Source organism: Sapajus apella, unplaced genomic scaffold (assembly GCF_009761245.1).
Source record: "Sapajus apella isolate SASKATOON/1434 unplaced genomic scaffold, GSC_monkey_1.0 scaffold86, whole genome shotgun sequence".
NCBI classification, from domain to species: domain Eukaryota; kingdom Metazoa; phylum Chordata; class Mammalia; order Primates; family Cebidae; genus Sapajus; species Sapajus apella.
This window is the reverse complement of record NW_022437026.1, coordinates 8,709,657-8,781,745: the sequence shown is the minus strand read 5'-3', so window position 1 is coordinate 8,781,745 and position 72,089 is coordinate 8,709,657. Positions and strand designations below refer to the sequence as shown.

The 72,089-nt window shown below is 40.5% G+C and overlaps 1 protein-coding gene and 1 pseudogene across 1 annotated transcript; one reads left to right on the top strand and one right to left on the bottom strand.

The window, feature by feature from the left end:
- Positions 1 to 17,470: 17,470 nt before the first annotated feature.
- On the top strand, positions 17,471 to 27,501 carry LOC116534106 (annotated as a pseudogene).
- A 4,087-nt stretch (positions 27,502 to 31,588) lies between these two features.
- On the bottom strand, positions 31,589 to 57,045 carry ACSM4 (acyl-CoA synthetase medium chain family member 4). Its single transcript, XM_032254689.1, has 13 exons — positions 56,786 to 57,045; positions 54,595 to 54,805; positions 50,631 to 50,838; positions 43,773 to 43,916; positions 42,857 to 43,013; positions 40,523 to 40,602; positions 38,797 to 38,920; positions 37,562 to 37,642; positions 37,318 to 37,419; positions 36,458 to 36,585; positions 36,260 to 36,359; positions 33,202 to 33,321; positions 31,589 to 32,031 (listed from the first exon to the last, which is right to left on the bottom strand). The coding sequence occupies exons 1-13, from the start codon at positions 56,984 to 56,986 to the stop codon at positions 31,945 to 31,947; spliced, it is 1,743 nt and encodes a 580-aa protein (XP_032110580.1). The 5' UTR covers positions 56,987 to 57,045; the 3' UTR covers positions 31,589 to 31,944.
- Between the last annotated feature and the right edge of the window lie 15,044 nt (positions 57,046 to 72,089).

Genomic DNA, 72,089 nt, shown 5'->3' with positions numbered 1-72,089 from the left:
GCTTATTAGAAACTTGCATAACTCATGTTATGCCTTAGCAAAGAGCTTGGCTGCTTTCTGTTCATGCCTTAGGGATCTATGGAAGTTTCAAATTAAGAGTGATGACTTGGGGCATCTGGTGGAAGAAATTTCTAAGCAGTGAAGCATTCAAGATGTGGCCTGGCTGCTTCTACCAGCCAGCTACAGGAGCAAAGAAATGACTTAAAGTTGTAATTTATATTTAAAAGAGGAGCAAAGCATAAAAGTTTAGAAAATTGGCAGCTTGGCCAAGTGGTAGAGAAAAAAAAAGCATTATCCATAGAGAAATTCAAATGGGCTGTGGATCAACCACTTTCTGGAGATATTTGCATAACGAAAAGGGAGGCAAGTGCTAAGAGCCAAGGCAATGAAAAAAAGGCCCTGAAGACATTTCAGAGATCTAAGAGGCAGCCCTTCCCATCACAAGCCCAGAGGCCTAAGAGGAAAGAATGGCTTCAGGGGCCAGACCCAGGGCCTACTGCCCTGTGCAACCTCTGGACACTGCTCCTCACATCTGCTCCAGCTGCAGCCTCCATTCAAAGGGCCCCAGGTACAGTTTTAGCAGCAGCTTCAGAGAGCACAAACCATTTACTTTGGTGTCTTCCATGTAGTTTTTGTAAGGCCAGTTGCCTCGCCAGAAGGTCAGACACACCCACCTCTGCACTCAGCACCTGACTCTGCACCCAGCACCAGGCTCTGCACTCGGCACCTAGCTCTGCTGCATGGCTCCCCTGGAAGGCTCCGGCTGATGCAAGGCTCCTGGCTGGCTCTCGCACTGGAAAACCCGCCCAACAACCTGCCAACCAATAGCAGCCTGCCCTGTCCCAATCCCACTCCCCTGGAGCCAATCAGAGCACCCAGCTGTTGCTCATTCCTCATAGCCATAAAAATCCCATGCCCCAGGAAGTCAGCACGACTTCTCAGGCCCCCTTTCCCTGGGACCATAGAACCTTGCCTGGGAGCTGAATAAATTGGCATTTAATTTTCTTATACTGGCCTCAGTTTCCTCATTTTAAACTTGGCAATAACCCTTACGGTTTTAAGCCTGTGAGTACACAGAAAACGAGTTAAGAAGGCTTGGCAACCTCAGCCTAGATTTCACAGTATTTCTGAGAAAGCCTGAGTGCCTAGGCAGAAACATGCTACAAGGGTAGAACCCTCACAGAGAACTCTAGGGCAGTACCAAGGTGAAATGTGGGATTGGAGGTCCCACACAGACTCTCCACTGGCGCACTGCTGAGTGTAGTTGTGGGAAGGGGACTGTCACCTTTCAGACCCAAGAATATAGATCCACCAGCACTTTGCAATCTCAGCATGGAAAAGCCAAAGAGGCAGAGCTGCCCAAGGCCTTAGAAGCCTACCCCTTGCACCAGTGTGCCCGGGATGTGGTACATGAAGTTAAAAGAGATTATTTTGGACATTTAAGGTTTGATGACTGATCCAGGTATGGTAGCTCATGCCTGTAATTCCAGCAGTTTTGGAGGCTAAGGCAGGAAAATTGCATGTAGTTGAGAGAGGTGAACAAAAAGGAGGAGTGAGAGACCAGCCAGGGCAGCATAGTGAAACCCCGCCTGTACAAAAAATGCCAAAATTAGCCAGGTGTATAATTTAATTAGCACACATCTATAGTTCCAGGAGGTCAAGGCTGCAGTGAGCCATGATAACACGTTGCACTATAGCCCAAGTGACAGAACAAGACCCTGTCTCAAAAAAAAAAAAAAAAAAAAAAGATTTAATGATTGCCTTGCTTGGTTTCAGACTTGTTAGAGACCTGTTGCTCCTTTATTTTGGCCCATTTCTCGATTTTGGAATGGGAATGTTTACCCAATGTGTACTCTATTGAATCTTTTTTTTTTTTTTTTTTTTGAGTCAGAGTTTCGCTCTTGTTACCCAGGCTGGAGTGCAATGGCACAATCTCAGCTCACCGCAACCTCCGCCTCCTGGGTTCAGGCAATTCTCCTGCCTCAGCCTCCTGAGTAGCTGGGATTACAGGCACGCGCCACTATGCCCAGCTAACCCCATTGAATCTTGAAAGTAAATAAAGTGGGCTTGATTTCATAGGCTCATAGGTAGAAGTAACTCATCTCCAGATGAGACTTTGAACTTGGACTTGGGACTTTTGGGTTAATGTTGGAATGAGTTAAGACTTTGGGGGACTATTAGGAAGGCATGAGCAAATTTGGCAATGTGAGGACATAATATTTGGGGGGCAAGAGGTGAAATGATATGGTTTGGATATTTGTCCCACCTGAGTATCATGTTGAAATGTAATCCCAAATATTGAAGGTGGGGCCTGGTGGGAGGTGTTTGGGTATATCCCTCATGGCTTGGTGCTGTCCTCAGGATATTGAGTTCTCACAAGATCTGGTTGTTTAAAAGTTTGTGGCATCTCCCTGCTCTTTCTTTTGCTCCTGCTCTCACTGTGTGATATGCTGGCTCTCCCTTTGCCTTCCACCATGATTGTAAGCTTCCTGAGGCCTCTTCATAAACTAAAAACATGCCCAACACCATGCTTCCTGTACATTCTGCAGAAACATAAGGTAATTAAATCCCTTTTCTTTATAAATTACCTAACCTCAGGTATTTCTTCACAGCAGTGTAAGAATGGCATTGAGATTGAAGTTTCAACCATTCTTTGTCACAAATCGTTGTAATTGTGAGACAGCAAAGGGACTGTTGCAAACTATTTTAACTTCCCATTCATGCTGAAATTCCTCACATAACTTTTCTGACAGGTAGCACCAATCTTAAAGAATAGTTCCTTTCATCTCAAAACAACCTGTTTCATGTCTCCAGTCCAGATATCTCTCCCCTCTTCTTTCCTTCTGTCTCCTTCTTTCTCTCTTCCCCCATCCCTAATACCTTCTAATATACCTAACTAGAGCTTTCCACTTGGCTGTCTTATTGACTCATTATGACAAAAGATATTGCATGTAGCTGAGAGAGGGGAACAAAGAGGAAGAGCAGGTAAACAGGTATAAGTGGGTGACGATGAGAGAGATTATGGGCTGAGACTTATGTGAAAAGAAAATCTGATGTGGGAGGGAAAGAGAAAAAACACTTGCATTCGATACTAAATAAATAATATTTTGGAGTCCATGAAACTTTGGGTAGAAAATAAAAACCGGAGCAATTTCTTCCCCATGCATCTTTCTCCACTTGCCTGTATTCCCAGCTACTTGGGAGGCAGAGGCAGGGGGATCGCTCGAGCTGCGGAGATGGAGGCTGCCGTGAGCCATGATCGTGCCACCACACCATTGTCCCCTTGGGTAAGTGTCATGTTCCTCTCCAAGGTTGGAGGAAAATGCCACCTGGACAGAACGTTTTAGAATGTCTGGATGATATTTCTGTGTGACCATCTTGAGTAGGGAGAGAGGAAATACTCAGCTGTGGTCTGGGTTCAGAGTTTGCTGAGTCATGCAGTAACCATGAGCTTCTCTTCCCTAAAGCTTCACATGCTGCTTTACTGGAAGTGAGAAATTCGTGTCAGATTTGAACTGACTAAAATCAATTGTGTGGAAGAAGTTAGAAGTTCCACAAACTTGGTAACACAGAACTTTTCTGTGAGTCTCAACATATTTATTACCATTTTTTCAATATAAACATTGATAATGAGGGTCTCAGAATTTCTCACTTGTCTGAAATATAATGTCACAGGTGATTCCTTATAGGCTAAGTGACTCTCAAACCGAAGGCCCAGGGGTATAGATTTCAGCCTCAGAATTCCTGGGCTCTCTTTCCACTTTCACAAGTAGTAAGGGGTCTTTTCCTATCCCATCTGTCTTCTCTTCCAGAACTCCTCTGCTCGGCGATTCCAGAGGACAGCCTGAAACAGCAAGAAAATTGCTTTGTTCTACCTGTGACCTACCATAACAGCTGCACACATTTTAGACAGCAGAAACAATGCAAGAGACAGATTGTAAAAATTTCTGTACATCATCAAACATTTAGAGCTATCATGTTAGGGCAGGACTGCGTAACTCTTGACCCATTGTCTGGAAAATACTTGTCACGACTTGTCCAGAACATTTGTTCCTCAAAGGTAGATCAACTCTTTCTTTGTGACTATGTCCTGATTCCCAAAATATCTATGCAGATAATCCCAACCTGTATAGATTGTCCATAAATGAATGTTACCTGACCTCCAAAAGTCACCAAATGGCCCGCACTTTGATCTTACCTAACAAACGGAAAACAAATTGATATTTTCTACATCAGCTCTACTGCTTCTAGATCTCATGTTCTGTGACCTTCTTTTTAAAATCTTGAATAATGTTCTTTTCATCTTACCCAAGAAACTATGCAAAGAAAATTAATCTATTATATTGGAGCAATTGTCACCATAAGGTAGGAAAATGTCAAAAATATGTCCATATTTTAGCAACTTCCCACACTTCAGCCACATACAGAATTAGCACAAAAATCATTTGATAGTCAAGGAACTAATTTGGAAAATATGGTCATAATAGCATAACTCGTATGCATCAGTGACTGGGAATGGGGTCACAGGTGGCATATTCGGAATCTGAGTAGGCTTCTGTCGCATACACTAACTTGCAGAAAAGTGGAAGCAGATGTGCAAGAGAGATAGGAGCTATTCAGATTGTGAACTCTCCAAAAGGCTTTGAGTCATTTACAAGAAGCCCTGGCTAATAAGCCTGGGTCTCTCCAGCCATCCATGGGGGAGATACTCCTCTCACTCATTGCTGGAGTGGAGAGCTTAAAAGCCACCCATTTGGTCCCTTTGAAACCATCTCTCAGAGTCTTATTCTTCTGCCTGTACGAATTCTAAGGGCAAACAAGGGTCTCAAGAACATTATCAGGTGAGGAAGTGGTACATGAATTGAAGTGAGGAATTAAAGACATTTGTACAAACAACTGGGAGTTACAGTGACTTCATGTGAACTTTGGGTAATACCCTTAACTTTTCCAACTATAAATATCAAATTACATATTCTCACTATAAATTGTATATTCTAATTTATATAATGGCAGTATTTGGAGAGACATTCTGATGGTCTGTAATTGAAATCATCATATACTTTTATTATGGTGGGGATGTGACAACCCAAAAATGTGGTACCATTCTTCCCTTGAGTTAATAGGCAAAAATGTTCCCAAATCCAAATATGTATTTGGACAGAAGTGTATTTCACCCTGTTTTACTTATCTCAAAGCAACACAAGAACCTTTTACAGACTAGGCATTCCATTTTGTATGAGGGAAACCCGGTCAGAGTATCTACAGGACATGTTCATAAAAAGGTCGTGCTGCTGTGGGTACAAAGAACCCTAGAATTTAGTGTGTTCTCTACTATGATGTTATGAGGGAACCAAAAAACAACAGAAAAGGAAGTTAGAGCTGACCCTGAATGGAGAGCCAAGTTCCGTAATATACACAATCTGCAGGAATTATGTTAGCACACCATCTTAATGCCACCAAAAGAAGTGGACTTTCAGTCTCCTCAGGCTGTTTGTACGATGATCTTATACCTACAAAGTCCCTCTGCCCTTATCCTATCACAAAAGCAAATTTGTAACCACTTCCTGGAGACCAGCCACCTTTCTTTTCATTGCCTAGCATGAAAAAGCGGTATCCAAGTCACTGAGTCACATAAGAGGGAACCTCTCTAGCAGGAAGAGAAATATAACAAGCGTAGACAGCAAAAGAAACTTTTCAACCAACAAGAGTTAACAAGGCTCAGAATCAAACCACTGCCTGAAAAATAGTCTCTCTAGAGAGAAGTCTCAGAGCTCTTAAGCTAAGCTTAGCGGAAAAGAGGTCATGGGCAGACATTGAAGAGACTGTTTCACTGAGAACAGAATTGAACATGGGTTTAAGCTGCCTGGCACATACACTTTAGCACTGACTAGAGTGGCCAGCTATGGCCAAAAGAACCCAGAGGTGGAGGGCAGAGGATGCTCATCTGGCCTTCCTAGATGCTCCATCTTTATCTCACTGTTCTTTTTGTCCTTACACACAGTGTTATGCAGAGAACACTTGCATCTGATCAAGACTAAGACAAAGCATACTACATCAGAGAATATCATCGGAAAACTCTCAAATATCCCCAGATTCCAAACAATGTCCCACATCTTTATACTGTGTATTACTATTGGCTCAGTCAGGGCCCAGGATACTTCCTTCTGCTCCACAAGGATACCAGGAACGGACTTCTTAGTCCAATTTTGTTCTGTGTCCTCCGAGTATTTAAATCTTATATAAGATTTAAATTTCTAAGAACTCTAAATCCTTAAAGTTGAGTCTTGCAGATCAGAGGAGAGCAAGCATTATTTTCTTGTTTTCCACATTCTAATAGATATCTTGTCCCCACTTCATACGTTTATTATCTTACTATATTTCCCTGTGCCCTCAGGCCCAGCATGACACTTACGTATCTTATGTTCTGGGCGAACTCTAGTGAAAAGATCAAAAAAAGAACGGCAAGGAAAGAAAATACAAAAAGAATAGCAAACAAAGCATAGAGCCAAGGAACACCATTTGGGAATAAAATAGCCCCTGGTTCAATCTCTGCCATTGGGATGCAGGAGAGGACATGGAATTGTCTGCCCAGCTTTGTTGCCTCCTAGGTGATCAAAGTGATGAAGTCACAACTTCAGACACAATGGGACTGGTGATGATCTGGGTGGTGATTGGCTAAGCCTTAACCAATATGTGCCATGTAGGAATGATAAATCTCAGGTAGTTTCCCTTCCATCACAAGTCTATTGAGCCTAAAACACTAGATCAACAGGGTAGACCGGGAAGAAGGTAGATAACTACCCAGATATTCAGGGTAAGCATCTCACTGCACAAGAACCACATCTGTGTACAAAGGGAAGGGCCTATTTCCCTAGGCTTCCCAGCCCTAGACTCAATCTTACTCAGCAAAGTGACATCTAAGTTGAAGGAACAAGAAAAGCATATTTTCCTGAAGAAAGACTTCAAATTTTTCCCTGGAATTCTTGGTATTCCCTGTCTTAACATGCTTATACATGTCAGGAGTATCTCAATATCTCATGTGTATTATAAAACTATCTTCTCAGAACATGTGTCAATGTGAAGGGAACAGTTTATTTTTCTATTTATTTATTCATACTTTAACTTTTGAGGTGCATGTGCAGAACGTGCAGGTTTGTTACATAGGCATACATGGGCCATGGTGGTTTGCTGCACACATCATCCCATCATCTACATTCAGTATTTCTCCTAATGCTATCCCTCCCCTTGCCCTCCACCCCCTAACAGGCCCTGGTGTGTGACGTTCCCCTCCCTGTGTCCATATGTTCGCACTGTTCAACTTCCACTTATGAGTGAGAACATGCAGTGTTTGGTTTTCTGTTCCTGTGAGAGTTTGCTGAGAATGATGGTTTCCAGTTTCATCCATGTCCCTGTGAAGGAAATGAACCCATTCTTGTTTATGGCTGCATAATATTCCATGGTGTATATGTGCCACATTTTCTTTATCCAGTCCACATAAGTTGAAAGTAAAAGGAAGGGCAAATATACAACATGCAAATTTTTTTATTTTTTATTTTTTACATTTTTATTGTACTTTAGATTCTGGAGTACATGTGCAGATCATGCAGGATTGTTGCATGGGTACAAACATGGCAATGTGGTTTGCTGCCTCCATCCCCCCGTCACCTATATCTGGCATTTCTCCCCATGTTATCCCTCCCCAACCTTCCTACCCACTGCTGTCCCTCCCCTAGTTCTCCCCAACAGACCCCAGTGTGTGATGCTCCCCTCCCTGTGTCCATGTGTTCTCATTGTTCAACATCCACCTATGAGTGAGAACATGCAGAATAACATGCAAATATTAATCACCAGTAAATTGGCATAATTATATTAATATGAGAAAAAAGTAGACAAGACAAAGAAGGCAATTACATAATAATAAAGGAGAAATTTTCTTCCAGTAGTTGATCAACCAAGTGAACAACACATCAGTAGGTATATGGAATATCCAGAAGACTATTAACCACCTTGGACATAATTTCCATTTATAGAAAACTATATCCAATAAAAGCAAAAGAGGCATCATTTTCAAGTGCATATTCAGCCAAATGAACTGGATCAGAACTAGATTTAAATGGATTGAATACTGAAAAAAATATCACTTTTTTTTACATTGTTTGTCCTTAAACATCACAGATTTGCAAGAGCACAAATATATTCTCTACTTCATACATTTATCAGAGAGAACACAAATATTCAAACAGAATAATCTATTCAAGTATAAAATCACCATTATTGCAATTGAAGTAAAACTCTAGTCTTTTTAGCATGGGCTGCAAGATCCTCCCTGCTGAAACCCATAGGTTCTGCCTTAACATTGGCTTCTGTCCTCCTTGCTCTTCATGCTTCAAGGGCTCCCAGGTATTTCTATGTGCTCAGCTTCCACTTGGAATGGTTTTCTGCTCTCCCAGATTGCCTGACTAATCCCACTAATCCTTCATATTACAATGTAAACATAGTTTTCTAAAAAATAGTTTCACTTGAGAATTGTCTGAGTATCCTTCTCCCACTTTTTGATGTTTTTTTTTTCTTGTAAATTTAAGTTCCTTGCAGATTCTGGATATTAGATCTTTGTCAGATGAATAGATTGCAAAAATTTTCTTTCATTCTCTAGGTTGCCTATTCACTCTGATGATAATTTTCTTATGCTGTGCAGGAGATCTTTAGTGTAAATTAGATCACACTTGTCAATTTTGACTTTTGTTGCAATTGCTTTTTGGTGTTTTAGTCATGAAGTCTTTGTCCATGTCTATGCCCTGAATCATATTGCCTAGGCTTTCTTTTAGGGTTTGTTTTTTTTTAATGGTTTAGGTTTTACATTTAAGTCCTTAATCTATCTTAAGTTAATTTTTGTACAAGGTATAAGGAAAGGGTCCAGTTTCTGTTCTTTGCTTATGGCTAGCCAGTTTTCCCAACACCATTTGTTAAATAGGGAATCCTTTTCCCATTGCTTGTTTTTGTTACGTTTGTCAAATATCAGATGATTGTAGAGGTGTGGTGTTATTTTTGAGGCCTCTATTCTGTTCCATTGGTCTATATATCTGTTTTGGTACCAGTACCATGCTGTTTTGGTTATTGTATCCTTTTACTATAGTTTGAAGTCAGGTAGTGTGTTGCCTCCAGCTTTGCTGTTTTTGCTTAGGATTTTCTTGGCTATATTGGCTGTTTCTTGGTTCCATACAAAATTTAAAGTAGTTTTTTCTAATTCGGTGAAGAAAGTCAATGGTAGCTTGAAGGGAATATCATTAAATCTATAAATTACTTTGACTAGTATAACCATTTTCACAATATTGATTCTTCCCATCCATGTGCATTGAATGTTTTTCCAACTGTGTGTCCTATCTTATTTCTTTGAGCAGTGGTTTGCAGTTCTCCTTGAAGAGGTCCTTGATGTCTTTTGTAACTTGTATTCCTAGGTGTTTTATTTTCTTTGTAGCAATTGTAAATGAGAGTTCACTCATGATTTAGTTCTCTGTCTATTATTGGTGTATAGGAATACTTGTGATTTTTGCACATTGATTTTGTATCCTGAGACTTTGCTGAAGTTGCTTATCAGCTTAAGGAGTCTTAGGGCTGAGACAATGTGGTTTTCTAACTATACAATTATGTCATCTGCAAACAGAGACAGTTTGACTTCCTCTCTTCCTACTTAAATATGCTTTATATCTTTTTCTTGCCTAATTGCCCTGGCCAGAACTTCCAATACTCTGTTGAATAGGAATGGTGAGAGAGGGCATCTTTGTCTTGTGCCAGTTTTCAAAGGGAATGCTTCCAGCTTTTGCCCATTCAGTATGATATTGGCTATGAGTTCGTCATAAATAGATCTTATTATTTTGAGATATGTTTCATCAACATCTAGTTTATTGAGAGTTTTTAGCATGAGGGGTGTTGAATTTTATCAAAGGCCTTTTCTTCATCTATTAAGAAAATCATGTGGTTTTTATCATTAGCTCTGTTTATGTGATGGCTTACGTTTATTGATTTGCATATGTTGAATCAGCCTTGCATTCCAGGGATGAAGCCAACCTGATCTTGGTGGATAAGCGTTTTGATGTGCTGCTGAATTCGGTTTGCCAGTATATTATTGAGGATTTTCACATCAACGTTCATCAGGGATATTGGCCTGAAATTTTCAGAAGACATTTATGTGGCCAACAAACATATGAATAAAAGTATCATCACTGGTCATTAGAGAAAGGCAAATCAAAACCACAATAAGATACCATCTCACACCAGTTAGAATTTTGAACATTAAAGTCTAGAAACAACAGATGCTGGCAAGGACGTAAAGAATCAGGAACGCTTTTACACTGTTGGTGGGAGTGTAAATTAGTTCAACCATTGTGGAAGACAGTGTGATGATTTCTCAAGGATCTAGAACCAACCCAAATGCCCATCAAAGATCGACTGGATTAAGAAAATGTGGCACATACACACCATAGAATACTATGCAGTTGTAAAAAAGAATGAGTTCATGTTTTTTGCAGGGACATGGATGAAGCTTGAAACCATCATTCTCAGCAAACTGACACAAGAACAGAAAACCAAACACTGCATGTTCTCACTCATAAATGCGAGCTGAACAATGAGAACACGTGGACACAGGGAGGGGAACATTACACACCTGTGCCTGTCAGGGGGTTGGGGGTAAGGAGAGGGAGTGTTAGGACAAATACCTAACAAAATGGGGCTTAAAACCTAGATGATGGGTTGATAGGTGCAGTGAATCACCATAGCACATGTATACCTATGTAACAAGCCTGTACGTTCTGTATGTGTATCCCAGAACTTAAAGTCAAATAAAAAATCATAATAATTTCAACTTTCATTTTAGATTCAGGTGGTACATGTGCAGGTTTGTTACGTGGGTGTACTGAGTGATACTGAGGTTTGGGGTAAAAATGATCCTGTCGCCCAAGCAGTGAGCATAGTACCCTGAAGGTAATTTTTCAGCCCTTTCCCCGTGCCTGTTTCTCCCCTCTAGTAGTCTCCAGTGTCTATTGCTCCCATCTTTATGTCTCTAGGTACTCAATACTTAGCTTTCATCTACAAGTCAGAACATGCGGTATTTGGTTCTGTTTCTGTGTTAATTCACCCAGGATAATTAAATATAGCTTTTAAAAAGAAAATTTCCTTGATCACCTTCTATTTCTTCTACCTCTTCTGATCACCTCCTACCTCTACCAGGATATTGACATCACCAGCACTCATATATTCCTGGTGGAGATGTCAGTATCCTGGTTTTATCCTGAACTCACAATGTGCTCTGGGATACATTGCTCTTATTACAAACTCATTGCCTACTGTACTATTCCTCAGTAGCTCCACTTACATCTATAGTTACCCATTTATTACTATATTTATTCACATATTGTTCTTCTCTGTAGCCTACTTAGAGGTCTGAGACAGTCTCTGACTTGTTTAATATTTTATCCCTGGCATTTAACAGCAGTATGTATCATCACAGATGTTGAAGAGACATTTGACAAAATTTACCACAAAATTTATCACAGAAACTATTATCAAAGTAGAAAGAGGGATACTTTCTTAAATAACACACAGGCACGCACCCATCAAGCTAAAGCCCAGCATCTTTTGTAGGAGATGGAAGCAGTAGAAACGTCCATTAACCTTCAGAACAAAAGAATGTCTTCTATTACCACCATCATGTTGGAGGTCCTAGTTGATTAATCTAGACAAAGAAAAAAGCAACACATTTAAGAAAAAAGCAGGAGGTGAAATAATTATGTTTACTCTGAAAAATGAGGCAGACAGTGAGATTTTGCTAAGGAGTTAGGTACAAAAGTAACCTACCAAACAGTTTTCCTTCTTTAATTTTTAAAACGTAGAGACAGGGTCTTACTATTTTGCCCTCGGTGGTCTTGAACTCCTGATTCAAACGACCCTTCCGTCACAGCTTCCTAAAGTGCTGGGATTACGGTCTTGAGCCACCGAGCCTGACGCCAGTCTTCCTATGTACAAAGAGCAAACCTTCAGAAAAGTTAACAGAAGAAAATACCCATTTACAACAGCACAACCCCAAAACAAAACTTTCAGAGATAAATGTGCTAAAAGATGCACAAGCTATATGAAGAAATCTTTCAAAAGCTGCCAAAGGATGTAAAAGCCTTCAAAGGCAAAGTAAGCCATGCTGCATATGTTCTTATCGAGAAAAATTCAACATCAAGCAGGTGTCATTGTCAGTACCAAGCCAGGGTGTGAGGGAGTGGAGCCCTCACACATGCTGGTGCACATGCAGAAAGACAGCTTGGCAGTTTCTTAAAAGGCAAATATTTATTACTCTATGACTCAGCAAGTTCACTCCTAGGTGTCTACCCCAGAGAAATGTAACATAGGTCCTCCCACAGAGACTTGTACTTGAATGCCCGTCAACTGATGAATTAATAAACAAACTGCAGAATGCTCCTACTATGAAAAGCTACCCAGTGTGAAAGGGAAGGAAGCACTGCTACGGGCTACAACACAGGTCAGTCCTGGAAACACTACGCCAAGTGAAAGAAGCCACATGCTAAAGACCACAGGACACATGAATCTATCTGTACGAAACATCCAAAACAGAAAACTGATGGAGACAGAAAGTAGGTTAGTGGCTGTGTGGGGCTGGGGGTTGAAATGGGGAGTGACTGCAAATGGGTGCAAGGAATCTTCTTGCAGGGATGGCCTCAAGGCTCTGTAATTTCCTAAAAAAGCACTGACATGCCCACCTAAAATTGGTGATTTTTATGGCATGCAAATAAAGCCATTTTTCAAAATAATTTCCTAAATGTAATCTATAAACAACATGATCTCAATAAAAAATAACCCACAGGACTTATATTCATGTGTATGTACATGTGAGTTACTAGATACTAGATAAGTTGATTCTGAAGTTCATTAAATTAATAAAAATAATGGCTAGGAAATTTCTGAAAATAAAAATAATCAAATAGAAACAACCCTACTAAATCAGGTTTTGATACCTCAGAAAATAATTTTATACCAAAAAATGTATGTGTGTGTATATGTACATAAAATAAATCAATGGCACAGAAGATAAAATCAAAACTACATCTGAAACATTCAAGAATTTAGTGTAACTCTAAATATACTTCATTTTAAATAAGTGTGGGGGGAAGTATCCTCTAGTTATTGGTATTAGATCTACTGGTTAGCATCTTGAAAAAAATTCTTAGATTCCTCTATCTTATTTCTTCCAATAAATGAATTATAGATGAGTCAAAGATTTAAACATAAAAAATAATGAAATTGTAAAACCACTAGAAGAAAACCCAAATAAACTTTTTAACCACCTCTTGGTAGGAAAGTCCTCTCAGGCATGACTCAAAACTCAGAAATCCATTACATATACATAAAGATTTCCTAACCTAATAATAAGAACTTTGCAAAGCCTGCATGGTCATCCACAATGGCTTACCCCTCACTCCTGTCACGAGCAATTCTAAAACTAGGCGAATGTATAAAGCAAATATTTGCAGGAACTGAAGAGCACAGCGCAGAGCTGCAATCCTGGAGAGACAGGAAGGGGAGGTCCACACTCACAGTGGCTTTCTGCCTAGGAGGACACACTTTCCAAAATACTGAGCGGAAAAGCACAGCTCAAGCAAAGAACCGCAGTCTTGCTAGGTAGAGGAAACAGAAGTCAGAGCCCATGAAGGCTAGGGTATGTGAGACTTGCAGGACAGGGCATGGAAAATGAAGAGCCACAGCGAAAAAGTTCGGAAATCTGCCTGGAGGTTTACCTCCAATCCCTGACTGAATCCTGGACTCCAGGTGCAGCGTGAGGCTCCGAGGTGCAGTGAGCCTGTTTGCCTCTCCGCAGCATAGGCTTGGCCTGCGCTTCTGGGGACCTGCAGTGGGTTGTCTGCTCTTCTCCTCCTCTGGCTCTGGCACCTTAAGAGAGACCAGTGGCCTTATTTTTGACAACTTTCCCTTCTCCTTCTTTTAAACTCTAGAGCCTCTATTGTTGAGTGGAAGAAAACAAGATTCGAGTAGAGGGCTTTCTACACTAAGTGTGACTTTCATCCTCTGTCTGTTGGGTTGGATCAAGCCCAGGCACCTTCTGAAGATCCATTTGACACAACAGATATGCACATATCCTTGCTATACTCTATCTCATGCTGCAGGTCTCTCCTCTGCTGTCCTCCACCCGTGCCCCACTCTCTCTGCCCTGCCGTTGGTCTCTTCTCTGTCTGGCTCAGCTTCTCGCTCAGCCAGGCAGAGGGGGGAGTATCAACCAAGGAATGTGATGCCGGTCTCTTCTTGGAGCCATCTCTAACCTTCATAGGGTTAGACACGCTTCGTGTCCCTGACAGCAAAGGGGATGGGAAAAAAATACTCTTCTCCTTCTCCCCAGGCTTCTGACATAGGCTGAGAAGCAGGGTGGTGGGGCTAGAAAGTTGGTCAGAGGAAGCAGGACCAGTTGAGCCACCGTTTCACAAACCTGAAGAGAGGTGCTTCACATAGTTCTCTTTAGAATGCAAAGGGCGGAAGCTTAGTGTCTCTTAATTCTTATCTTTGCACTTTAGTTGGGAAATGTGGAAAAACAGTAGGTCTTACTAACCATCATATATATATATATATATATATATATATATATATATATAGAGAGAGAGAGAGAGAGAGAGAGGGTTAAAAAATAAAAAGTATATATGTACATCTATGTATATGTAGGCACATATATGTTCCCTTTATAAACATAAGTTGGTTTATACTACACATACCTCACTTTGATTTTTTTTTCATTTCACAATTTCTTGTGTGGGCCTTTTCATATTAACATAATAGTGTATGTCTGTGGTGCTGAGAACCAGTAAGAAGTAGCTGGAAACACATCAAAGCAAACGGACCAACAAAAAAAGGCTGAGTCTCAACCTCCACTCTTTTTTGCTAAAAATGATCTCTACCAAACTTTCCAATTAGCAACAGCTACAACAAAACAGCAGCAGTGAACATTTATTAAATATTTGTATGTGTGACTGACATGATTATTTTATGCGATACAATGACCTTTAAGATGTATACTGTGGCTTGTGATTTTCGCACATTGATTTTGTATCCTGGGACTTTGCTGAAGTTGCTTATAATCTTAAGGAGATTTTGGGCTGAGATGATGGGGTCTTCTAAATATACAATCATGTCGTCTGCAAATAGAGACAATTTGACTTCCTCTTTTCCTATTTGAATACTCTTTATTTCTTTTTCTTGCCTAATTGCTATGGCTAGAACTTCCAACACTATGTTGAATAGGAGTGGTGAGAGAGGGCACCCTTGTCTGGTGCCAATTTTCAAAGGGAATGCTTCCAGTTTTTGCCCATTCAGTATGATATTGGCTGTGGGTTTGTCATAAATAGCTTTTATTATTTTGAGATACGTTCCATCGATACCTAGTCTATTTAGAATTTTTAGCATAAAGCGCTGTTGAACTTTGTCGAAGGCCTTCTCTGCATCTATTGAGATAATCATGTGGTTTTTATCTTTGGTTCTGTTGATGTGGTGGATTATGTTTATAGATTTGTGTATGTTGAACCAGCCTTGCATTCCCAGGATGAAGCCTACTTGATCGTGGTGGATAAGCTTTTTGATGTGCTGTTGCATTCGATTTGCCAGTATTTCATTGAAGACTTTTGCATCGATGTTCATCATGAATATTAGCCTGAAATTTTCTTTTTTAGTTGAGTCTCTGCCAGGTTTTGGTATCAGGATGATGTTGGTCTCCTAAAATGAGTTAGGGAGGATTTCCTCCTTTTGTATTGTTTGGAATCATTTCAGAAGGAACAGTACCAGCTTTTCTTTGTACTTCTGGTAGAATTTGGCAGTGAACCCATCTGGACCTGGACATTTTTGGCAACAATCCTGCAAGATCTGCACATGTACCCCAGAACTTAAAGAAAGAAAGAAAGAAAAAAAAAAAATATATATATATATATGTCTATTCTCATTTCACTGATGAGGAACATGAGGATTAGAACAATTAACTTGCCCAAGGTCATAGAACTAGCAAAGTGGTGGATGCAGTGTTTAAACTCAGGACTATCTGACCCCTACAGCATATACTTAATCAATTTGTCTTTGTTCATCTAACTGAATGCTGTACTCTCACTAAGGATGTGGCTTTCCTTCCATTATTAGTTTAAATATAAATTATTGAACTCGAGTATTCATGTAGATAATCCTTATTTAGGCCTCATGTGTGCTGAAAGAGAGTCTAAACCCCCCGTCATCCCAGACTATTTATTTATTTATCTATTTTTAGAGACAAGGTCTCACTTTGTCCCCCAGGCAGGACTGCAGTGGTGCCATCACCGCCCACTGTAGCCTTGACCTCCCAAGCTCAAACAATCTTCCAACCCCAGCCCCACAAGTAGCTAAGACCACAGGCACGCACCACTATGTGTGACTAACTTTTGTATATTTTGCAGAGATGGGGCTTTGCTATGTTGCCCAGGCTGGTCTCAAACTCTTGAGCTCAAGCCATCCAGCAGCCTTAGCTGCCCAAAGTGCTAGGATTAAAGGCGTGAGCCACTATGCATGGCTAGACTCTTAAATGTACACTATACCTGCCTTGAAATTTATACTTCTTAGTGTTTTATTCAAGAGTAGTGTTCTGCATTGGTGGAGTATGCAGTCCATAGCATGATTTGAGCTGTAAATGGAAGTATTTCTCCCTAACTTATCAAACTGAGATTCGTTCTTTGGAACATTGACTAAAGTGAAAGTGAGAAGCAGGCGAATGATCTAGAAGTGCTCAAAGAAGGAGAACTAAATCATAAAACAATTACAATGGAACATAGATTATTCAACCAAGTTTCAAAGGAGTGGGAAGGAAGTACCCACAAAATGCCAGAAAAAGTTTAGGAAGCAAGACTTGTATGTATACAGTATAAAACTGGAGGGAAAGAGATTAATTCATGTTTGCCCTTAAGAACATAAGCCCGGCCGGGCGCCTGTAATCCCAGTACTTTGGGAGGCCGAGGCGGGTGGATCACGAGGTCAAGAGATCGAGACCATCCTGGTCAACATGGTGAAACCCCGTCTCTACTAAAAATACAAAAAATCAACTGGGCATGGTGGCGCATGCCTGTAATCCCAGCTACTCGGGAGGCTGAGGCAGGAGAATTGCCTGAACCCAGGAGGCGGAGGTTGCGGTGAGCCGAGATGGCGCCATTGCACTCCAGCCTGGGTAACAAGAGCGAAACTCCGTCTCAAAAAAAAAAAAGAAAAAGAAAAAGAACATAAGCCCACAAAATGCCAAGTTTGCCTTAGAGAAACATACCTGTCAAAACTGAGACCCAGGACTGGTGGGATGCAATGAATCTGAGGTGGCGGGGATCAGTTCAGGACACCCAGAAGGGCAGAGTAGGTGCAAGGGCCTGGCCAAATGTGAGTCCTCCAGGGATACACTCAAGTTCACATGGGCTCGAAGTTGGGTTCCAGCCTGGAAGATCAGGCTGCCGGGTGAGTTTCTTACACAGTGCGTGGGTGTGATGAGAGCACAGGTGTGGCAGGTGCTGCCAGTGAGGCTACAAAGCCAGTGACGGATGGGATGTCGTTCAATCAACCATGAGGCAGAAACCGCTTGGCAGAGGTAAGGCATGCAGGTCTTACGCATTTTACGTGATTTTACTTTATACTACATGTATGTCTTTAAATTCCCTTGTCCACGGAGGAGGTCTATAAAAAAATAAAATAAAATTCCCTTTCGCCTCCTAAGTAAAAGGATTAAACAGCTTTCAGTAGGTCAAAAATATAAAAGAACCACCGAAATTAAAGAATGATAGACAAATAATGAGGTCAGGTGGTCAGATTGAGGGATGGATACTCATACCAAAAAGAAAACACAGGCTTCTGTGAGTCGCAGCTGAGTCTGAAACTAGCTGTTTTTAAGTACACGTTAACTGAACAGTGACTGTGAGCTAAGCACTTGTCATGCCTGATCTCACCGGATTTTAAAAATAACCCACAATGTGAGGATTATTATTATTATCTCCATTACTGTTTTTTTAATCTAACAGGGAACCTAAAACTTGGCTTAGGTAACTTACTTAGAGCTCCACAGCCAGGTCATGGCAAAGCCAGGATTTGAACTCGGTTTGACTTTCGAAGCTGGGCTCTAAATCATATGATATGTACTCTGAAGGCAGCAGATATTGGGAATCAAGTCAGAAGGAGACCAACATTCAGCACCAGGACATCTGTTCCCTGAAGATGCTGGATAACAAGAGAACAGGGCAGGAAGTCTGAATAGGGAGCAAGTCCAGAGCAGGAGGAGGGTCTGAAAATCTCTCCTACCCAGATTCTGTACTGAACATACAACTTCAGGGGCAGCACCTATGAAGGCTAGGAATAGAAAGGTAAAGGCAATCTACAATGTGTCACACCATTCCCCTGTTGCTTGGCTGTGGGGTTTTCAGAATATATGAAGCAAATAGAACAAAAGGTACCTTCCTCAGACCACCTTCATCTACTCCACATGGTGCTGTAAGGTTTATTTTATTTATTTTTTTGAGACAGGGTCTTGATCTGTTGCCTAGGCTGGAGTGAAGTGGCATGACGTTGGCTCACTGCAACCTCCACCTCTGAGGTTCAAGGGATTCTCATGCCTCAGCCTTCCTAATAGCTGGAATTAGAGGCATGCATCACCATGCCCAGCTAATTTTTGTATTTTTAGTAGCAACGGGCTTTTGCCATGTTGCCCAAGCTGGTCTTGAGTTGGCCTCAAGTAATCCACCCACCTTGGCCTCCCAAAGTGCTGGCATTACAAGCATGAGCCATTGCACCCAGCCTCAAGTGGGTCCCTTCCAAAGTGGCATTGTTTAGGGTAATACCCAAGGTTCACTGTCTCACACTCAGGAAAGTAAGGATGTGAACACACAAGGAGTGAGGTTAAGAGTGGAAGTTTAATAGGTGAAAGAAAGGGAAAAGCGCTCTCCTGCAGAGAGAAGTGTCCCAAGAGGGTTTTCCAGTCTGTGGCAAAATGCAGTGGTTTTATAGATGAGCTTTAGGAGGTGGTGTTTGATTTGCATAGGCGCAAGAGATTGGTTGAGCCAGGCGTGTCATTTGCATAGGGCATGAAAACCTGGCCACCCCCACTCTAATCTTTTATTATGCAGATGGGCTATTTACCCAGCCAGTGCCATGTTGTCTGTTCCTTTACTGTACACGTGGTGACAAAGAAAAGGGAAGATGGAGCCTCCATGTTGAACACACCTGGCCCACAGGTAGCACTTTTCTATTAGCACAGCTGCCAGCATTCACCCATACTAGCTTCCAGGCTGCTCATCTATGTCTGCAGCTCAGTTTTTCAGGCTGTTCTTTGTTAGAAAAGAAATGATTTGGGGGCTGCTTTTTGTTAAAAGGGAAATTCTGCCAAGGACTCTTACCCTCACTATCTGCCTAAATTATTTCTTTCTACCTCCTGTATCATTTCTAAGAAAAGTTTACAAATGACAGAGTCCTTGGTGCCTAAGGATGAACACTGATGATGTCCTTGTCTGGGAAGTAATCTTAAGGATGTGAACGTTCACACAGCCATGAAGTAATGATGTAGTGATGAAGAATAAACAAAACAAAAAAAATAAGTAAATAAACAAAGGAGAATAATAAGGAATAAATAAAGACTGAGTTATTTAGAGCTGGACAAAGGCCTGGTTCACAGGAGGAACTAAGTGGAAGGAGCCCCAGTAGCTGCCGCAGGATGAAGGGGTAATTTAGGTAATTCTAACATCTGGCCTGAGGGCTACAGGTTTGCATGTTTTTCTCACCTCATTGGGATATTCTCAGCACAGTCAGCAACCATGGAATAAAATAAGCTGTTAAAAGAAAAACTTCAGACAAATTAAATTTAACAGAATTTAATTGAGCAAAGAAGGATTCTCAAATCAGGCAGCACCCCTGCCCCGCCAACCAGAATAGGTGTAGAGACATCCCGGTGCTACCACCTGGCTGGAGAGGATTTATGGACAGGAAAAGGAAAGTGCCGTGCAGGAAATTGAAGTAAGGTACAGAAACAGCCCAAAAGATTGCAACTCAGTATTTGCCTTATTTAAACATGGTTTGAACATTGGCCACCTGTGAGTGGTTGAAGCATGGCTTCTGTGATTGGCTGAGATTTGGCTATTTGTTCCAAGAGCAGTTACGGTCTGTTTACACATCCAATTAGGTTATAGTTGACTATGCAAGAAGGAACCTTTAGGCCAGGGATGTCCAATCTTTTGGCTTCTTTGAGCCACACTGGAAGAAGAATTGTCTTGGACCACACATAAAATACACTAATGTTAATGATAACTGAATTTTTTTAATTGCAGAAAAATCTTATAATGCTTTAAGAAAGTTTATGAATTTGTGTTGGGCCAGTTGAATTTCAAAGCCATCCTGGGCCACATGTGGTCTGTGGGCCACAGGTTGGACAAGCTTGATTTAGGCCAAATTAAAAATATGTGGCAGCTTCAGGCTAAATGCAACAAAACTGAGTTTTGTTTTTTCAAGTTTGCCTCTATGTAGTACTTAAATATGCTTGGGACTCAAAAGATATATCTTAACTTTTTATCTGTATGCTAATATTTAATATCCTAAAGACAGGAGACAGTGCACGGGCAACTGAAATCCAGCCAGTAGAACAAAGAGAGATCTGCAGGAAGGCCAATGTCTTGTTCTAATTCCTCTGGTCAATGGGATCGAGATATGCATGTACTTTCCCACTTAATATCATGAGTCTTAACTTTCTTCCTGTATTGACCATTTTTTCAATTGAGTTCAATTCAAAGACATTTTCTGAGCACCCACTATGAACCAGGAACAATGCTGGGTACTAATGATGAAAAGAAAACCACATAGAGCTTTAGCCAGCTTGCTCTACGCCACAGCACAGCAATGCCAGTGTCATGAGACTGCTCTTCACAAACAACCAAGGACTTCCCAGAAATCTATGCTGTGCAGTCTCCACCAATGAAATTCTGAAAATTAAATGCTATATTGAATGCACAAATAAAAGCAAAAAATAAGATGATAAAATTTTTGGACATAGTGGTAGATCTGGGGTTAGAACCTACAGTTATTGACCGTGAATTCAGAGTCCTTTACACAATATCAGATTATCTCCAAATTAGTCAGGGTTCTCTTAGAAGGACAGAACTAATAGGACATATATATATATACACACACATATATATGTATATATACACATATATATGTATACATATATATATAAAGAGGAGTTTATTAAGTATTAGTTCTTAGAGGGACAGAACTAACAGGACATATATATATACAGATATATATAGTGTAAGTTAATACTTAATAAACTCCCCTTTTTAATATATATATATATACACACGTATATATGTGTGTATATGTACATATATACACACATATACATGTGTGTATACACATATGTATACATGTGTGTATACACGTATGTATACATATATGGGTATATATACACATATGTATGCATGTATGTATATATACACATATACACATATATATACATGTATACACATATGTGTATATATGTGTGTATACATATGTGTATATGTACATATACACATATATGTGTGTGTGTGTGTGTGTGTGTGTGTATAAAGGGGAGTTTATTAAGTATTAACTTACACAATCACAGGGTCCCACAATGCAAGCTGAGGAGTAAGAAGGGTCAATCTGAGTCCCAAAACTAAAAAACTTGGAGTCTGATGTTTGAAGGCAGGAAGCATCCAGCATAGGAGAAGATGTAGGCTGGGACGCTAGGCCCATCTCTCTTTTTCATATTTTTCTGCCTGCTTTATATTTGCTGGAAGCTGATTAGATTGTGCCCACCAGATTAAGGAGGGACATGCTTCCCCAGCCCAGTGACTCAAATGTTAATCTCTTTTGACGACACCCACACAAACATATCCAGGATTAATACTTTGTATCCTTCAATCCAATCAGGTTGAAACTTAGTATTAACCATCACAAGTCCCCCTCCTTGTCAACCTTAACCCACACACATCTCCTGAGATCATACAAAATCTTCAAATTGAGACAATAATAAGGTCATAATCATGCCTAACATATACAACTATCCTTTACACAACTGCAAACACACAAATCCCCAACCAAAATACCATTATATAAAGTTAACAATACTTAAATGTTGATATGAAGTCAAATCTTATATCACATGATAAAGAAAAAGGAAATAAAATGAAAACATTTTCTTCGTACAAGTGTATACATGCACAATAATGTTTTTAACAAAAGATGGAGGAAATATTCATGATGATTATAGTCCTTGTTTCTGCAGCTGGTTGTGTGGTCATAGCTTCATTCCTGAAGGATCTGGTCATTTGTAGTCCTGCCTGGATTGGGCTGTGGTAGTTTCCCATTGACCTTAGTCACAGGGCATGGTAATACTAAGAGATGCCCAAATGGAGCTTCTGTATTCCATGCACCCTCTTCCTTACCTCCATTGTGGAGTAGTAGACTAATTTCATCATGATAGTTTGGGTCAATCACCCCAGCCAATGCTGTAATTCCCTTCTTAACCTGTTGACTTAAAGGTAGGAGGAGCCCAAAGTGGTCAGGTGGCAATCTTAACTTCCAGTTTAATGGAATTGTTTTCCCTCTGAAACTAAGACCTCCAGGCCGGCAGAATGCAATGTTGTGGGAACAGGAAACAAAATTTTGCTAGTGGATCACTAGGGGTGATGGTGAGTGGCGCCACTTCTGCTTCCACTCCTTGGTTCCCGAACCTGTGAATCCTGGCTATGGACAAAACGGTACCATATACTGGACGCTGATTCAGAGCACACATGGCCTTTTGTAGAACTTTGCTCCAGCCCTGCAAAGTATTATCATCTAGTTGGCATGTAATTGTGACTTCAAAAGGCCATTCCACTGTTCTATCAATCCAGCTGCTTCAGGATGATGGGGAACATGGTAAGACCAGTGAGTGCATTGTTCCTCAGTAGAACAAGAGTTGTTTTTTGTTTGTTTGTTTGTTTGTTTTACTTTAGGTGTATACTATATCCAGCATTTCTCCCCATGCTATCACCCCCTCCCCATCCCCTGCTGTCCCTCCGCTAACCCCCCAACTGCCCCCAGTGTGTGATGCTCTTCTCCCTGAGTCCACATGTTCTCATTGTTCAACACCCACCTATGAGTGAGAACATGCGGTGTTTGATTTTCTGTTTTTGTGTCAGTTTGCTGAGAATGATGGCTTCCAGATTCATCCAAGTCGCTACAAAGCACACAAACTCATTGTTTTTTATGGCTGCGTAGTATTCCATGGTGTATATGCACCACATTTTCTTTGTCCAGTCTATCATTGCTGGGCATTTAGGTTGATTTCAGGTCTTTGCTATTGTACACAGGGCTGCAATGAACATACATGTGCATGTGTCTTTATAGTAGAATGATTTATAGTTCTTTGGGTATATACTCAGTAATGGGATTGCTGGGTCAATGGAATTTCTATTTCTAGGTCCTTGAGGAATCACCACACTGTCTTCCACAATGGTTGAACTAATTTACACTCCCACCAACAGTGTAAAAGTGTTCCTATTTCTCCACATCCTCTCCAGCATTTATTGTCTCCAGATTTTTTAATGGTCATCATTCTAACAGGTGTGAGATGGTATCTCAATGTAGTTTTGATTTGCATTTCTCTAATGACCAGTGATGATGAGTGTTTTTTCATATGTTTGTTGGCCTCATATATGTCTTCTTTTGAAAAGCGTCTGTTCATATCCTTTGCCCACTTTTGAATGGGGTTGTCTTTTTCTTATATATCTGTTTTAGTTCTTGCAGATTCTGAATATTAGCCCTTTGTCAGATGGGTAGATTGCAAAAATTTTTTCCCATTCTGTTGGTTGCCAGTTCACTCTAATGATTGTTTCTTTTGCTGTACAGAAGCTCTGGAGTTTAATTAGATCCCACTTATCTGTCTTGGCTTTTGTTGCCATTGCTTTTGGTGTTTTAGTCATGAAGTCCTTGCCTACGGCTATGTCCTTGATGGTTTTACCTAAGTTTTCTTCTAGTGTTTTTATGGTGTTAGGTTCTATGTTTAAATCTTTAATCTATCTGGAGCTAATTTTAATGTGAGGTGTCAGGAACGGGTCCAGTTTCTGCTGTCTGCACATGGCTAACCAGTTTTCCCAACACCATTTATTAAACATGGAGTCTTTTCCCCATTGCTTGTTTTTGTCAGGTTTGCCAAAGATCAGGTGGTTGTAGATGTGTGGTGTTGTTTCTGGGGCCTCTGTTCTGTTCCATTTGTCTATGTCTCTGAGAACAAGAGTTTTTAATTTCACAAGTATTTGGTCTTATCTCGCTAAAAGGACAGTGTCGTGTCAGGCACATAGATATCTGGTGAAGGTGTTAAGGTCCACCCTGAAATGATTTATCTGGTCAGCACATTTCTCTCTGTCTCAAACTGCCAAGATGCTTTTAAAAACATTTTCAAATTTTACATACCATAGTCTGAGGAAACTCCATTCTTCCTCCATATTTTGAAGGGAGTGGTATCTCAGTCTCATAATAAAAAGGTTTTATTATTGGGCCTGGCACAGTGGCTCACACTTGTAATCCCAGAACTTTGGGAGGCTGGGGCTGGTGGATCACCTGAGGTCAGAGTTCAAGACCACCGTGGACAATGTGGTAAAACCCTGTCTCTACTAAAAATACACAACTTAGCTGGGAATAGTGGTATGCACCTGTAATCCCACCTACTCGGTAGGCTAAGGCAGGAAAATTGTTTTAACCCAGGAGATGGAGGTCTTAGTGAGCCGAGATTGCACCACTGCACTCTAGCCTGGGTGACAGAAGTTATACCACTGCACTCTAGCCTGAGCGACAGAGTGAGACTCCACCTAAAAAAAAAAAATACTGAGCCACCTGCCACCAGGGATTTCACATAAATAATTATAGTGTTTAAATGTGACTGTTATGTCATTTCTGCTCATTAGTTTAATGCAGTTTACAGGCAAGGATCAGCAGCCCTCTGGATATGAGGGAAAAGATGATGACATGGATGCTGCCTTGAAGAAAGAAGTTGGTGACATTAAGGCATCTACAGAGATGAGGCTAAGAAGATTCCAGTCAGTGAAAAGTAGAGCAAATAATGTCATCTTCATCAGGACACCTGGGATAGGTATGGTTGATACTTGTTAAGATTATCCATCCCATAACATTTGAGTATCTTCCTGTCTCAGAGCATACTGCTTACAAAATGGCTTCTTGGGCATGGCTCAGATCATTTGATCGCAGCCTCTGTACACCGTATTAGCAGTAGGCCTATGGAGAGGTAGAATGAGGTGGTAGACATAACATTGGCTTAGGAGTGGAAACCTGGCTTTGCTGCTTCCTTCATATGTAACCTAGGGCAGAACTAGAGTGCTTGTTCTGTCTACAGGGGGCAGCTGCTACTCAGCTTCCACCAGTTGTTGCTGTTTGGCAATGCAGGGCCAGATCTTCCCATTTTTTGAAAGAAGTTGGAATTCTGGAGTTTTTATATTTTTTCAATGTGGCCAACTAATTTAAAAATTTTTGAAGCAGTCCCAAATAGACTTGTATGTAGGCAGGTTGCAGCCTGAGGATTGCCTTTCATGATCTTGTGCCCAGCATGGTTCGGGATTCCTCCTGGGCCTGATATTTAGACGTCTGCTCTAACTCAGCTAATAGATTAATTAAACTTTTTAAAGTGACTCACAGGTTTGTTTGTCTGTTTTTTTGTAAAAATGTATGCATTGTTTAATGTCTGTTACTCTGATAGTTGTTATAGGAATACAAGAGCATGGTGTTAAGTTGAAAACGCAGGACATCACAAAAATGTTAACAATATTGTCTACGTAAGCAGTTGTTTCTAGCGCAAGCAGTAATAATGATGAAAAGTTAAAATATTAGACACAGTTTAAGTACATATTACTCACTGAAGAAATATTAGTTGGAAAAAATATTAGTTGGTAGATACATTTAAAATTTATTATGAGAATTTCTTCGTCTGTCAACTTATGTTATTGCCAGTAAAATTCATTTTAGAGTTCAATTTTTTTTTTTTTTTGAGACGGAATCTTGCTCTGTCACCCAGGCTGGAGTGCAGTGGTGCAAACCTCTGGTCTCCCGGGTTCAAGCAATTCTCCTGTCTCAGCCTCCCATGTAGGTGGGATTACAGACACCTGCACCACACCTAGCTAACTTTGTGTTTTAGCAGAAACCGGGTTTTGCCATATTGGCCAGGCTGGTCTCAATCTCCTGGTCTCAAGCAATCTGCCCACCTTGGCCTCCCAAAGGGATGGGATTACAGGCGTGAGCCACCATGCCCAGCCTAAAGCTTAATCTTTAAAATGAGAAATTACCTTCTTAACTGGTTTGTTCTGTGGTGATTTTTTTCTTTTCCTTTTAGAACATGAGAAAATGGTGCATCATATTCTCCAGGATATGTACAAAACCAAGAAGAAGAAGCCTAGAGTTATTCTGTGAATGTTACCCATCTCAGGCACATGAAAGGCTTTATTAGAAGATATGAAAAAGTGTGCAGAAACATTGCTGGAACCCTGGTCTAAAGCTCCAAACAAAGGGACACAGACTTTGTACAAATCTCAAAATAGTCATATGAATAGAGAAGAAGTTACCAATGAATTGGCAGGTATGTTTCTTTTAGTGATTTTCCATAGGCGTTCAATGGTAAACACTCGTTCTTGTTTTTAAGAATTTTTTTCTTTTTAATGTTTTAAGGCTTACATTTTTGAGTGTATGACAAATATATTAAAATGTTCTTAAAATAATATTAACTCTAACTGATTTCATTATGTTGGATATGAGACTTCCTGGTAGTTGAATAAAATCTTTAACTCAGAATTGAATTTTCTTTAGGAAAAAGTACTTTTTTAAATGTCTTAGGGTTTCATTTGTATTTATTGCAAGGGTTCAGAGTATTCGAAGTCCACTTAGAAGAATGAATTAGTGTGTATCTTGTTTAAACAAAAAACAGGGATGAAAGATTTTTTGTATCTATCGGACTTAAGGGTATCCTCCTCAGCGACATGCTTTGTTTTTGTTACAGGAATAGCGGGCACCCTAGATTCAGAAAATAAAGTATATCTCACCAATCCAAGGTATGCGGTGGTGGTCGTAGAAATCATCAAAGCTGTCAGTTGCCTGGGTGTTGAGAAAGATTACATTGTTTAGAAATACAATCTCCAGGAGGTGGTGAAAAGCCCTGAGGATCGGTCACAGCTTAACCCAAGGCAGGGAAATGGGAAAGAAGCTAAATTGGAATCTTCTGACAAATCAGAGCAAAACAACCCAGCAGAAGGAAAAAATAACCAGCAAGTGGTACCAGAGAGTGGTGAGGAGCTGGGGCGGACAAAACCGGAGTCTGATCCGCAGGTGGTGAGTGAGGGAGGAGCGAAGCCAGAGCTTGCAAGTAAAGCCGCAAAAGGGTCCAAGTCAAGTGCATCCTCATAGGAGGTCATTTCGCGTTGGAAGTGGGTTTCTCTACTGGGGTTCTTCCTAAAATTGTGACTAAGAAGACTGTTTTTTATTTGTGTGCTGCACAATGCTGTTCTCACAGTTGCCAACAATGATTTTGCAGCCCTGTTAATAGTTTTGTTAGGGATCTTTTAGCCCTATATAGTAGTATGTATAGGCAGACCCATAGGCTACTTTTGCACACGAGGAGGATGGGAGAAGGGGACGCTGACCTCTCCCAGGCTGCCCTTACGCAGTGCCAGCTGACCCATGGGAGTGAACTGACTGTGAGGCAGAAAATCAGAGGGAAGTTTTCATTCTACGAAGGAGTTTTCACATGCCACAACTCAGCTTTCCCCTGGCCACTTTGCTGTGAACATTGCAAAAAGGTGGAGCATGTAAGTTAGAAGTGAATTGTTCAGTAAAGTTTGTGTATTTCTATGATTTTCTTGTTTGGTTATGTCTGTTTTTATAGTTTATTAACATTTGTGTGTAGCAAAGCTGACAGTTCAGTGCTGCAATTTTGGAAGGCAGGATGTGACAAAGAAGAGGCCCATTTTAGGCACAGATTTACAGTCATTTCTGACAAGGTTGGTGATGAAGAATTTCAGTCTTCTGAGTATACTTCAGTATACCGGTGCAACAGGGACACAAAGAAATTCTCTTTGTTATGTCTTTATAATGAAAGCCACTTCTCAAGGGTTTTATGTGGACTCAGCCCAAGCTGTTCTATCCCATTGTGCATTTTCTGTGGCATGAAACTTACAAAACTAGCAGTTGTAACTATAAATCACAGCCACTTGACAAGAAAGGATATTTATTATTTTAAATGGCTTTTGGAATATCAAAACAGCAAGGCTTTTGATCAAAAATCACATTCAGTCAAAAGGTTTAGGAAGCAAATTATTTAGTAGCAGAACTTATAAAAGAAAAATTTGCATGCTTGGTGAGAATCTGATAATAACATTAAAATGCTGCGGCAAGATGTAACACAAATGGAAAAGACTTTATCCTCAGTAAGTTGAATGACTGAATATATCTCATATGCTGCTAAAAAGGTTTTGTGTCATTAGCTGAAAAGCAGCAGCTTCACTATCCAGGTTGCTGAGTCAATGGGTTCCACTAGTATTTGTCATGTGGTACCATTCGTAAGATTTATAAATGATAAAATTCAAAGAAAGCTTTTTCTATTGCTAGGAACCTCCCGAAGCAAAGGCCAATATATAATGTGTGTCATCATATCTGATAACCAGAGGTCTGCCATCTACGCTCCTGGGGCCTCATTGGTGGTTGTCTCCATGATAAGTTTTGCCTCATTAACAACAACAAAAAAATCCTGATGTTGATGTTATAGCACACTGCTTTCTTCACAGAGAGGCTGACATAAAACACTTGGAGATACAGGAAGGTCTGAATAATGTTTCCCAGTATCAAAGACGCATTTATGTAAAAATGTTTAAAAAAAATTGGGGGGCCGGGCGCGGTGGCTCAAGCCTGTAATCCCAGCACTTTGGGAGGCCGAGGCGGGTGGATCACGAGGTCAAGAGATCGAGACCATCCTGGTCAACACGGTGAAACCCCGTCTCTACTAAAAATACAAAAAATCAGCTGGGCATGGTGGCACGTGCCTGTAATCCCAGCTACTCAGGAGGCTGAGGCAGGAGAATTGCCTGAACCCAGGAGGCGGAGGCTGCGGTGAGCCGAGATCGCGCCATTGCACTCCAGCCTGGGTAAGAAGAGTGAAATTCCGTCTCAAAAAAAAAATAAAAAAATTTTTTAAAAAATAAATAAATAAATAAATAATAAAAAAATAAAAAAAATTAAAACCCAAAACCAAAACCTGGACAAACAGCACACAAATCTGCTGCACCATACACACCCAGCGGCTTCTTAGAGGAAGAGTAGTCCTGCAGAGGTATTTGAGTTGAAAGGTGAATTGCCAGAGCACTTACAAGAAAACAGTAAGCCAGCTTCTGCTGAGTCCCGTGCTTGAAAATGAAGAATGGCTATAGAAACTAGCCTTTTAGCAGATGTTTTTCATCACGTAAACAAATGAACAAGTTTCTAAAAGATTCTGGAGAAAAAAAATTTTTTTCTGAAGTGACAAGAGTCTTAGTTCTAAAAGGAAACTGACTTGCCACCTTGCCAGAGGAACCCTTGAAATGTTTTTGCAGCCACTTGGACTTGGGAATGAAGGGTACAACTCTCCAATATTGCTATAACCTACCTGGAGGAACCACAAAACCAAATTAAATGGCATTTTCTCTCCTTTTCCCAGCACTAGTGTATGACTGGATGAGGAACCCTTTCTCTAAATTTGCTCAGCCTGAAATTTTATCGCTGAAGGAAGAGAGTAAACTCAGCCCCAGTAGACAGTTCTAGGTTTCTGTGAAGTAAGAGTACTCTTCAGCTTGGTCCTAACAGGCACATACCATGTGGGGTGCCTACAGGGGTTTCCTGAATTTGAACGTTTTTTCAAGGACGATTCCTGGGTAAAACAATTGCAAAGGGCTAGAAGAGACAGACACCAACAAAGTCTGAGAAGTAAACTATCCAGATTAAGAATATTAAGGAGCCGGGCGCGGTGGCTCAAGCCTGTAATCCCAGCACTTTGGGAGGCCGAGGCGGGTGGATCACGAGGTCAAGAGATCGAGACCATCCTGATCAACATGGTGAAACCCCGTCTCTACTAAAAAAATACAAAAAATTAGCTGGGCATGGTGGTGCATGCCTGTAATCCCAGCTACTCAGGAGGCTGAGGCAGGAGAATTGCCTGAACCCAGGAGGCGGAGGTTGCGGTGAGCCGAGATCGCGCCATTGCACTCCAGCCTGGGTAACAAGAGCGAAACTCCGTCTCAAAAAAAAAAAAAAAAAAAAAGAATATTAAGGAAAGTTAGCTTATGGAAATGGGCTTATCATTAAGTTTTAAAAAGTTAGGAAGTAGTAAAAATGTTAGGCTTCCCGCACAAGTGGCTATGTTTATTTAATAGCTAGCAAACGTAGGAATATATTTTTATGCTCCTAGCTAGTGGTTTTGCTTGGTAAACCAGATGAGAAGGATTTGAGGGGGCAAAGAGAGTAGGCAGGACCGACCTTCCATAGCTTTAGATATTCAGAATGTTAAGTCTCAATGATGTTGAAATTACATTGAAAGGATTGATAAGAGGATTGTTAAAATCGATCAGGTAAATAGGGAGGATAGGATCTGGGTGCCCTTTGATTGGCTTTTATATTGATTTGTATTTGGTAAAGCTTGGTTGTCATCCAAGCTCTTCTTTCCCAGCTGTAAAACCCTGTGTTTGGTTGTAACCTGAACTCATTAAAAGACTTGTTTTCAGCTTATTAACTTTTTATTTTTACTGACGTTTGAGCAGGTTATTTGATAAATGATGAGTTTCCGGGTAGGAATTGCGTGCTTTTCTCCTGCTTTAGTTTTTACTTTAAAAAAAATTATATCAGTTACAAAAAGACCTGCAGTCTTGTGGTTTAGAAAACTTGTTTAGCTTTATAGAGGAAAGAGTGTTAACTTTGTATTTTAATATATGTTTCTCCAAGGTTAAGCATGGTTTTCCAATGTTATTTTTACTTGTATTTTGCTTTTGGTAAGGCCAGATTTCAAGCTGGTTTTTCATAGTTCCTGATAATTTCAGAAAAATAAAAATAAATTTGTTCCCTAAATATTGGTGTTTTGTACTTTTTCTTTCTTTTGGCCTCTTAGTAAATCTCTTGCTTTATGTGTGTGTCTGTGTGTCATGCACACACACACACATTATATATACATTATATATAATATATATTATATATATGTAAAATAAAAGATGTTTATATGCCAAATTATAAAAAATGTCATGGACATGATCCTAAAAAGATATATAAAATTTATTAATTACCCTTAAATAATTAATACCCCTAAATCCAAGTTTCAGATATGTTACAGTTAATTTGCTTCAAAATGAGACACAACAACACAGTACTTAATTTCATTAAATTCACTGACTAATTTTTGAATTATTTAAATTCCTTATTTTAAGGTCTCAAAGTTTGGTCTCATAAAGATGTTAAGCAGAAGAAACTGTCTTGAACATTGTTCTTAGGATATATCTTTATTTTGAATCAATCGGGCACAAGGTGAATGAAATACAGATTCATTGTACACTTTCTTCTTCTAAGCAATCATTTGATTCCTTAGATTTTTAAACATTACAAATCATCATCATTACCTTTGTCAGTTTGGTCATTAAAACAATTTTTATCCATATATTTTTAGGCTTTGATTTACTTTTAAATTTTTTAGCTAAGTAAAAAACAAAAACTCAACAGTTGAGTTTTCAATCACGAAAGATCTTAAACATTTTAAGAGAATAGTCACTAAATTATCAGGAGCAATTACTAAGAGAAAGTAACCATATTACTACTTAACCCTTTAGCTTTCTCATCAAATTATGTGCGTCCCCATTCTTGGTTTCTTAAAACGTGGCGTTTGATTTTCCCGGTGATTGTCTTTGGGAGTTCCTGAACAAATTCCACCTAATTGACAGAAAAACGTTATGAGACACTTGATTCCATCCTTCCAACTGTCAGTGCAACAGGAGAGAGGTTGCGTGAAACTCAGAATTTTTAAGTCGAGATTATCTTAGCCTAAACTCAACGAATTTCACGGACACCAGAACCTGGTCTCTTTATACAAGAAGGGTGACAATGTAGCTCCATCTTACGGGTTTGTAGTGCAAATTCACTTAAGTGCTTTGCCAGAAGAAAGTAATAATCCCTTTACTCCATTGCTTTCCCCTAGTTCAAACTAGTCCTGGGTCTCTACTGTTCCTGGGAAATGGAGAATACAGCTAAATACAAAAAGAACAGTTCTTCTCTTTTCAGAGCTGGGTCCTGGAAGTTTTGAGGAAGATTTTTTAGGGATAATTTGCAGTATATACAGTTTCCCCTTCCAACCTGATTTGACCATAAAAATCCTCTTTTTGTTCTCTCAAAATAAGACTACTATATTTTAAAATGCCCTCTAATAGCCTTTCTGAAAGTCAAAGGTCACTGATTTAGTGAATTTAATGGAGAAAATGTGAGTCGTTTTCAGGCTGAAATTAACTACTCTTTGACTGAAATGATGCTAAATGAAATAGAAATCTCATGCAGAGGATCAGTAAATATCAACCAATTCCACAGTTAGAAGGAAACTACAGGGCCATCTTCATGTCCTTATGTAGTATTGTTCTTAAATCCTTTTTGAAGGTTTCAGGAAGGATTCCATAGTTTCTTTGCATACCATCTTCTTCTGGACATTAAATGAGGTCACTTGATACTTAAAGGCATGTACTTTGAATTTATAGGGGTATTAGGGCTAAGAGCACTGAGATAGATGAATCAAGTGCTGTCCCTAAAAACAAGGCACTTGGCACTTCTTTGCCACTGTGTTTTTCTCATACAGAATGGGACAAATTAGTCCTAGAAAGATTCTTACTAGTGATTCGGTATTGCAGAGTTGATTAAACGTTCTGGTTTATAATTCATGTATATTATTCTAATATAAAACACTTTAAGGCAAAATTCTTAGAGTTAAACAAACTGAAAAGGTGTCTTTTACCTATATAATGAGCTACTGTAAAGTCAAAAATCCAGTAAAATCTAATTCTAACTTAGACCTTCATTTGCTAACATCCAAACTTAACTTTTGGGCAAAGTACTTGCCTTTCTTGGATATTTGTAAGGTGCAGTTGTTTTTTTCACATGATCCTGAAGCTCAAGGGTTAATTTCTCTGGGTCGTAGGACTTAAATGGTGCAGCTAAGACAACAAAAGCTTTCACCACCTGCAAGAGAAAAGTTAATTTGTCTAGCTCTGTTTGTTTTTCAGACACATCAAGGATTTGCAACCAATGCTGAACACAGGTTCTTACTATTTGTTAATAACAATTTGTGTGATTACAAATGCCAGAGATTACCTCTGAACAAAGCTTAGATACAGTTACAAAGTGAGTGTTTTTTTTTCGAGACAGAGTCTCACTCTGTCACCAGGCACCAGGCTGGAGTGCAGTGGCACGATCTCGGCTCACTGCAACCTCCACCTCCTGGGTTCAGGCAATTCTCCTGCCTCAGCCTCCCGAGTAGCTGGGATTACAGGTGCGCGCCACCACGTCCAGCTAATTTTTGTATTTTCAGTAGAGACGGGGTTTCACCATGTTGGCCAGGATGGTTTCGATCTTTTGACCTTGTGATCCACCCGCCTCGGCCTCCCAAAGTGCTGGGATTATAGGCGTGAGCCACCGTGCCCAGCCCAAAGTGAGGTTTTGAGAATATTTTCAGGTAAATGGTTTATGAGTATGAGGATTGCAGTAGTTCAAGAAAGCTAAGTTCTATTTACAGGTCACACGTGTATTTAACATTTCAATCAGACTGATCCTATTTATTATACAGGCAGTCCTTGGTTTATGGATGACCACTTACTCCGTTAGAAACCTATACCATTAGAAGCACGTAGCAGGGGGACAAATGGAGCTCCTAGAGAATATGCAGTTTCAAAGGAGTTTGGAGGGTCTCAATGAAGGAAGGACTGTGTATCCCGGAAGATCAAATCTCAGGAAGGAGCTGAGTGTGGTGGCTTCCTATAACCCCAAGACTTTGGGAGGCAGCGTAGAAGGATAGCTTCAGCCCAGGAGTTTGAAACCAGCCTGGTCAACATAGTGATACACCATCTTTATAAAGACTAAAAAAAATTAGCCCAGGTGCAGTGGTGCATACCTGTAGTACTAGCAACTCGAGAGCCTGAGGCAGAAGAATCGATTGAGCCCAGAGGTTTGAGAGGTTGCAGTGAGCTATAACTGCATCACTCATTCCAGCCTGGGTGACAGAGCAAGCTTCCATCTCAAACAGAACAAAACAAAACAAAAAACCAAAAAACTCTCAGGAAGGATGTATCTATATCCTCGAGCTCATTTTGCCGCATAGCATTTGCTTCTCTTTGTAATACTGTTTAAAACCCACCAGTTAGATAATTAGTGAGATTAGTAAGCATAATTTATATTATTTACTGTTCATACATTGATTCTAATTGGTGGTTACTTCTGTTCAGCTGAAATCATTTATAGCGAGAGAATAGGAACATGGTGGCAGGAAGAAACTGTTTTGAGAATGAAATGGAGAGTAGATTGTGTGCAGGAGGTAAGAGTGTGGGACTGACGGTGTCACTACAGAGGCGCACTGGTGTGTGAGAGGGAGGTGAAATTTTGTCACTCGCTGTATTGTAGGAAACTTCCATGAGGAAAAAATTAGGAAAATGGGGCTTCCTTCTAGAATTAAGGCTATCACTATCATTGCCAGAGTTCCATTTCCTTAGGTCCTAAATAGGCATTTGGGAACCTGGCCACAATTTTCTTTTTCTTTTTCTTTTTTTTTTTTTTTGAGACGGAGTTTCGCTCTTGTTTCCCAGGCTGGAGTCAATGGCACGATCTCGGCTCACCGCAACCTCCGCCTCCTGGGTTCAAGCAATTCTCCTGCCTCAGCCTCCTGAGTAGCTGGGACTACAGGCGCACACCACCATGCCCAGCTAATTTTTTGTATTTTTAGTAGAGACGGGGTTTCACCATGTTGACCAGGATGGTCTCGATCTCTTGACCTCGTGATCCACCCGCCTCAGCCTCCCAAAGTGCTGGGATTACAGGCATGAGCCACTGCCCAGCCACAATTTTCTTATTTTTTTAATTTTTTTATTTTTTGAGACAGAGTCTCCCTGTCACCTAGGCTGCACGTGGCACAATCTCGGCTCACTGCAACCTTGGCCTCCCAGATTCAAGTGATTCTCCTGCCTCAGCCTCCTAAGTAGCTGAGATTACAGGTGCCTGTCACCATGCCTAGCTAATTTTTGTATGTTTAGTACAGATGGGGTTTCACCAAGCTGACCAGGCTGGTCTTGAATTCCTGACCTCGGGTGATCCACCCACCTCAGCCTCCCAAAGTACTGGGATTACAAGCGTGAGCACCGTGCCTGGCCCACAATTTTCTATGTGCCTTGTTTCTGTGAGAAAATATATTCTGAGTTCCATGACAGTTTTTCATTCAGTGAAATCTGTGGCTTTTGCCTATGCAGTATCTGTTCCTCCTTTTTAGTAACTACTCCAATTTTCCTGTGGCTTATTACCCCAACTTCTCTCTGGTGGGATTGACACCAACACCTGCTTCCAAGGTTAGACGTATGACCCAAGTCTGAACGATCAGCATGTACCAGTCTCTGAACCACACTCGTTAGAGATGTGGCCAAGGTAGGCAAATGAAGTCTTGAGAGTTACTTGAAGCAATTGAAAATACAGCTGTATCCTTCCCTGAGGGGGTGGAGAGCTGCTAAGCTGTATACATCTGGAGTTGGTTACTCTCAAGCAAGAAGAACCCGATCAAATGCAGCCATCATGAAGGACAACAGAGCCAAAAGCAAAGAGAGGCTAAGTCTTGCCGACCTCACATGAACCCTTGGATGTGACTGTACTTACATATTTGTCACTTATATGAGCCAAATGCCTTTTTTCTTTTACCTTAAGGCAGTTTGAATTGAGTTTCTGTCACTTGCCATCAGAAGAATTCTAATACCTCCCCTTTGGGATGTAACTTATTGTAAAGTTGGTTACCTGATTTATATTTTGCCCAAATGCATGCCTCATAATGAGAATTAATAGACTGATCACTGTTGGTTCACCCTTTACAGTGGTCAAATGGACAGAAAATACGAAGTTGCTTCTTTAATCAACGGCATTCATCTACCTCTCCTCGGATTTGATCTGGACTGCTGACCACAGCCGATTCGGCAACAGCTGGGTGCTCAGTGAGAGCACTCTCCACTTCAAATGGCCCAATACGGTACCTGAAGAGGAAAAGAAGTTTTTGACCACCACATCCTCCAAGTAAGAGATCTCCCTCCCTGTCAAATTGCTGCCTCTTCAGAGTGGCAAATGTACAAACCCAGAGGATATAATGACATCATCAGCTCTGCCAACAAACCAGAAATACCCATCGCTGTCCATCACTGCTCTGTCACCAGTGACATAAAAATCTCCTCTTATTGTGGCAGTGGTCTTCTCTGGATTGTCCTAGGAAACAAGGATGACACTTGGGGATTAGCCTGGTCAGAACAGAGGTGAGTATGGCACTCATTAAGTGACTAGTACATGACACAGCCAACTTCTAAAGGAAATTAATTTTTTTAAATTTTTTGAGACAGAGTCTCTCTGTGTTGCCCAGGCTGGAGTGCAGTGGCTGACTGTAACCTCAACCTTCCAGGCTCTAGTGATCCTGTCGCCTCAGCCTCCTGAGCAGCTGGGACCGCAGGCATGTGCCACCACACCTGGCTAATTGTATTATGTTTTTGTAGAGATGGGGTCTCACTATGTTGCCCAGGCTGGTCTTGAACTCTTGGGGTCACGGCACCCTCCCACCTCAGCCTCCCAAAGTGCTACAATTACAACCATGAACCACTGCGCCTGGCTGGAAATTAAATTTTTTTAAAAGATAGTTCATAGTATAAAATACAAAAGGTCCTGAAGAGTATAATCAAAAGCTCATCTCCTACCTCTAGCACCCCCCAACCATACACCCATTCCAGCCTACCCAGCTTTCCTTTCTGAGGATAACCACTGCAAACAGTTTCTTACATTTGGAATTTCATCCTTACAGTACTCTTGGGTGATACATGATAATGTCCCCATTTTACAGTTGATGGAAGATTTTGTTGCTTGCCTAAGGTTACATAGCAAGTCAAGATGGAAATGAAATTTGAACCCAAGTCTGTATCAAGTCATGACTAGCCCTTTCTATCCCCATACCACATATTCAGAGAAGAAACAGAAGGGCCGTGTAGGCTTTAGTCTGAGGGCAATTTCCCCTTCTTTGCCAGGTGGTAGAACATTGCCGTTTTCATCTATAATCTAGAATGAAAGAAACAATTGATGCTCTTAGAATTTCTTTCCACAAAATGAAAGTAGACTGTGAATAATCATACAATGAATAGCAGAAAACGAAAATATTCTTTCTCCTTTATTGAAGCAGTCAGATATTTTCCCAACATACCTGGACATCATTGGGCAGCATTCCTTTCCCCATTGAACCTGGTTTAATTTCTTGGCCTTTCCAATTGGCACAAATGACTCCCTGTTGAGAGGACAAGCTTTGTGTAAGTATACAAAAGTTTATTTTCTGAAACTATATCATGGCAACGAAACCTAAGATTTGATTTTGACTGATTTTCCCGGTATACAGGCACACCTTCTGAAATATATAATTTGAGACCAGCAGTTCTCAAACTTGGGTGTGCATTAGAATCAAATTTGAGATTCTGGAGCATTGTTGAAACACTGCTTGATTGGCCTTATCCCCGAGTTTCTGATTCATTAGGTATGAAGTGTGGTCTAAGAATTTGGCATTTCTCTGAATGCAAATCAAAACTACATTGAGACATATATACACCATGGAATATTGTGCAGCCATCAAAAACGATGAATTCGTGTCCTTTGTAGGGACATGGATGAACCTGGCAACCATCATTCTCAGCAAACTGACACAAGAGCAGAAAGTCAGACACTGCATGTTCTCACTCATAGGCGGGTGTTGAACAATGACAACACATGGACATAGGGAGGGGAGCATCACACACTGGGGTCTGTTGGGGGGAAATAGGGGAGGGACAGCGGGGGGTGGGGAGTTGGGGAGAGAGAGCATGGGGAGAAATGCCAGATATAAGTGAAGGGGAGGAAGGAAGCAATTCACACTGCCATGTGTGTACCTATGCAACAATCTTGCATGTTCTTCACATGTACCCCCAAACCTAAAATGCAATTTAAAAAAAAATCACAAAGAGTAAAAAAAAAAAAAAAAAAAAAAATTGGCATTTCTGCCAGATCTCCCTAGATGATGTTGATGTTGCTTGGTTTGAGGCCCGCACTCTGAAAACCACTCCTCAGACTCCATTAAATGCTCTTTGGAATCAGTTCTCCAAGGACACTTTCAGAGATTTCTTCCCAGCACAGTGGAAAGATGGGCTGCTCAGTTCTGAACTCACACATCCCTGACACCTCTGAGATTTCTCCTGCATGACAGGGAGGCAGGAATGATGGAATGATCATCCTTCCCCTTCAGCAAAACCCAACTGAGCAATCTGCCAGTTTTGGTAACTACTGGCAAGGTTAGGTATGCTGAGAAAGTCTATAAAAATCCAGAGTGGAGTGAAGGCGCTTCAGGGCTCAGCTGACCATCCTGGCGCAGAAATGCCCCTGTATATATTAAACATAAACGCCCTTTAGATATACCACTTCTGTCTGTCCGTAGCCTTCATACAGCTCCAGCCCAGTTTGCGCCCTCCACTGCTCCAGCACCTCGGGGTTGAGTGGCTCCCCTCCCGTCGAGCAGTGCCGCAGGCTCTTGAATTTGTATCTGAAAAGACAGAGTTGCATGGGGTCTTTTCAAGAGGAACAAGGGCTTTCACTGCAAGATAATTAGGACATGCAAGCAGCAAGCATAGCAACTAGGAGAGGCAAGTCTTAGGAAAGTTCATTCAACAAATACTTGTTGAACAACTACTATATTGCCTGACGTTGTTCTGGACGTATGAGGGCACACTAGAGATTATTACAAAAATTCCTGACAGCTTACATTTTAACAGGTGGAGGAGAACTTAGCTATTAAAGATGTGAAAAGGCAGGAGAAAATGCTGTTAATGATACAAAGAGCTTATTATGAGCCACATGATACAACAGCTAATACTGATTGGACAGTTGTATATTGTAAGAGCTTTATAAGCATTCTTAGAATCCTCTCAACCTGTATTTACACATGAGGACACTGAGGCTCGGAGAGGTTAAAGAACTTGCCCAAAGACTTCCATGTAATAGAGGACCGAGTTGATACTCACGATGCTCTGTGCCAGGCACCTCCCACTTGTCAGGGTGATCTCACCAAGCATGTCACTTACGTTAAATTCTCACCGCAGCCTTATGAGGGGACTCTTAATCCAGTCTTACAGATGGAGTTGATGGAGGCTTAGCAAGATTATCTTGAGTGTCCAAGGCCACACTGTAGGTAAGTAGCAGGGCCCTGCCTCTTTGACTTTGGAGCTTAGCTTTTAACCACCAGCCTTACTGGATATAGGTGAAAAAGTCTGGAATAGCCTACTTCTGAGACACTGAGATATGGCCAAATGGGCCAGAGGGTATAGGTAGAATACAAATCAGATGCAGTCAAAATAATCATTGAGTAGTCCCTGAATTACTCTTGATGAGCAAAATGCTCTCGTTTTAAAAGCCATGACATAGGAACAAAGGAGCTGACACTGACTAGGAAAAGAGAAGATTCACATTAGCTTTATTTGTCTCGCATAGCGCTTTCCCCTCGGGCAACCACATTTTGGTGGCAAAAAAGGATGGACAAGCCTGCGCTACTTAAATTGCTCCTCCCTTCCTTTCTTTCCTCATGTGCTGAGTTTGAATTAAACAAATATACATTGAGGCTCTACTGGATGTTCACATGGTTTGGCTAAATTGAATCTGACCTTCGAGTCATAAACCTTGTTAGCTTTTCTTCAAAGGAGTATAAATGTGCTTCTCTTTCTTTCTTTTTTGAAGGCTGGTTCTAAATGACAATGTTTCCAAAAGAGTAGAGCTAAGGACAACTTTTTGAGGACTATAGAGGTCTGGTTGTCCTTGGAAAAATGTCCAGTTGTCCTAGAGGATATTCCAGTGGTTCTTAGACTAGGGGACAGTTTTGCCCCCCAGGAGACATTAGGCAGTGCCTAGGGACATTTTTGTTTTTCACAAGTGGGGAGGAGGAGGTGCTACTGGCATCCAGTAGAGTCTTGGGATGCTGCTCAATATTCTGTAATGCATACAACAGTCCCCCAGCGACAGAATTATTCGGTTCAAAACATCAGTAGTGGTAAGACTGAGGAAAGCCTGGGCTACCCTGTGCTGAAACAGGAGATTTGTGATGCTGGATGGTAGCTATTGTTTGTGGTTCAAATGGAGATTTCTGCCCAAGTACCTCTTAAGGTCTTTTTGCACAAGCATCCGGTACGTGGTGGGAGGACTGCACAGGGTCGTGATGGGATAAGTAGTGAGAGTCTGCATGATGGAGAAAGACACAGATGTCAGAAGTGGTCCATCAAAGGCCGTGACTAGAGCTGACAGCTACACCCTGTCATTCTCTTCCATTAATATGTGCCCGTCCCATGGTCACTACTAGGAATAAGAAAACAAATATTTATTACTTGTCACTAGTGACTGTATATCTGTTGGGAATTTCCAATCACTGGAAAGAATGTATATATATATATATATATACACATATATAATTTTACAGTAATAGACACACACAAAATCTAATTCAACAAGTGAATTGCTGAATTTGGGAAACCCAAAGTATGAACCGATTTATTCTTCCTCAGGGCTACAGATTATCTTTTATAGTGTAATCTTGTAACCTCCTGCCCATGTATTGATGGACAGTATTGATATGGATGTATAAGCTAACCTACTGGGACCTTTCCAGCTCCATTCCTATAAAATATATCAGTCTTTTTGAGTAAGTTGAATAAATGTAGAAATAAGCAGTTTTTAGGCCTTAATTTAAAAAAGTTTGCTAAGCTCATTATGTCTCTGGCTTCTTAAATAAGATATGGCCTAGGCATCTTAAATCTAGAAAAATACTAATGTTTTAAACTCCTCCTTCTGGAGAAGTTCTAACTACGTGCCTTAATGTATTGACAATTTGTATTAAACTTAAGTATTTGGGAGAAGGCTCTCAAAATGTGTCTGGGCTATCTGGATTGTCATAGATAAAGAATAACATTTAATCTGTAAGTAAGCATTTCTATCATGTGTATCTGCTCCATAGATTCTAATTATTTTTATAAAGTATAACGTATATATCTAAGAATAGTATAAATCTATAAAGGTTTTTATAACACAATACACACATGATCTTCATAAAATAAAAATATTCTTATTTTACAAATGTGGGTTTTGAAACTGCAAAGTTAACTTACCAACTTTAAGGCACTTTGTAAACCTGCTGTGGCTATCTCAGTTCTTATGTTAGTGTACTTCACTTTGTGTTATGTTAATAAGGCCTTTAAACCAGGGATCCCCAACCCACAGCACAGACTAAATTCTTTTTGTGGCCTGTTAGGAACTGAGCCACACAGCAGGAGGTGAGTGGTGGGGTCAGCGAGAAAAGCATTACCTGTATTTACAGCCACTCCCCATTGTCTGCATTACCACCTGAGCCCCGCCTCCCGTCAGGTCAGTGGTGGCATTAGATTCTCATAGGAGCATGAACCCTATTGTGAACTGTGTATGAGGGATCTAGGTTGTATGCTCCTTAAGAGAATCTAATGCCTGATGATCTGTCACTGTCTCCCATCACCCCCAGATGGGACTGTCCAATTGCATGAAAACAAGTTCAGGGCTTCCACTGATTCCACATTATGGTGACTTGTATAATTATTTCATTAGACATTACAATTTAATCATAATATAAATAAAGCACACAAGAAATGTAATGCACTTGAATCATCCTGAAATTATCACCCTGCTCCCCACAGTCCATGGAAAAATTGTCATCCATGAAACCAGTCCCTGGCACCAAAAATGTTGTAGACTGCTGCCTTAAACCATCCTGTCAGACCAGTTAGCAAAAGAACAGGTGAATAGCTTTTATTCACACACAGGTATAAGTTGTATGTAATAATATATATATTGTTAAACTTAATAAATTTATCATGGTTGAAAAATAATTGGCCTGAATCCCATTTTTCTAAAGGCTAAAGAAACTGGAGTTATCTGATATCTCAATCTAGCTGTCCCTGGTTGAGAAGACAGGGCATGCATGCTTGGTTTCCAGAAGAGTATTGGGTTCTGAGAATTAACTAAGTGAGAAGCATACGCTGGGGGAGAATAAGAGGAGCTGCCCTGGGAGAAAGACACCCCCACCTTTAATCTTCACTCCACACGAGAGTTCTGGTTTATCAGCTATTATCTTTGTTTCATTGAATCAGAAATGAAGTCTTTGTTTAGACTCCAGACTTCTAATCTGTTATTTAGAACCAGATTCTTAAGTAGCTACAGCTTTAGCAACAATAGCAAATCCTGAGCCATGTGAAGCACAAGTCTGGATTTCCTGCCTGAGAGTGCTGCAGTTGTTACCCCTCCATTCTGTCAAATACGTTTCAAAAGTCAGGGCCCTGGAGACTTTGCTTCTTATAAAGAAATGATTTCCAGAAGCCCAAGAAGGCTTGTATTCTGAGAATCATTTCTTTGTGATTTCATGGGAGACGAGGAGCTCTAAAGATCTATCCAGCTGGAGGACATGACTTACATCTAAGAAGTTGTCAGTGTCAAACTGTACCATCTGATGCACAAAAACACAGGCTCCACACATCCAGGAAGAAAACAGACTGCCAATGGCGGCTTTGACCCAACCTGTGTCAGACACATTCCATATGATATCTGAGGACTTCAAATCCAGCCAATACCTAAATGATATGAAGAAGCAACAATACAGACCAAAAATAAACAAAACAGAAACTAAAAACAAAGCAAACAAACCAGTATCTTTCAGGGGTGACCTTGCCCCTGAAACTTAAGGGCTACAGAGGAGGGTCAAGAGAAGCCCCAGGCAAGGTGACAGATTCTACCTCTACTCTTCTTAAGGGCATTTTCAGAATCCCAGGTGGTCTGAGAGTACAGTGGGAGTCTGGGTTTGGCATGATTCTTTTAGTTTGTCCATTGACGCAACAAATACTTGTTAAGTCAAAATGTGCTAGGCACTGTTCTACAGCAGTGAGCAAGGTCGACCAAATCTCTGCTCTTATTTTAGGGCGACGGGTAGTGAATAAATATACAATAAAGTGAATTAAGTATATGAATAAATGCCATTATTTCAAATAGTATAAATGCTACAAGGAAAACAAAATAGGGTAATGTGGCAATGGTAGGACAGCCTCTCTTTTAGGAAGGCTTTTCTGAGTAGGCCTCCCTGGCAATGTGGAAAGGAAGCCAGACATGCTGTTAAGGGATTGAGTTAAGGTCGGTTCTTAAGTTTTGCTTGCTCAGCTGGTTAGATGGTGCCATTTACTGAGCTAGGCTGGGCAGGGCCAGCAAGAGTTCTGTTTTGTAGCCATTACGTGGGCAATATCTCACAGCAACGAAAGGAGAAGCATCCGTTACTTGGATACACATATTGGCGGCTTTGGGGGGAGTTCACCAAAAACAAACTGAATTTTCTTCCCTACCTTCCACAGAGGATGGACCCAATGCTGAGGCTGCTCTGAGAGTGCTGGGCCATTTTAGGAAAGCTTGTGGTTCCGCTGGTGAAATAAATGGCCATTGGTTCTTCACTTCCTGTTTCCACACAGCTGTGTTCTTCGGAGGCAAGTCTGCAAAATACGGACCCCAAGATAGTGATGGAAGATGGCAGACCATTTTAATTCTGATATTTCTTCTGCTCGCCACTTATGCCCTCTTGTTACCAGAAGATAGTTAACAGAACTGGACCTAATCCAAAGCTTTCCTGAACGGAATTCCTCCAGAAATCTTAGCGGGACTTTGAAGATCAGTGCTAAGATTGAACAGCACAATTTTTCCTTTTTTAAGCTTTAGCTCCCTGCAGGGTAAAGAAATAGCCAAGATCACTTTCAATATTAATAACAAAATACATGCATTTTATGTATTGTAACATTTTTTCCCCAAGTGCTTTTTTAAAAAAAGAAAATCTGTGAGTTTTTAAAAATCAACATTGAATCTTCCTAAATTGCTATTAATGTTTCAGGAGTTTTCATTATTTAAAGGAAGACCTTTTGGCATTTGCGTCAAAGTTTTACATAATTTTTGTTCAGTATCTTTGATATCTGTGGCAGGCGTAGCTAGCTGCTTACCAAACAGCTGTCTCCTTCCTCACACTCACAGAAATGACTTTGTTCCTATATCAGGCAATCAAGTGCTTCAGGGGAGACTGTCCCCATATAGCTCCTGGGGGCAAATCTTGATTAATCTAAGCCAGTTACACTCATTCCTTTGGTTTAAGATTGGGCACACGATGCAGTTATGGACAATGAGATGTAAGGCTCTAATGGAATATATTTCCTTGCTCTACAAAGAGTCATGAGGAAGAGATGTGGCCTTCTTCCCGGCCCATTCTGTTTTATGGCCTTTGAGTATTGCTGTGTAAGTACAGGATATCTGGAGCTGCCCTGGCCATGTTGGGTTTATACTCAGGGTGGCGTGATAGGAAGATGAATGAATCTGGGTCCATGTTAATTTCATTGACCCACTGAATTCACTGAACTGATAACGATCTCTGTGTAAGATTGTCTGCAAAGATAACTCCATGATTCCCTCCATCCCTGTACAAAAATTCTTAGATATTGTATCAGTTATCCATCACTGAGTAACAAATCGTCGTTGTATGCCATCCCCTCATTGCAGGGCAGAGCCTATGTCCTGTCTGTTGGGATATGGGGCGGTCTCATGACTTACTTTCATTAATACGCTGTGGTACAAGTTCTGGGACTTCTCAGCCTAGGTCTCAAGAAGTTTCATAGTTTTCACTTACCTTGTGGGTTAACTTACCCACCATATAAAGCTGTCCAGACTGTCCTGCTTGAGAGAGAGGCTTATGCGCAGGAAAACTGAGGTGCTTCAGCTGGCAGCCAGCCTGATTTGAAGGTGTACCTGCCTTGGATACTCGAGCCCCAGTCAGGCTGATGCGGAACAGAGACCCGCTGCCTCTGCTGAGCCCTACGCAAATTTGCGACCCATTGAATCATGAGCAAATAAAATGACTACTGTTTATACCACTAATTGCTGGGCTGGTTTGTTACTCAGTGATGGATAACTGGTATAGTATCTGAGAATTTTTGAGACAAGTGTATCATATTTTTATTTTTATTTATTTTTTGAGATGGAGTCTCACTCTGTCACCCAGGCTGGAGTGCAGTGTCGTGATCTCGGCTCACTACAACCTCCACCTCCCAGGTTCAAGCAATTCTCCTGCTTCAGCCTCTCAAGTAGCTGGGACTACAGGCAATGCACCACCACACCCAGCTAATTTTTGTATTTTTAGTAGAGATGGGGTTTCACCATGTTGGCCAGGCTGGTCTCAAACTCCCGTTCTCCGGTGATCTACCCACCTCAGCCTCCCAAAGTGCTGGGATTACAGGCATGAGCTGCCACACCTGTCTGGGGTATCATATTTTTAATTTCTCTGGTTGAAGAGAACAGAGATAAGGATGCTGTTTCAATTCATCTTGATGTTGAATGACTGACATTGTCATTGAAACAGTAAAAACGGGGAAGATTTCTTTTTTTCTTTTTTGAGACAGAGTTTTACTCTGTCACCCAAGCTGAAGTGCAGTGGCATAATCTCAGCTCACCGCAACCTCCACTTCCCAGATTCAAGCAATCCTCTCTTCTCAGTCTTCCTAGTAGCTTGGACTACACCCTTATGCCACCATGCCCAGCTCATTTTTGTATTTTTAGTAGAAACGGAGTTTCACCATGTTGGCCAGGCTGGTCTCGAACTGCTGACCTCATGTGATCTGCCTTGAGGATCACTCGGGATCTCACAGTGCTGGGAATACAGGCATGAGCTACTGTGCCTGGCCAACAGTAAGGATTATTTAAAAATAGTTTCATAAAAGATTAGCATGGTTTTCTTGATAACTTGCTTCCTCCCCTTAAAATATAAAAAGATAATTCATTCAACTATATTTTCTTTTCAATATATACATAGAGTAAAGTTGACATGTGTTGGGCTAGAGAGGGGCACTTCTTCACAGAATCTAATGCCTTGTGAGGAGACTTCTTATGTTTAAATGTTTCTCAATCCAGTATGGAAACCTTTTCATAGAAGGCTATCTATCTATCTATCTAATCTATCTATCTATCTCTATCTTTCTATCTTTCATCTCTTCATCCATCCATCTACTTACGTACCTATCTACTTATCTATCTTTCATCTATCCAGCCATCTGTCTATCTTTCTAAAAGAAAAAATACTACAGTCTGTGAGTGACAAGATTTTCAAGCAGTGATTCCATTATCTGACTTCCTTTCCTTGAATACCTGAGTTCTGAGTTATGTCTTTCCAGATTTCAGAACTAATTACATACTAATAACATCCGGATTTGCATCTTTGCCTCCTGTCCCCGAGACTCATGTATCTACTACCTGCTAGACATCTGAATCTTCAGAGACCCTTCAATCTCGTATGTCCAACTCTAAACTTACCATGTTAACCTCATCTACTGGCTCTTTCTCCAACTGATGGTACCCACCAACCAACTGCCTAAGTCAAAAAGCGCTTCAGCCTTGACTCCTTCTTCCTTCCTCTTCCACATCCAATACTCTCTAAGTCCTGCTAGTTCTTTAGTTTGCTTCCTTTCCTCCATCCTATTCATCAGAGCTCAGATTTAGATTTTTATTATCTCTGCCCTAGATTAGGCTCTAAGATGGTCTCTCTGATTCCAGTTTGTCCCCCTCAAACTAATCCTGTATATATCTGCCAGATAAAGCAATTTAAAATCCAAACCTGACCTTGGAACTTCCTGCTTAAAACCCACCAATGGCTTCCCTTGTTTAAAGGGTCAAGTTTAAGATTTAGCATGGCATATGAGATCTCCCATAATCCGGCCTCTGTTTGCTCTTCCAGCCTTCACTCTGATTCTATCTTCTGTTCTCTAGCTAAACCAAACTGCTTGTAATCCATTCCCTGCACATCTTAGGGTTTTTTTGTTTGTTTTTTGGTTGGTTGGTTTGTTTCTGCCTCCATATCCTGTGCCTGGAACACCATCTTGACCCCCTCATGATCAGAATCCAGAGTCCTGGACCCACAGGACAAGGTCCTTTGTGCTAGACAGAAAAAGAGAACTATCAGGCTGGCTTATAATTGTGACATTTTCCCTCATCCCATTGTGAATATTCTGGGAAGTGTTAATGGACTTCTACACTTGGGAGGCAGAAGGAGGGCAAGAAGCCTTAAAGTGAACTTCTTGAATAGAAGATCTGCTCTAACAATGTAAAATTAAATGCCCACATTATTGCTGTGTGTGCCAACTGTTGACATTTAGATTTTACAGAAACAGTCCATGGCCTTTTTGGAGTTATGACACTCCAAAGTCGTTGGTTTAAAATGAGGATTTGTTTCCCATCTTGAAAACTGCTCCTAAAGTGTGCAAATTTCCATTTGAAATCTACATGAATTTCAAGTCCTTTATCTGTTGTAAATTTTGTGGCACCTTTAAAGTTTCTTGGGGACTCAACAGATTATGGCAAAGTTGTTTAGGACAGGAGTCTCTGCAGTGGAAGTGCTTGCCGCCCGGGGAGTGTGCAAGGCAACTGGCATAGAGAAGAAAAAAGAATTGCAAATGAAAAAAAAATTTTTTTAGACAGGGTCTCTGTCACTCAGGCTAGATCTCGGGTCATCTAATTGTTTGTTTTACTCATCCTCTAAAATTTTTATTTTTGGTGTTTGTACAATGCACAAAAGGGCATGGATATAATTTATAAATAAATACATGTATTGGAGGATATGTTAAAAAGTATTGTATTGTTTCACTCGTCCTCTAAAATTTTTATTTTGGGGTTTGTATAATGCACAAAAGTACAAGTATATAATTTATAAATAAATATATGTATTGGAGGGTATGTTAAAAAGTATTTTACTAATAGAGATGGGTATTCAAATAATACAAATACCATTACCTTAGGAATCACTACACTATTGAATGACTTTGTTCACTTGAAGTTAATAATAAGAATGATAGCAGTTATAATTACTGTGATATTTATCATCACTCTGTGCCGGGCATTAAGCTAAGAATTTTACATGTTTTATCACATTTGATCCTCTGCACCCCATGAGGTAGATACTGTCATTATCTCCATTTTACAGATAAGATAAAGAGTTTCAGCAATGTGATTTAACTTATCCAAGGTTACATAGCTTATAAAAGATACAGGCAGTGTTCACTGGTGTGGCCCTTGGGAAAGAATTTTGGGACTGGCCAATAGTATTTGGTTGATGTTAATTAGTAGGATAAAATTTCATTCTAACAAAGAAAACTACTCTATTATTCAGTGGGGTTTACATGTCTTCTCTTTCTAGAAACTTCTCTGGAAGAATTTTTTTTTTTCTTTTTTCTTTTTTTTTTTTTTTTTGAGACGGAGTCTCGCTCTTGTTACCCAGGCTGGAGTGCAATGGCGCGATCTCGGCTCACCGCAATCTCCGCCTCCTGGGTTCAGGCAATTCTCCTGCCTCAGCCTCCTGAGTAGCTGGGATTACAGGCACGCGCCACCATGCCCAGCTAATTTTTTGTATTTTTGGTAGAGACGGGGTTTTACCATGTTGACCAGGATGGTCTTGATCTCTTGACCTCGTGATCCACCTGCCTCGGCCTCCCAAAGTGCTGGGATTACAGGCGTGAGCCACCGCGCCCGGCCAATTTTTTTTTTTTTTTTAACATAAGCTACTCAACACCTCTTTGAGGGATAATGCCATTAATTAACATTTTACTCATTTCTTCACAGCTTAAAAAACACTTTCTCACACATTCACTGAATTTATCCTCAAAACCACGCTTGAGAGATGTACAGTATAATTGCCCCCATTTTACATAGAAGGAAAACCGCAGTTGTGATCTCTTTTGTTCATTCATTTATAAATATTAAGCATCATTTATGTGTTAGAAACTAGAGATAGACCAACCAAAGTCTCTGTTTTCTTACAGCGTATGGTTTAGTGCAGAAGTTGCAAAATTTTTTCTGTAAAGGGGCAGATAGCAAGTATCTCAGGTTTTGTGGGCCACACAGTTTCTGTTGTACTCCACTCTGCTGTTGTTACATAGACAACATGTAAATAAATGAGCATGCATACCTTCCAATAAAACTTTATTTACAGAAACAGAGCTGGGCGTGGTGGCTCACGCTTGTAATCCCAGCACTTTGAAAGGCTGAGGTGGGCAGATCACTTTGAGGTCAGCAGTTTAAGACCAGTCTGACCAACAGGGTGAAACCCCCTCTCTAGTAAAAATAAAAAAGTTAGCCAGACATAGTGGCAGGTGCCTTTCACCCCAGCTATTCAGGAAGGTGAGGTAGGAGGATCACTTGGACCCGAAGGCGGAGGTGGCAGTGAGCTGAGATCACACCACGGCACTCCAGCCTGGGTGACAAAGTTAGACCCTGTCTCCGAAGAGAGAGAGAGAGAAACAAACAGACAACAACAACAAAGGGGGCAGGCCGGATTTGGCCTCTGGGCCTGAATTTGCCAAACCCCACTCTAGAGGAGAAAAAAAGTCTCTGTATAAGGGAGTGGATGACTGGACATGATCATTGAGATGGCGATGCGCATATGAAGAAAACAGGAGGCTGGTGTGAGAGAGTGGCCTGTAGTTCTATCCAGGTAGTGTGGTCAAGGAAAGTTTCACTTAGGATAAAATATTTGAGTCAAAATGTGACAAGAAGGAGCCACTCATGGAATAAGAAGAACACTCCAGGCAGAAGAAACAGCAGGTGCCAAGTGAGGTAGGGCATGTTCAGGGAGGAAAAGGGAGCATGGTGGGAGATGTGGCCCAGGTTTAAGCAGAGGCCAACCCACACTGGGCGCTCACGACAGACCACAGAAGGAAGCAGGAGGATGGGGGCAGGGCTACAGCCCTTTCTTCTGCCCTTAAATCCATTTATTAGGTAATACTTTTCTTTTTCTTTTTTTTTTTTTTTTTGAAACTCAGCTCACTACAACCTCTGCCTCCCAAGTTCAAGCGATGCTCATGCCTCAGCCTCCTGAGTAATTAGGATTATAGGCGTGCCCCACCACATGCAGCTAATTTTTGTATTTTTAGTAGAGATGGGGTTTCACCATTTTGGCCAGGCTGGTCTTGAACTTCTGGCCTCATGTGATCCACCCACCTCAGCCTCCCAAAGTGCTGGGATTACAGGTGTGAGCCACCATACCTGGCTATTAGGTAATTCTTTTCCGAATAAGAGCCCAGATCAACTCACAGCATTCCTGAATCCTTGGAGGCAAAGAGATTCCAAGATGTAGCTATAATTTGCGTTGTTGCTGGCAGTGTAGAATGGCTGGGGAAGATACTCACTGAAATAACTCCTGGAAGCTGAGCCACCCATTCCGGCTTTGTGAAGACACCAGGAGTTTTGTCCTAAGGTCAGGACACTCCAATGCAATGGACTCCACCGCTGGGGCCACCTCCTCACTAGCCACAATGCACTTGGCCTTGGATGCTCGCAGCCGGTAGAGGATATCTTTTGCGGTCAGCTGGATTGTTCCTGGTATAAAGACGGTCCCTGGGAAGGACAAGAGGGCCCTGCACTGAACAGAACTGCTGTTCATTTAGTAAGCCGCCCACTGTGGAAGACTTGGGCTTTGTGCCTCGGTGAGGAGAAACATCAGAATCCATCCTTCAGCTACCTCTGCCTTGATCCCCAAGGATATTGCACAGGACCCTGATCCCTGAGAGATCCCTTAGAGTTTCAGAGTTTGACAGACCATGGGTCTAATCCTGGCCTTGCAATTTACTAGCTTTGTGACCTTCATCTCTCTGTGCCTTTCTTTTCTTATCTGTAAAATGGGCAGAATAATAATAAGTGTCTGTAATATAGTAGACTTTATAATGGTGGGCTGTTATTATGTAAGATTTTAACATCACATTTGAATCATTAAGTTCAACTTAAATAGCACTTTACAACTTATAACACATTTCATGAGCATTATCTAATTCAATATTCTAAAGCAATGGTCTCCTGCCAGGTGTGGTGGCTCACACCTTTAATCCCAGGACTTTGGGAGGCGAGGTCATTAGATTGCTTGATCAACCTCAGGAGTTCAAGACCAATCCACGCAACATGGCAAAACCCTGTCTGTCCCAAAAATACAAAAATTAGCCAGGTGAGGTGGTACATGTTTATAGTCCCAGCTACTCAGGAGGCCTAGGCAGGAGAATCACTTGAACCCTGGAGACAGAGGTTGCAGTGAGCCAAGATCGTAACAATGTACTCTAGCCTGGGTGACAGAATGAGACTGTCTCAAACAAATAAACAAAAGAAAAAAACCAGTGGTCTCCAAAATGAGTTTTTCGACAATCCATTGGGACTAAGAAATGAAAATATGATTTTAAAAAATTCTTGTCTGGGCATGGTGGCTCACATCTGTAATCCCAGTGCATTGGACGGCCAAGGCGGGGCAACATAGTGAGACCCCCATCTCTGCTTAACTTTTAAAATAATATTAAAAATTTTAAATAATTAGAAATTGAGAAACTAAAATTCTTTAAATGCTCTTATCTCATTTTTGTATGTTTCATAATATGCATAACATGTTAGTGCAGTAGAACCACATAAGTAGCTATACTCAGATGGAAAGATGTGCATCTTAAATATTTTTATTGATAGATGCCTAAAGACTGCTGTTTTAAGCAACCCTGGTAGGTCCGTGTCCATGTGGTTGTGTCCATTGATGGAATATGAGATTTGGTCATACCTGGTGAGTGACAGAGCCAGCCCTCAACTCTACGGATTCCAGTGGTCTGGCATCATTAGTTGCCTAGACTATTTGGCAATGCTTAGTTTATCTCGCCTCCTCATTTCATCCTAAACTCTGGCTGGAGATCTCTGATTTTAAAGTACCGGTTCATCCTGGGAAAAACATACATGGCTGAATTAGATGAAAGAGACAAGGTAGTTTGTACTTTCTGAAGTGAATTATTGAGAAGAAGAAGTGGAGTGTATATAAAGTATTACAGATAACCACTACTCTTTATTGAGCACTTATTATGTGCCTGATATCTCACTTAAAACTAATCCCACTACATAAACAATAACTTGCCCAAGGGTCACAGAGTCAGTAAGTGGCAAAGGATTGAAAAGATTCAAAGATACATTTCCCAGACTCCCAAGGTGTGTGCTATAAGTCAAAGTACTTATTTCTTGGTGAGGTCCCTCAAGTTTGCTAGATACAAAAATGTGGAGTCGAACTGCTAGGAAGGAGACTTTATTTTATGAATGTATTTCAAAAGCTTTTAAATATCAGCCCTTCTTGAGAAAGCGAATAAATGTATAAGGATAAGGAAGTTGATTAAGAAAACACCTTAGAGTATTCACTCCATACAGAAATACAAGATTATTTATTTTACAAACCACTTGTTCTCAGCGACTTACAAATAATTACTACCCTTGGTAGACTGGTGATGAATGTACTGAATGGGTAGACCTCTAGCTTCAGGATTGGGGGAAGTTTTCTTCTAGTGGATTTCAGATAGCAAATATCTTAAGATTTAATGTATACACTTCACAGCAAAAAACACAGTATTTTGCTATGAGCTATTGCACAATTTTGATATTCTCACAGAAGATTTAATAATTCTGAGTTAGAAAATGTAATCTCACCTGCTTGCTTTACACTTAATTTAGTGTTTATGTTAACCATACAGCTTATGTGTTTGGTTTTCGTTATTATTTTATAAATTTCATAACTTACGCTACGCAATACTACGTATTTTTTATAACAAACCACCTTTAATCTACTCTCATCCACAACTGGTTTAACATTTGCAAGTTTTTTAGTGAATGCCGAAAGAATTTTATATAAACAAATTTTATATAATGCTGTTTTTATTTAACATTGGCAGTAAGAACATTTTCAACAGCATTATGAAATCCTTGTAATTATCATATTAGAGGTATTTCAAGTTGAGATACCATAATTTCAGTCCCTTATACACACCCACCTCCATTAAACTTAGTCTCATCTATTATTATTGAGTCATTTCTATTTAGTTGTTTTCAAATTTTTATTATTATTAACATTGCAATAGACTTCTTTGTGTTTTTATAGTATTCTATCCTTTGATATTCTTATTTTTAATTGACTTATAAACATTTATGTCATGTTTTAGAGCAGGGATTGGAAAACTTTTTCAATAAAGGGCCAGATAGCAAATATTTTAGGCTTTGTGGGCCACAGTGTCTTCATCTAAATGAAGATTTCTGCTGTGGTAAAACAAAGAGAATCATAGACTGTACATAAATAAATGAGCATGGCTGTATTCCATTAAAACTGCCTACATAAATAGGTGCCCAACCAACATGCCATGGTTTGCTAACTCCTGTCCTAGGGTGGAAAAAATTCTGTCGGAATTTTTATTTGGGGTAAATTATAAATTACTGCTTGGAGAGAAAGTGTGTCATTGAATGCTTTAGTCAGTCTGAAAAAAAGGTAGAGATTTTTCAACTGGGATCTGCCAATCATATTCTGATAAGTCCTGGTGTTCTAAAATACTTTTTCTTCTTGTATTTATTTTTTATTAGGGAGAATCCAAATATATTCAGAGAAGTAAATTTTGGATCATCTCGATGAACATGTCCTAGATAATCCAGCACTGCCAAGTGACGTTGGTACCCAAATTTGCTTTTGTAGAGCTTTGTTTTAAATCGTAACTGCACAGCTTTCTAGCTGTGACTGAATAGAATATCATTCTAATTGTGACTTTTGGCAAGCTTCTCATTAATTTTTTTTTGTTTTTATTTTTATTTTTTTAGACAGAGTCTTGCACTGTTGCCCAGGCGGGAGTGCAATGTCATGATCTCAGCTCACTGCACACTCCACCTCCCGTTACACACGGTTCTCCTGCCTCAGCCTCTCAAGTAGCTGGGATCACAGGAGCACACCATCACACCTGGCTAATCTTTCATATTTTTAGTAGAGACAGGGTTTCACTATGTTGGTCGGACTGATCTCGAACTCCTGACCTCGTGATCTGCCTCCCTAGGCCTCCCAAAATGCTGAGATTATAGGCATGAACCACCATGCCCGACCTTGGCAGGCTTCTTAACCTGAGCCTTTGTTTCTTCTTCTGCAAAATGGTTATCCCTCTAATACCTCCCTCTTAATATTATTGTTATTATCATCACATCATGATTGCTCTAACTCTTCTTTTTCTGGTCTTCTGTACACTTAGACTTAATCAGAGCTAACATTTCAGAAAACCCTTGAGTTTCAGTCTCTATGTGTCTGCATGATTTGGAATGTTAAATATTGGCACTGACCTGTTCTTATGCAAGCCACAGTTAACAGCCACCACTCAGGGATTCGGGGCAGAATCAAGGCCACACGTTCTCCTCTCTGCAGGCCACAGGTCTTGGTGAGCACGTTGGCAGCTTTTTGGGACAAGGAGCTCAGTTCTCTGAAGCTCCATTTTACCTCCTCCCCTTTGCCATTCACCCACCACAGGGCTGGGTTCGCTGTTCTCTCCCCTGTCTGACCGGGAACACATGGGAAAGAGAGGGGAAGGTTAACATGACTGATGACTGTTACACGGGGCATCTGCTGTGCCTCCCCTTTGGCACTGCTTCTGGTGCATTCTGCTAACAGCACCCTGACTTCGTCTTTGAAGGAACTGCTCCTCTCCTACTGGACACAGCCTCAAAAAGAGAATTCCCCAGGTGCCTTTACCCTTCCCTGAGCAGTGGGTGGGCATTTGACCACAGTTGGACCAATCAGACTGTCTCTCTCTGGACTTTTTGGTTTTCTGAGAGGAATCAAAAGGTAGAAAATGGTTGATACAAAACTTGTCTATGGATTATTGGTGCTTATGCATCCCCAGAGAGCTGTTCTGGTTCCCTTCCTCATTGAGATGGACCCTCCAACTTCCAGCCCAGTTTTGTGAGCTCTCCCATTTTCCTTGAATAAATTTCTTTCTTGCTTAAATTAGATTCTGTTTTATGCAAATAACCTTAATGGATCTACTAAGTTTGATTGGGAACCAGACATCTCTTTGTAGCCAAAGGCTGAGGTGTGGTTTTCACAAATCACAAGGAGCAGGGTCAAGGGAGGCATCAATTGATTGACTTCTAGAGGAAGCTTCTTCCCCATCATTCTACAACGTGAGTCATCCGTACTGCAAAACCTCTTTGCCTTATGTATTAGCTGGAAAAAAAATTGGTCCCCCTTCATTCCCCTATCTAGAATGCTTCTTTTATCTTCTCTGGCTGGCAAATACCTAAGAGCCCTGTTGACATGTCAGTTTGTGAAATTTTCTCAGGCTTCTCTTTGTTTCCCCACTGACTTCCCTGGTTCCTCCATCATTGTGCTCATACTGCAGACGACTCCAATTTATTATATGACAGGTGTGTGTCTTCCCTGCATGTAACCTCTGTAGAGACCAGGGACTCCGTTAATGTTCTTTCGGTCCTGTGTGACCTTGGATAAGGAGCTTAGCTTTTTTGAGGTCAAGTTCCTTGTCTGTAAACCTCCCAGGTTGTTATGGGGATTTGGTGAAATAATATAGGTCAGTATTTCTCAATCTTTAGTCACTGAAGTACACTGCTTCTGTCAGCTCTGCCTGCACCTGCACTATTCTTTATTTTGTACACTTCTTTACATTGACTCGCTTTTTACTTGTATACATTTACTTAGGAAGGAATATACATTTAATCAGCACCATTATTGGACAATTATTAACACTTGCTAAAAATAAGTTATTGAAAAATAATATGCTAAAAACAAAACTATGCCATTAAATTTTATCTGGAGACGATTAGCTTCTACCTGTGGTCTTTATTCAAGAGAATGTTTAGGAAGTGTTAAGTGTTAAAGACCCGGTGGCTTTGAAGGAAGGCTTTCCCTCTGTATTTAACAGGAAGAATGATTCAATATTATTTAATACCTTGTCTGTCTAGTACCTAACATTATCTTCTTATCCATGGTTTCTTTAGTGCATTTTCATAAGCAGTGCTAGGTTAAGTGTTTAGCTCAGTGCCTGGCATGCGGTGAGGATCAGTCCACAGAGACCTCTTCCTGAGGCTGCACTGCAAACATTGCTTAAGGGCTGCTTGCTTTATTCCTGTCAACCTCTGACTCTCTCCTAACTACTCCAGTGATAACTGTATTCATAAAACCAAAACTCAATTTACTACTTTTTGGATAAGCCCATGACCAGCTTGAAAACAAAATGCTGTTGTGTGGGGCTTGCAGAAAAGAGAAGGAAAAGAGGCATAACTCCGTGAGGATCCACCGAGGGGATCAGGGACAGGGGAGGCTCCAGAGGCAGCCGGCCATATGTGACTGAGGATCTGAGATCTTCCCTGGGGAGAGGGGAGGGCAATTGGAAAACAAACAAAGAAAACCAAGAGGGTGAAAGAGTGCATTGAAATTGAGTGGTAGACCACAGAAAAAGGACACGGCAGGCTGAGAGGGAAGGGGACACCAGGAATCTACTGGAAGCCCATCATCTTATACCTTCTCCTTTTGGGACCACTCTTCCAGCACATCTGCAGCAAAGTTAAAGTTTTTCGGTAACGACCTCTCACAGCGTTGGATGGCTTCAAGGTCAGCCAGAGTCAGAGGCGTCCAAAGCTGGTGATGTTTGTGAAGGTGTCGGCCAAGTGGCTTGGTGAGCCAGATGAATCTAAATGTCTGGTAGCAGAAAAAAGTCTTCATAGTTCCCAAAGGACTTTGTCTCCTGCTACGGACACAGAAGTACTATAGCCTACAGGGAGAGATGGGTGGAGACTATCAGTCTTTCAATGCTCTGCGGTAAGACTGGGAGGTGGATTTCTGGCTGTGTGTCCCTGGCAAGTTGGGAAACACCTGAAAAACACCCCATCCTACCTCAGAGCTGCTGCCTTTAGCCACTAACTGGTCTCCCTGCCACCGGGCTCTTGACCAGATGAGTCTAAAACAACCCCTCAACTACAGAATTGTCAGACTCCCGTCTTCTGATCCTGTCTTCACCCCAATGAAACAACAGACAAATAGAAACTTTGCTGTCTGGACTGGCTTTCAAAGCTTCCTTTCATCTGCATAGACTGTTCTATGTCTGCCAATTCCTCTGCTTGAATTTCCTCTCCCAGTAGAAGCGGCCTGTTAACTTGTCATGAATGTCTATCTCCCCCACTAAGAGTCGGCCTGCCTGCATTTCCCTTGCTCCTGCTTATCCTGTTCTCCTCTCCCCTTTAACTTTCCATTGTGATTGCTTGGAAATCCGGGTTTAAGTCCTGGCTCAGCCACTTTCTGGCTGTAGGACTTTGGGTACTGACTTATCTTCCTGCACCTCAATTTTCTCATCGGTAAAATAGGGAAAATTGTAGTACCTCCCTCCTAGGGTTATTGTGAGGATTTAGTAAGAGGATACACTCGTTAGTGTATAAGATGCCTAGCTTGTAAAAGGTGACTTTGAAGTGTTAATGACTGCTGTTGTTTTTCATGTGTTTGTTTTTTGCTTCTGATTAAGAAACAAGGTCTTGCTCTTCTGCCCAGGCTGACACAATCATAGCTTACTGAAGCCTCAAGCTCCTGGGCTTAAGCAATCCCCCTGACTAAGTGTCCTGAGCAGCTAGGACTGCAGGTGCCACACCACCATGCCTAGCTAATTTTTTTTTTTTTTTTTTTGGTAGAGATGCAGCCTCACTATGTTGCCCAGGCTGGCTGGCCTACAGCTCCTAGCCTCAAGTAATCCTACTGCCTTGGCCTCCCAAACTGCTGGGATTGTAGGTATGAGCCACGGCACCCAGCCAACTACTGCTGTTGTTAAGATTATTCTCCTTATTGCCTGAACCCAGGAGGCGGAGGTTGCGGTGAGTCGAGATCGCGCCATTGCACTTCAGCCTGGGTAACATGAGTGAAACTCTGTCTCAAAAAAAAAAAAAAAAGATTATTCTCCTTAATGTTATTGTGGCATAGTTTTATTTTTTAAAATCTTACCATATGAACCAGAAAACTTGAATTTTTCTTCTCTTTCAAAAAGTGCTTTTAACATGGATAATCTTGCCTGCTCTTTCTGAACTGCCATCTGTAATCTAATTAATTTTTTTTCTAATTTTGTGTTTATTTCTTCCTTGCATTTTCCTTACATGCATTTATGTTACTCATGTGACAGTTTTCTACCTTGTATTATCAATGATAGTTTTTCATATATGTGCCCTGTCTCCCTACCCATCTGGTATGAGTTGAGGCTATGTAATGCATTCTTAGCACTAAGCATGACTCACAGAAGATGTGTAATAATAAAAGGCAGTTTTTAGGTTCTTGGCGTAGGCAGGTACTTTGCATTTCTGATGTCATTCAATATTCATGACAAGCTTGTGAGGCTGGTGCCATTATTACTTCCACCTTACAGATGCCAACCCTAAGGCTTATGTACACTTAAGGAACTTATCTGAGGTCATTCAGCTCGAGACAAACCATGTCTTTCCTCTGCCACCACGAGCTGAATGACTCACCAAGACAGAGGCAAGGTTTGAACCGCTCTGGTCTGACTCCAGAACTTGCCTACTCAGCTTCTTTGCTATTCATTCTCCTTTGTCCTGCCTTCTTCCATAAAGGCTTCTTGTTGATGGTGAACACCTTCACCCTTTTGCCCTGCAGGCCTGTGTCGCTGTTTTGCATAGAGTGGAAAAATCTGCAAGGGTAAAGAGTGGCTGAGTCTGTAGCATGGTAATAACAAATAAACACCAGAACGGAGGGTGCAGGGTGTGCCGTCCCTCGCTGCCCTTGCCAAGTCCTCTGTGCTGCCCAGAGTGACTCCTGGATAAGTGGTAGGTCCATTTGGTGCAAACGCAATTTGCTGTATTTCAGGAAGGGCTATTCCTGGCAATACTGTTGATGTTAAACTCTCTGTTATGCCAAGGTAAAAAAAGAAGAGGGAGAGTGTCTTACCTGGGAAATTTTCTGGAAGTATAGTGCAGTTATCAAGAGTAAAGAAGAGAGAGAAAGGAGAAACAGAGTGGACCAGGTTCATGGTTTAGCATTCTGCCAAAAGGGAGACTCCCATCCCTCTCCTAAAACACACGCACACACACACACACACACACACACACACTTACACCACACTTGCATCCACACTTGCTTCTCTGGATGACCTTTGCCAAGTTGCTTAACATCTCCAAGTCTCATTTTCATCTGTGCAATGAGAATAATGACACCTTCTTCACTTACTAGTTGCAAGGTTTTAGTGAGTACCTTAGCACAGTGCATGGTACATGGCTAGGCATAAATCAATGCTGCTAAAAATCAAACCTCAGAACCATTTGTGGCAGAAGAACCAATGACATATAAAGAAACCTAGAAAAGCTATTGGATTGGAAGGCTGGGTACGGTGGCTCACCTTTTGTAATCCCAGCGCTTTGTGAGGCCGAGTTGGGTGGATCACTTGAGGTTAGGAGTTCGAGACCAGCCTGGCCAACATGGTAAAATCCCAACTCTACTAAAAATACGAAGCTAGCTGGGTGTGGTGGCGGATGCCTGTAGTCCCAGCTACTCAGGAGGCTGAGGCAGGAGAATCACCGGAACCTGGGAGCAGAGGTTGCAAAGAGCTGAGATTGCGCCAATGCATCCCAGCCTGGGCTACAGAGTGAGACTCGGTCTCAAACAACAACCAAAAAAAAAGGGGAAAAAGAAAAAAAAGAAAAGTTATTAGATTAGAGCCGCTGAGGTATCTTATTTCTGCCTCTTGCAGTGCCCTGTCACTATGCTCCAGGCTCTTGGGGCTGACCTGAGCCTCCCTCAGTCTGAAGCAGTTTAGCTTTCACTTCCATTATTTTCTCCTTTCTTGGTCTCAGTTTAGTGATGAAGTGGAAAAACTTCCAAGATGGGGGAACCCGGAACATTCTCGCTTCCTAAGGAGAATACTACAGTGGATATAGTGGATTGTTTTAATGTAAATCTCCTCCCCATCCCTTCTAAATTGAAAAATATTTTTTTTTATGAATTGCTTTTTTGTTCCTTGCTTCCATGGACAAATTTTCTAAATCATAATAAAACACCCAATGGATATACCAACAACTCTAAAACTAAATGTAAACAGATTAGATCTGAATATACATTTCAGCATTTCCTGTGTGGTATATACAAACAGAGTAAAATAGATATTGCATATGCAAACCTAATCATTAGTAATAAAATATACATCAAGATATTATAAAGTAGAATTTTTCAATCAAACTTTAAAATCTTTCTGCCAATAACATTACTTCTTTTTTGTCCCTTTGGTCTGCTTTCGATTTCCAGATTAGATTTGGGGTGTGAACAGATGTTTAAGGAGCTCACAGAACCGTGAAGAGCTGCCATTTTGCATTGAACAGAACCATTTCCTGACTTAGGCTTTTGTGGAAAGTTCATGTGATTCCAGGGTCAAATTTGACAATCACTGACTATTTTAGCTCAAAACCCTATCTTCAATGAAATTTGTGTGTAAATTAATGTAACAAAATATCTCCAGAAAATGTCTGTAAAATTAAGGGTCAAACTAGAAGATTGAAACAATTTTAGTGATTTCCAGAGTGTTAAGGGAAACCTTAACAGTGAAATTTGGTGTGTGGTCATGTTAAATACTTCCCTATAATATATTTCAACAGCGATAGGAGATGGGTATTTTATTTTACGTATATACAATTTATTATTTTATGCATAAGGTCACTGAGGCACTGAGAGGTAAGCAACTTACCCAAAAGTCATCCATCTAGCAAGCAGCAGAAATTCCAGCCAGACTGGGTTGCCTCCAAAGCTATGCAAGGAAATGCTACCAGGTTTTACTACATTTCTACCAACCTTAATAAAGTAGAACATTTTCTTTTCCTGTCAGAGGACAGTTTTCTAGGGTTGGGTCTGCAATTATCCAATTATGGCAAGACAATGTGCCTCTTTCTCTCACGCTCTTTTTTTTTTTTTTTTTTGGGTCAGGGGAGCAGGGTCTCACTCTGTCACCCAGGCTGCAGTGCAGTGGTTATAGCTCACTGCAGCCTGGACCTCCCAGGCTTAAGCAATCCTCTCGCCTCTATCTTCGGAATAGCTGGGGCCACAGATATGAGCCATCATGCCTGGCTACTTTTTAAATTTTTTGTCTGACCATGTTGCCCAGGCGAGTCTCTAGCTCCTGGGCTCAAGCAGTCCTCCCACCTTGGCCTCCTAAATTGCTGAGATTACAGGCATGAACCCGTGCACCCGGCCAACATGCCTTTTCTCTTACTACTGCAGTACTTTCCCAATTTCTCATTTACTAGAGTCACCTCCGTGTTACCAGGTGCCTTGTTTCCTTACCAGAGAATGGTATTATTGACCCAGAAAGTCCGTTAACTCCTTCACAGAGACTCAGTTCTGTATCCGCCAGAAAATCAGCTCCTTTCTTCTTTTCTTTTGGTGGCATCTATGCCATTGTGGCCCTAAGTCTCTGGTGTGCAGGCGGAAGGATCAAATCCCCTGGGAGGAGAGTTTTTGTTTCTCTGGACTACCTGTGGTTAAGGTGACAGCAGCTTATGAGACACAGCTGGAAGGAGAGAAGGGCGGTACAGGGGCAACCTCCTCTGATAGGTCAGAGCCCAACAGTGGCCAAGCCCCAGTGCGTTCACAGATCATTTTCATTCACAGAGCTGAAGAGACAGTGATCCACCTTGGTCCAGTGGACTTTATCAGAGCCTCGCAACAGTGTTATCGAGTAGCCCAAGACATGGGCATGCTGGATTAATGTGACATAACTGGGTCTGGCTGGCAAACCTACCAAAGTAGTACAGCCAAAAAAATCATATGGGAACCCTCAACTCACTGATTAGTGAAGATATGAGAAATCCTCCGAACTCCTGGCTTTTACTGAGCATCTACTGTGTGCCTGGCTGCTCCTGGATATCTGTTCTATTGTTAGCTCATCTGGAAATTATCTTAAGACAATGTTGCTGACTGGTTTGAACATAAACTTTGCTGGTCTGCGTCCTTGTGGATGTCAGTTGCTGGCAACGGGAATTGGGTTTCACAAAGTCTGTGCCCAAATGTTGCTTGTTGGTGGCAGTGATGGTGACAGTGCTCAGACAATGGCACTTTTCACTTTAGGAGTTCATTGGTACCCCATACAATATACAGAGGAGAGTATCTCTTACGGGCTCATATATAAAGAGGGCTTCTGGTCTTTTAATAAATGAAGGCTAAGCCCAGGGTTGCAGACTAAATAAAGGCTCTCTCTGCTAAAGATATCTACATACTAAACTTCAGAACCTGTGAATATGTTTCTTTAAATAGGAGAAAGGACATTACAGATTTGATTACCTTAAGGATCTTGAAAAAGAGTGATTATCCTAGAATATCTGAGTGGGTCTAATAAAATCACAAGTGTCTTTATAAGAAAAAGGCAGGAAGGTTAGTCAGGGAAGGTGACCTGATGACTCTGTGCTGCTAGTTTTGAACGTGCAGGGAAAGACCATGAGCCAAGGTATGCAGATGACTTCTAGAAGTTTCAAAAGGCAAGGAAATACATTCTCCTCTTGAAACTTCAAAATAAATACAGGCTTGCTGGCACCATGATTTTAGCTTAGTGAAATTTATTGCAGGATTCTGAACTTCAGAACTGTAAGATGATAAACTCATGTGGTTTTAAACCATTAAGTTTCTGGTAATTTACTACAGCAGCAATAGGAAACTAATACCCTCAGAGACGGCACACACTCTGGCCACTGCTGCTGTCTGCCATGTACACAGTAGAAGCTCAGCAGCTGTCAAAATCATGACCCGTTTGAAAGCACGTATTCCCTGTTCCCAGGTACAAAACCTGTAGATTGTTAGATTGTTGAGGCTGGATGAGTCTTTGAAAATACAAAGAACAATCTTTTCATTCTACTAATAGGAGAGTCCCCAAGCGGAGAGGCAATTTGATGGGATACACAGCAGGTTGCTGGCAGAACAGGAACCCAAGTCTTTTGACTCCAGATCTGTGGAAGGAAAACACAAACTTGGGACCTGAATTCACTATGCCAAAAGGAAAAAAATTAAGCTGAAGGCTCGGTCTTACCGAGGCTGACTTTCTTTTTATTCCTAAGCAGGTAGTTACTGATAAAAGCTTACCTGTCTGCCCAGGTAGCTACTTATGTAAAGTGCAATTTACTGAGCATGAGATTAATACCTAATTGACTATTCGCCTACCTGCTCCTTTTCTCTTGCAACAACTGGATTCTGCAATGTGACCCTCTCCCCCTCCAGTCTGCTTTTCCCCCTTTAAATATTGAAGCCCTCAACATTATCTTTGGAGAAAGGCACCGACCACAGACTGTCTCTGTGATTCTGTGCTTTTTTTCTCCTAGGGATTGCCCTTAACGTTGGCAAAATAAACTTCTAAATTGATTGAGACCTGTCTCGGGTACTTTCTGGTTTACAAATTGGCAACTAATGGAAGGGACTCTGAGCGGAGATGATCCTGCTGACAAATGTTCTATTGGTGCTTGGTACCAGCTTGAGCAGTCTTTATTGCTCAAACCAGTAAGACAATCTGCTGAGGCCTGGGAGCTACCGCCTCCAGAAAATCGCTGATCTCCCAAAATTTGGTTAAGCTTTCCTTTTCTGGTGTTTTACTCACTTCCAACAAGAAAGGTGAGCTTTCTTTCTTCCATAATGATGGAAAGTGGGTGACTCCTTTCTGGAGTTTCAGCTCACTTCCAAAATGGAAGATAAGTTTGAGGTTTTTCTGCTTCTAAGATGGTGAAGGGCAATCTTCAACCTGGGCCCCATTCCTAGGCAGGTAGCTGAATTGGGATTTTGTCTTGGAAATACTCGTTAATTACTAGAAGTTAAGATTACACCCAGCCAGTCCGAATTTCTCCTTTCCATTAGAGCGCTCAGAAATTGCATAAATTGATCAGTTATTTGTTTTGCTGAAGTTTTTTTGTTTTTTCTGGGTTTGTTGTTGCTGGTAGTGGTGGTGGTGGCGATGGTTTTTGTGGGTTTGGCGCTTTTCCCATTGGATTTGACCAACTGGTAGATTTCCTTTGGTCAAATTTGAAGTTCCAAATTATAGGGAACAATGCCTCTGAATTGGATGAATTCCCACAGCTGAACAACCACAAAAAAAAAAGACAAAAAGAAAACACAGCCAGCAAAAGGGGGGAAAAAAGAAAATTTTTGACTACCTTGGGGTCTTTATTTACACAATAAGGCCACCTTTTGTTGGCCCAGCCACACTGAAAGAGCAATGGTGATCGCCCCATGCTGTAGTTCAGTAGCTAAGATTCTGCCTTTTTTTCACCACTACAGCCTGGTTTTAGTTCCTAAATCAAATCCTTTCTGGTTTCATATTTGTGTTATTTTTGAAATACTGGCAATTTGTCCCAGCTAAAATATGGTAATCAGATTTAAAAGGATTTTTTTAAAGAACTCTATGGTTAAAAGTCAGCTTAATTGAAAGCTAATATCCAAGGGATATGTGTGTTGTGGTGGGGGGGGGGCTGCCCTTTACGCTTTTTCTCCTAGAATTTGTTTTTTGATAAAAAGGTTTTTTTCTTCTCAGTCAGCTGAATTTCATTTTCTCCATTTGCTTCTGCTTTTCTCTTCTTTCTCTTGCAACTCTCTGCTGCATGATGAACCTAAAATAATATCTAACAGCTCAGAATTTCTTAAACAAAACCGAAAAGGTGCCAGACTCCTTTTTGGAGAGAAACCTCTGTTTTTTTATTTTTTTATTTTTACAGATTTCCAAGAGTGTAAAGTTTTTCTGACATCCTAAACTGCTTGCTTTTGTATTTTTACTTTATTTATTTATTTATTTATTTAGGTCTAAAATAGTTATTACAACAGAGAGTATTCTTGGCTGTTTAAGATAAGAAAGGGTATGGTTTAGACACAGAAAAATGTCTTTGTAATGCTGATGAAAAGAGTCAAACTCTGTAAAATATTTGAAGAGATTTGTCCTGTACCAAATATGAATGGCCAATGGCCCATGACACAGCCCTCAGGAGATCCTGAGAACATGTGCCCAAGGTATCTGGGCCACAGTGTGGTTTTATACATTTTAGTATAAGACATCAGTCAATGCATGTAAGATGTACATTGGTTAGGTCCAGAAAGGCAGGATGACTGAAAGCGGGGGGCTTTCAGGTCACAGAACCATTGAGTCAAACATTTTCTGATTGACAATTAGGTGAAAGAGTTGTGTTACTGTCTAAAGACTTAGATGCAATAGGAAGGAACGTCTGGGTTAAGATAAAGGGTTGTGGAAACCAATGTTTTATCATGCAGATGAAGCCTCCAGGTAGCAGACTTCAGAGAGAACAGATTGTAAATGTTTCTTATCAGACTTAAAGAGTAATTGTAATTCCAAAAGGGAAGAGGGTATAATGAGGTATGTCCAGCTCCCCCTTCTCATCATGGTCTGAATTAGTTTTTCAGGTTAACTTTGGAATGCCCTTGGCCAAGAGGAGGGGCCCATTCAGATTACTGAGGGACTTAGGATTTTATTTTTGTTTTACATTCTTCCCCTTCTAGCCAAGATTTGCCAGAAGCAAGATTAATGGCCACCAAAGTTTTATTTTGTTCCACAGCATTGCCGGGTGGCATGGCTGCCTGCCCTGAATCCATCCTGTCCCTTGGTCTATGGCCAAGGGACTTAGAGCCAAAAGACTTATGGCCAATTTAAATGTTCTAACCTAGATGGGAATAGATGTGGACAGGCATTCATTAACCTTTAAAATTTTTCATGTAATGTAAAAGCCAATAAACAAAAAGCCAAAAATGAAATTCAGAATTATCTTTAACTTCTATGTGCTAAGCTACTATAATTTTGGTTTTAGCAACAGACTCATATTGATTGGCTACGCAAAACATAAGCATGGTTAGATCCTTTTAAGCTGAGAAATTTAGAGGCTTTTAGGTTGTGCCATAATGCTTTTTGTGGTCTTTTAATAATGTGTCTTAAGGTGGCTGATAATTTTTTAAATACATCTATCTGCATAAATCTCATATACCCAGGAGGCTTTGTCACAAGGTATCTTTATATACTCTCAGTAATAGTTTTCTTTTAATTCTGCAGGAAGCAGTAAATTTTTTATGATTGGGATGAGTGAGAAGCTGCCACATAATAGCACAGAAGGCAAAGTCCCTTGTGTTACCAGCTGTTTAGGCATCTGTGTACCCATCCTTGATTTGGAGGGTCTGAACTAATTCTGGTCCTCCTTACAATCTCACATGCCCACCTTCTACTGTGATAGTCACTGGGCCTAAAGGGAGGATGCTTATGTAGTTTTAGCGGCAGGGAATTGGCAGTGAAAAACATATTGGGCCCAGTGGAATTCCAAATGAGGGAGATTCACAGGCTTTTTGAAATAATCTCTAGTCTTCATAATACCAAAATTCTGGTTTTCTCAGAAGTAATAAAACAAGAGATAAAGAATATTAATAATTTGAAAATTAAAAGAGAATGTGTGTATCAGAACAGAAAAAGAAATCTATTCCATTAGAATGATAACTAAAAACATGCAGAAAAATAATAACCTTTTATCTTTAGAGGATTATTGTAGCTCATGAATAATTCATGATTCAACCTGCACTCAAAAGCAAAGTCAAGGCTAGAATCTAGTAACAGGTGTTACAGTTTTCCTTTGAAATAATTTCTCTCTCTCTAGCCCTTCTTTTCACTAAAGAAAATTACAGTAAGGCCAACTTGTGTTTAAAGTAAGTTTCATGCTTCTACTTGGCCTGATTATTCTCATAAAGTACAGCAATAATAGATTGTCCATATAGGCCATTTTCAAGTTGGCTTTGCTTGAACTTTACCTAAAAATATGTTTTTTAGTCCAAGCCTTGGTAAAATAACCAATGTCTCTAATTGTCCTGTTTTAAAAAATGATTCTTACTAAATTTATGCAGATAACTTTATTTTCATGAAATCACAAATGGTTTTTAAATTTTGGAGAACTCAGACAGAAAGGTAAATTTGCTGCCAAAAACATGCTTTCCCCAATTGCTCTAAACAATAAATAACTCAGAAGAAAAAGATTTCCTTGACTCTTCTTTAATCAGAACAGTAGGCTTCCAAAGAACGTGTTGTTTGTTCACTTAGGAACTGACATTCTCAGGCCAAGCAGCTCTTGTCAGATGAGAGCCGTTTTTCAGACACTGTAGGATCTGGCAGCTCCTCAAATAGAGGCAGTCCTAGGAAAAAAAAAAGAGGCTCCCAGCTCATAAGTACCTGTTCCTTGCATCACCATGTAACAGGATTCTATATAAACCACTTTTATTTTATCATAGAACTGCTTTGGACATCATTATTTCCATTAGCATAGGGGTAGCTTTAGTTAACATCCTATAGCAAGGCAGTAAATGCCCCTCAAGTGGAAATTCTCCAGTCCAAAGTCCTACGTGCTCACACGTTTTTTGCTGAGCCCCAGTAAATGCTCCAGGAAGAGCTATCAAGTAGAGGATTTGTCCTGACTAGCACTTCATTTTCTACCCTATATTCTGTGGGCTCAGGCACTCTTACTATTAATAGTTCCCATTCAGTGTGTCCAATTAATATTTCTTAAAGGGCAGATTTTTATGCCTTCAGTTTTATAGTTCTAAGTAGGGGAAACATCCCCCAGTTACATGCAATACCCATTTTCATAAGACATTTACATAAAGAAGTCACAACTACCTTACATAACGTTTGTTTAAACATCTCAAATTTCATAATCCTATCAACCTTTACATTTTTATGTTCTGATCTCAGGAACTTTTATTCTTTATCCCCAGACCATTTTACCTTTTCTTTTCTTTTCTTTCTTTTTTTAAACATGGGGTTTCATCATGATGGCCAGGCTGGTCTTGAACTCCTGGCCTCAGGTGACCCACCCACCTCGGCCTCCCAAAGTGCTAGGATTACAGGCGTGAGCCACCGCGCCCGGCCCATTTTACCTTTTCTTGTGGAAAATGATTTAGGTTTCCAGCAGGAAGTTGAGTGAAGGTAATCAGACACTTTTGTAAATATTTATCTTAATTTGCCTCATCATTACCCAAGGCAATGTCAGCTTTCTCATTATAATCTTTGTCTTTTGATTTTTCTTATTTCTCCAATCTGGGGCAAATGCAGAAAACTGGTTTGGGGCCCATTAATGCTGGGGGACCAGCAGACATTCCCTTGGTTCACTCAAAGATTGTAAAGACCTTTGTTTTAACTCCATTGATTTTCATTTTATTTATTTCATTTCTTAATAGCCATCTAAAGATTTACACCACCCTTCTGGGATGACTCCTTTGACTTCCTTCTGCCTTTTCCATTTTTGTTTTATTTTGTTAATCACTCTAATGTTTTATTAGCATCTGTAAGATCTATGAGGACAGCAAATTTGATAAGTCTTCTCAAACAATTCTTTGATTCTATAGGAGTGATGTCAGCTGGGGTGCCCATGTAAAAGGGCCCCCTTACCCACAGCATTTACTGTGATCTGAGTCATAAGCATTTTCAGTGGGAGAGTATCTTGGTCTTCTTAAAGCCAGTCTCACATGGCTTGCGTATGAAGCATATCAGCTGCTTCATCTGGGGTGCTTCACTTGGCAATTTATAGAGAGAGCTGGGAAGTCTCCTTCCGATATGGTTTGGCTCTATGTCTCCACCCAAATCTCATGTTCAGTTGTAATCCCCAATTTGGAAGAGGGGCCTGGTGGGAGGTGACTGGATCACGGAGACAGACTTCCCCCTTGCTGTTTTCATGATAGAGAGTTTTCACAATATCTGATTGTTTAAACGTGTGTTGCACCTCCTCCGTCTCACTCTCCTACTCTGGTTATGTGAGCTGTGCCTGTTTCCCTGTTTGCCATCCACCATGATTGTAAGTTTCCTGAGGCCTCTGCAGCCATGCTTCCTGTGTAACCTGCAGAATCAATTAAACCACTTTTCTTTATAAATTACCTAGACTCAGGTAGTTCTTTATAGCAATGCAATAGTGGACTAATACGTCTTTGACAGACCTTACAGTGGCGTTTATTCAGTCCACTCGGCTGGCTGTTTTCTCAGGAATAACCTCCTGTGCATCTGGATCACATATACTCAACAGTGATTGTTTAATAGTGAACCGTGGGTCCTGAATCAACCCAAACATGCCCTTTCATTCTGTGGCATTTAAAATTCAAGATTCTGTCCTTAAAGTAGCTATAATCCATTATAGTAAAGGTTTCTCAGGAAGCTGATGGAATCTACAAATGGAGCATTTCCTTTACATTATACCCTCTGGTTTTAATAGTCACTTGGTTTGCCCTTCCCCTACATGACTATCTTGTTGGTAACCACAGGACTCAGAGGTAACTTTTGTTTCCCTGGTTTATTTATTTATTTTTTTTTGTAGTACCTTTGAGGCTAATGGCCTGAGCTGAGACAGACTCCTTTTGAGATTGGCCCAGCCTTAAAGCCCAACCTAGAATTCTTCTTTTACTTTCATTTCAGCTATAACAATAACTAATGTATTGAATATTTTTCCTTTTCCTTATTAGTTTGCATTTTCTTATGCATTCAGTGAACTTCCTGTGAGAATGAGTATAATACAACTCCAAATTCCACTGGTAATTTTTACTTTTAGTAGCTGAACGCAGCCCAGCTGCAGCTCCTTAAGATAAGTGACCATGTGGCCACCCAAGGGTCAAGGCTTCACATTCCCCAACCTTTTATTTTCTCTTTATACATTTACTTTTATCTATTTTTTAATGTTTTTTAAAGTAACTCTTAAATAGCCCCTAAACGAGAAAAAGTTACATTTTTTAGCAAAAACCATATCCTTGTGTTTTTATAAACTTCACCAAAATCATCTTTGACACTCCTACTATGTTAACTCTTAGTGACATAGTTTGGCTGTGTCCCCACCCAAATCTCATCTTGCATGGTAACTCCCACAATTCCCACATGTCATGGAGGAACCTGGTAGGAGGTGACTGAATTATGAAGGCAGGTCTTACCTGTACTGTTCTCCTGACAGTGAATGAGTCTCATGAGATTTGATGATTTAAAAATGGTAGTTTTGGCTGGACACAGTGGCTCATGCCTGTAATCTCTGCACTTTGGGAAGCTAAGGCAGGTTGATCACTTGAGATTAGGAGTTTGAGACCAGCCTGACCTACATAATGAAACCCCATCTCTACTAAAACTACAAAAATTAGCAAGGCATGGTGGTGGGTGCCTGGAATCCCAGCTACTCCGGAGCCTGCAGCAGGAGAATCACTTGAACCTGGGAGGTGGAGGTTGCAGAGAGCAGAGATGGCACCACTGCACTCCACCCTCAGCAATAGAGTGAGACTCTGACTCAAAAAAAAATGGAAGTTTCTCTGCACAAGCTCTCTCTTTGCCTGCTGTCATCCACGTAAGATGTGACTTGCTCCTCCTTGCCTTCTGCCATGATTGTGAGGCCTCCCCAGCCACATGGAAATGTGAGTCCAATTAAACCTCTTTCTTTTGTAAATTGCCCAGTCTCAGGTATGTCTTTATTGACAGCATGAAAATGGACCAATACACTTAGTAACCCAAATTCCTAGTGAAAAAAAAAAAGAAAAAAAACCTCAGGTTACCTAATTTAACGACATGACTTTAAACTATTGGAGATAATTTTGATTAAACTTGCCAACTTAATCTTACCAAGTATTACTAAAGTCATGTAAGCTAAAAGATATCAGAGAGCTAGCTTTCATTAGTCTGATATGCACTTTTCCTTAAGCTAATTGATTACAGCTCCTTCATATAGTAGTGACATATTATCTCCACATGACACATATAAACATATAGACATATAGACAAAGGCAGATCCAAAATATTTTTTGTTTCCCTGTTTCCAAAAATTCTCTCCCTTAATTTAGACTATTAATAAAAAAATTATAGAAGCCAACAAACATTAAAAGAGGCAGTTACCATCCCAGGCCTTCTCAAAAGGAAAAGAGCTGAAGCATCAGGGTACAACAAAAATTGAACTTCTGAGATATCAATCTGAAGAATTTCAAAAAGAAAGATTACATAATTTAAAAATCAAAAATATCTTGCATTAAGACTAAGTCCATTTTAATAAAATTTTGTTCTAACTAGTTATTTAGTTTTGTATTAGTGTATTTTTAAAGTCAAATACCAATTTCTAAAAAGACTATTATAATTTCCTTTTAAGTATAGCTAATTTGATCATATAACTTTCAAAATACTCTTTTGCTAACCTTATCACAACTTACACAGACTATTCACAACATGCTTGACCTTTCTCTTTTGTCTTTAATGTCCCTCTTTCTTGAACAAAGAGTCATTTTATTTTAGGACAGAAATTTACCATAGAAGATTCTCCTTCATATAAAGTCATTTTTTTAACCTTTTTTTTTTTTAACCAACAAGCATCTCTTTAAGTTTCTTATTTCCTGGTATATTTACCTTGTTTTATATATAATCTTTAAATAATCTTTGAATTACATGAAAAAAATTTACCCTTTAAAAAGAACACATTTTTTTAGGAAAAAAAATGTTTTTCTATAGTATAATTGTTTAAACTGGAAATTACTTAGATATTTAATGAATATTATTTAATTTGATATAACTTTACCTTCTAAATTATATGACAAGTTTATTAAGCATTTATTTTATTACATATACCTGATTATGTATTTTTAATAATTTACCTAGTATTCATAAAAACTGTGATAGTCATCATTTAAAGTTATTTTTCTGTTAGTTACTTTTATAGCCTGTGAATTTTAAGTGTTTAAGTAAGAAACAATGTTAACTATATGGGTACTACCAATAACTTAGGATTCAGCTGTTCTCATTAAACTAACAATATTAAATGTCTTATTTATCAAAAAA

Bases quoted from the DNA above. Each gene is read 5' to 3' on its own strand.
- ACSM4 (XM_032254689.1), bottom strand. From the start codon at position 56,986: ATGAAGACTTTTTTCTGCTACCAGACATTTAGATTCATCTGGCTCACC. The intron at 33,322-36,259 runs GTAGATGAATGC...TTTCTCTTGCAG, and splicing joins CAGATCAAATCCGAGGAGAG to GTGGTGAAAGCTTTTGTTGT. The intron at 32,032-33,201 runs GCAAGTACTTTG...TCTGTCAATTAG, and splicing joins CTTACAAATATCCAAGAAAG to GTGGAATTTGTTCAGGAACT.